At 30.8% G+C, this 72089-nt stretch overlaps 4 protein-coding genes across 6 annotated transcripts in view; all 4 read left to right on the forward strand.

Annotated features, from left to right (window-relative positions):
* The first annotated feature begins 25234 nt into the window (after window positions 1-25234).
* Window positions 25235-28595, forward strand: LOC112801720 (protein YLS7). 2 transcript variants are annotated; one of them, XM_025844627.3, is made up of 4 exons: window positions 25235-25594; window positions 25904-26672; window positions 26944-27218; window positions 27564-28595. In XM_025844627.3, the coding sequence occupies exons 2-4, from the start codon at window positions 26048-26050 to the stop codon at window positions 28365-28367; spliced, it is 1704 nt and encodes a 567-aa protein (XP_025700412.1). In that variant the 5' UTR covers window positions 25235-25594; window positions 25904-26047; the 3' UTR covers window positions 28368-28595. The 2 variants fall into 2 exon arrangements, with proteins under 2 accessions (XP_025700412.1, XP_025700411.1); XM_025844626.3 differs by having other exon boundaries at window positions 25237-25584.
* A 2757-nt stretch (window positions 28596-31352) lies between these two features.
* On the forward strand, window positions 31353-36671 carry LOC112801719 (65-kDa microtubule-associated protein 3). 2 transcript variants are annotated; one of them, XR_003202067.3, is made up of 14 exons: window positions 31353-31619; window positions 32376-32433; window positions 32542-32748; window positions 33025-33267; window positions 33394-33603; window positions 33678-33833; window positions 33922-34081; window positions 34175-34326; window positions 34525-34612; window positions 34760-34833; window positions 35004-35078; window positions 35210-35399; window positions 35563-35731; window positions 35882-36020. XR_003202067.3 is itself a non-coding variant. In XM_025844625.3 (13 exons), exons 2-13 carry the CDS (start codon window positions 32392-32394, stop codon window positions 36208-36210), a joined length of 1926 nt encoding a protein of 641 aa, XP_025700410.1. In that variant the 5' UTR covers window positions 31353-31619; window positions 32376-32391; the 3' UTR covers window positions 36211-36671. The 2 variants fall into 2 exon arrangements, 1 of the variants encoding a protein (XP_025700410.1); XM_025844625.3 differs by lacking the exon at window positions 35563-35731 and having other exon boundaries at window positions 35882-36671.
* Window positions 36672-37302: 631 nt separating this feature from the next.
* Window positions 37303-42004, forward strand: LOC112801721 (AT-hook motif nuclear-localized protein 7). The gene is made up of 5 exons (XM_025844628.3): window positions 37303-38556; window positions 39816-39883; window positions 40152-40283; window positions 40770-40931; window positions 41238-42004. Exons 1-5 carry the CDS (start codon window positions 38163-38165, stop codon window positions 41571-41573), a joined length of 1092 nt encoding a protein of 363 aa, XP_025700413.1. The 5' UTR covers window positions 37303-38162; the 3' UTR covers window positions 41574-42004.
* A 26213-nt stretch (window positions 42005-68217) lies between these two features.
* LOC112801723 (enolase) overlaps window positions 68218-72089 on the forward strand; it is a 4111-nt gene continuing 239 nt past the window's right edge. Inside the window, exons 1-17 of the mRNA XM_025844631.2 lie at window positions 68218-68383; window positions 68534-68597; window positions 68963-69027; window positions 69208-69255; window positions 69347-69433; window positions 69546-69626; window positions 69717-69818; window positions 69899-69979; window positions 70072-70146; window positions 70817-70879; window positions 70970-71050; window positions 71135-71329; window positions 71404-71454; window positions 71551-71639; window positions 71722-71773; window positions 71859-71915; window positions 72029-72089. The exon at window positions 72029-72089 is cut by the window's right edge and continues 239 nt beyond it. Coding sequence (XP_025700416.1) covers window positions 68318-68383; window positions 68534-68597; window positions 68963-69027; window positions 69208-69255; window positions 69347-69433; window positions 69546-69626; window positions 69717-69818; window positions 69899-69979; window positions 70072-70146; window positions 70817-70879; window positions 70970-71050; window positions 71135-71329; window positions 71404-71454; window positions 71551-71639; window positions 71722-71773; window positions 71859-71915; window positions 72029-72089 — 1318 coding nt within the window. The 5' untranslated portion in view covers window positions 68218-68317. The remainder of the gene's footprint in view (window positions 68384-68533; window positions 68598-68962; window positions 69028-69207; window positions 69256-69346; window positions 69434-69545; window positions 69627-69716; window positions 69819-69898; window positions 69980-70071; window positions 70147-70816; window positions 70880-70969; window positions 71051-71134; window positions 71330-71403; window positions 71455-71550; window positions 71640-71721; window positions 71774-71858; window positions 71916-72028) is intronic.

Raw genomic sequence — 72089 nt, forward strand, 5'->3', positions numbered from 1 at the left:
CCAACTGCTAACTCACATGTGACTGTTGTCCCCAAAAGAGAATAAAGATTACTGTGACGAACTCCCTTCATCACTACCAAAGAACTACGAATAACTTTTAGTACCCCATTTTTCGCAACTATTTTGCAACTATTTTTCTCCAACTAACCTATGGAGATAAGTTTTTTTTCGTAAGTCTGGAATATGTCTCACATCCTTTAAGGTTCTTACTATTCCATCATGCATCTTGATTCTTATAGTACCAAACCCCACAGTTTTACAAGCATGATTATTGCCCATTAAAATTGTGCCACCGTTTATGCTTTGATAGGTAGTAAATCACTTCCTATTTGGGCACATATGATGAGATGCTCCTGAATCAAGAATCTACTTATCGAAGATTTCATAAGATTGTTCTATCATAGAGTAACAGTCCTCCTCATCATTTGAGATGTAGCTTGCTTCTTGCTTTTCTTTTGGGTTGTCATTGTTCTGTTTCTTGAACGTTATCTTCTTATTTGGACAATTTGCTTTGAAATGTCCAAGCTCCTCACATTTAAAGCATGTTCTTTCCGTATGAGGTCTAGATTTTGGCCTAGACTTTTCACGCTTATTACCTTTTTCTCTTTCATTAGTCCTTCCTCTAGTCGCAAATAATCCTTGTGCTTAATCATTATACTCTCTTCCATTTGGAGATGACATTACACTTGTAGCAACCTTACATAAATGATTTGCTAAAAGTGATGCTCTTGTCTCATCCTTGGTCAGAGTGTCACCCACCAGCATCAATGTCTGCACCATATTTTCATAGGACTTCGGTAATGAAAGTAACAATATGAGTGCCTGATCTTCATTATCAACTTTCACGTCTATATCCTTTAAGTTTGATATAATCCTATCAGACTTATTGATATATTCTCAAATTGAGGTACCTTCTTCCATCTTGTATGTATACAATTTGGATTTTAAGTAGATCCTGTTAGTTAGAGTTTTCGTCATGAAGTTACTCTCTAACTTTGCCTAAACGCCTGCTACAGTTGCTTATTCATTTACTAGAAAAGCAACATCCTCTGAAGGCATAACATTATTGTATCCCGCGCCTCAAGATCTAATTCTTCCCAATCCTCATTTTTCATTTCCTTCGGCTTTTTCTCTTTTCTTGCCAGTGCCGTGTGTAATTTTTGTGATATAAGCAGATTTTTCATCTGCAACCTCCAATAAGAAAAATAATTTTTTCCATTAAACTTCTCGATTTCATATTTGCCTACTTTGATATTACCACTAGTAGACGCCATTATATTCAAAATTGAATTTTACCACGCAAATAATGAATAGGGTTAAGTACGATTTTGGTCCCTAACGTAGAGGCCAAAAATTTATTTCGTCTCTGGCCTTTTTTTTTGTTACAAAATGGTCCCATAAGTTTGATAAACTACTATTTTATGATTTATCTTGTGCTCAATTGAATGATTTTATCAATTATTCACCCACTTATTCATATGAATTTGTATGGTTTTACAATTCCTTCCTTATGATATGACATATGTGAAAACATGTTTCCTATGCTTTAGAAATATTAAATTTAATTATCCTTTATTACCATTCGATGCCATGTTCTGTGTGTTGAGTACCTTCAGGCTTTATAGGGCAGAAATGGCTTAAAGGATGGAAAGAAAACATACAAAAATGGAAGGAAAGCACAAAATGGAGTTTTTGAAGAAACTGGCAATAATGCGAACGCATGGACGACGCGAACGTGTGCTTTGCGTAAACTGGCAACTGCGCGAATGCATGCATGAAGCGAACGCGTGACTCGCGCGAAACACAATGGACGCGGACGCGTGACTGATGCGGCCGTGTGTAAAAGAAAAACTCCAAATGACGCGACCGCGTGACCCACGCAGACGCGTGATGTGCGCGATCTGTAGAATTTACAGAAGTCGGCCCCATCGACTTCTGGACCCTTTTTGGTTCAGATCCAAGCCCAGAGAACACATATTAGAAGCTATACATTGGAGAATCCATCCATTCATCAACGAGAATTCATATAAAACATTCATAATTCACAATTTTAGAATTAGATGTAGTTTTTAGAGAGAGAGGTTCTCTCCTCTCTCTTAGGATTAGGATTTAGGATTTCTATTATGTTTAAGCTATGACCTCTTCAATTACAGGTTCAATGTCACTTTAATTTATGTTTCTCTTCCATTCTTAGATACTCTAATGCTTTTATTTTATTTATGTGCCAAATTGGCTTATGAACTTTTCATGTTAGGATTTTCTTAATTAATGCAATTAGAGGTATTTTCAGATATATGATTTTTATTTAGCTTTCTACATTCTTGCTTTGGTTGATTAATTAGTAACTCTTGAGTTGTCAAACCCATTGTGATTGATAATTGATATCTTTGCTGATTGATTTAGATTCCTATAACTTTAGTCTTTCCTTAGGAGTTGACTAGGACTTTAGGTGTTAATTTAATTTAACCACTTGACTTAGTGGGAGCAAAATATAATTCTCATCAGCATTGATAAGGATAACTAGGATAGGAATTCTAATTCTCATACCTCGCTAAGAGTTTTCTTAATTATTAATTCATTTTTCTTACTATTTAAATTACTTGTTCTCTATTTCAAAAACCCAAAAATATATCTTTTTTCCATAACCAATAATAAATCATACTTCCCTGCAATTCCTTGAGAAGACGACCCGAGGATTGAATACTTCGGTTATTTATTTTATTGGGTTTGCTTAAGTGACAAACAAAACTTTTGTAGGAAAGGATTCTCTGTTGGTTTAGAAACTATACTTAGAACGCGATTATATTTTTATATTTCTTTACCGATAGAAAACCCGATCGTCACCGAGCCGCCACCACCGCGCCACCTCCCATCACCGCCGACCACCACTCCCAGCCGTCCAGCTCCGACCGCCACACCACCGCGCCGACGACACCCCCTTCTCCCTTCTTTCTTCTTTTCTCCTTTCCCCCCTCTTCTTCCCTTGCACTCCCTCCACTGCCGCACCGCCACCACGGCGCCACCTCCCATCACCGCCGACCACTACCACAACCCCACAACCTTTGCCCCCTTCTTCTTTCCTTACCCCTCCCTTAACCCTAACCCAGCACTACAAACCCACCCCTGCCACTACCTCAGACCGCCGCCGCGCCACCCCTTTCATCGCCGCCGTGTCAACAACACCACCACCACATTCCCACCATCTCTTTGATCCATACCTCTGTTCATTCACATACCAGGTTCTGCCGAACACCGATTCCTCTATCATTAGTTAGTTAGTTGCATATTTTTCAGATTCTGTTCAAAATTAGGATAGTTAGAGATGCATGATTGTAGTGGATTCTAGGTGGTTAGGTAGCTAGGATGTGGTTAGTGAATTTAGGCCTGATAATTGCGTCGTTCTTGCTACTTGTTTTATCTATTTCACGATTTTGATTTTGCTGTGATGATCATATTGTTCATATATTGTTCTTCCATGTTTCATGCTGCTGTTACACTATTCTTTCATGTTCATGTTATTTGTGTCTCTTTGCAGCTTTATTTAATTTTATCTGAACTGATTTTTTCTGCTGTTTATTTCCCGGAAACACCTAATTTTAGCCAGAATGCTGCCCAATTTTCTGTAAATTGCTTCATTTTTACCCATTCATGTATTGGTTTTGGCAATTTTGAATTTTGCACTACTTGGCTACAACCTAACCAATTCATGAACGCACGGGCTAGCATTCTTATTCCTTTTGATTCCCTGGTTAATAAATTGCATTATTGATGATTTCATTTTAATTTTGCAACTCTTGTATCTATCTGAATTATCATCAATAAACTGAAATCCTTGCTTGAATATGAGTTGCTTGTTCTTTAAATTTGTGAATTTATTGTTAACTAGGAAACCCATCATCGTGCCAATTACTTTAACTTTCTTTTTACTAACTCACTGCTTTCACTTTCTAACTTCCTTTTCACCTATTAACCATTTCAACTTTCTGATTTCTCTTTTTACCTGACTACTTTAACTTTCTAACTCAGGGCATGATCATTATTTTTTCTAATTAACTTGAATTCCGCTTATCATATATTTTGGATTGTACTTTTTCTTTTTAGACTTTTTCATTCGAATACAATCCAAAATGCACATATATTTGACTCATTTCATGCTTCTCTTACTCTTTTGCCACTATGTGCTTATATTGCTATTATTCTATTTGCCTATTTATTTTCCTGCTTTTGTTCTTCAATTATATCCTGGAATTTCTACTTTTCAGGATGTCTGACCCTCAAAGCAAAGGAAAAGGCAAAGCAACCACTGGCAAAAGGAAAAGAGGTGAATCCTCTATGACCATCCTTGACATTTTGCATGATAATTCCTGGCGGGAGAAGAACTTTACCCCGCAGGAAAAGCCTGATCAGTTGGTACCTGCAGCTGACCGAGTAAAATTTGCAAACAAATACTGTGAGCTGAAGTACCCAGTTTTTGCCACATCCAGGAACCTATACCTGGAAAGAACACTCAAAATTCCAGAAGAACTCAAGCAATACACTTCAGACTAAATTAAACAGAGAGGTTGGTTCTTCCTGGAGAGAAACTTGACTGAGATCAACTCATTCTAGGTCAGAGAATTCTACTGCAACTACTTTAAAACATCCCTGGATGCAATACAGCTCAGAGGCAAAGAAATTCTGGTTACTGAGGAAGCCATTGAAGACATCCTCCAGCTCCCACCTAAATTAGATCAGCCAGATGGTTACCAAAGGGTTGAAGAGGATATGAGATTCATGAGATTTGACTGGAATGCAGTAAAACGGACTATATCTCTTGATCTTACTGTCCCATGGGTCATGGGAAAGAGCACAGTGGTACCTAAGGGAATCTGGCTGATGTATCTAAATGATGAGGCTCGACTTTGGTAGCAGATTCTGAGTAACTATGTAATGCCGAGCACTCATGAGGCAGAGGTGCCAGCTGCTATAATTACCCTCATCTGGTGTGTGATAGAGGGTAAGGACCTATATCTGCCCCGCTTCATCTGGTATTACATGGCCAGGGTCCATGTCAGAGGCACCCTCCTGTTTCCATTCCTGATTACTCAGTTGGGTCGCAAAGTTGAGGTGCCTTAGGAAATTGCTGATGAAAAGCCATCCGCCGCGGACTGCAGGAAGATCATCCCTCACAGTAGGAAGTTTCTGGCTCTAGGCTACCGACCTTCTTTTCTCACTGACTCTGCTGAGGCAGCTACGTCTTCAGCTGCCCCTTCAGCATCCACTGTCCCAGCTCCATCCACTGCACCACACTTGCTCCTACGCCCATTTATCTTTTGGTGCACCGACTCTTTGACCGCTTAGACCAAATGGAGCTCCGCCACCAGCAGCAATTTGAGAGGTCTGAGCGTAGCAACAGGTGACGTTATGAGAGGTCTGAGCGTCGCCACAAGCGACGCTATGAACACCTCAAGTTGATGATCTGATCTGATGGTGACATCCCCTCCGAGCCCGACACACCATCAGAGACATCTGAGGAGGAGGCGAGCGATCATGAGGAGGAGGCACATACCAAGGCTATGCAGGCAGCACCTGAGCAGGCTGCATCACGCCATGAGGAGACCCATCCGATCCAGCCAGCTGACCTGGAGATCCCTCTACAGACTGAGCCTCCCCTTCAGCAGACAGACTCCCTTCCATTCGCAGAGACATCGGCAGTCCTTCCTTCCGGAGATGACAATTCTTCACACACAGTTTGAGTGAGCATCGAGGACGATGTTATTAATTAAGTGTGGGGAGGTTGCCATCTCTGGCATATTTTTTGGTGAACCACTATAAGACTCTTCTATCTTATTTTGTTCATTTTCTGTATTTTATTTTATCTTTTAGTACTTGCACACTTTTCTTTTGCTTTTGCAGTATTTTTATTTTATTTTTATATTTTGCACTTTGGGTTGTATATATCTTAGATATTTAGCTTGATTTACACTTATAGCTTACTAGTTATATATTAAGTGGATTAATTAGTATAGTTTGCCCTTTTAGCATATGATAAATTGGTTTAATTGAAAATAAAAGAGTAAACTAGAAACTTTAGTGTAACAGAATAAAAATAATCCACACATCTTGTATATATATAGCAACAAATGTGAGTTATTTAACAACATTTCATCAAGGAAGAACACTAAGATTTTAAGGGCCACCTTAAGATTTACATTGAGTTGAATGAAAACTCTTGATTTCTACTTGCATGACATATATAACTGATGTATGATTTCTGAGCTAGAGAACACACAACCTGTGAGTTTTGAGCTTAATTGTATGGTTACATCAAACCATAAATTTCATTCCTATGTGTTTCGTACTTCTTTTCTATGCTTGCAATCTTTATTTTGTTTTAATCCATATGTCCAATATTGAATATAGATACATACCAAGAGATGATTGAGGCCATTAATTATTTTTGCTCACTTATTCCAAATAGCCTACCCTTTCAATCACCCTTGTTAACCCCCTTGAGCTTTTTGACCCCCTTTTCTGTTTTATAACCACATTACTAGCCTTAAGCAAAAAAATAAGATAAAAATCTCAAGTTGAATCCTTGGTTAGCTTAAGATAGATATTGTGTATAATTTAAGTATGAAAAATTTTGTGGGAACATGGGATGATAGGAGAAAGGGAAATTAAATTGAATAAATTATTTCAAAAAATTTTGGGAAGCATGCTCATGTGAAATCAAAATAATTAAATTACCATGTGCATTAAAAAAAATTAGTATTTAAATAAAGGGATACAAAAATTACCCCAATACAATTATAAAGAATCAATGCACATGGGACAAAAGTCAAAAATAAATTTGGTGCATGAGCATGTAACACAAAAAGTGGAAAAATTTGGGTAGCTAGGTGAAGAACTTTGAAATTATATAGAGTATGTATGTTAGGTGAGATCTTAGATTAATCAAGGATTCACTTTGTTAGCTCACTTAGCCTTATATATACGCCATTACTCTTACCTCAGCCCCATTACAACCTGGGAAAAGACCTCATGATTTTTGTATGTCTATATTCAATATTTGTTGATTACTTAGATGAAAAACAAAGTTTTAGAAAGCATGACTAGAAAAGAAGAGAGTGATTAACCCCAAACACTGAGTGATTAGAGAGTAAAATACAAAATCCAGTGAGGGTTCAATAGCTAATTCTCATATATCCATGTTTAGATTATTAATTGTCTTGCCTAGTACTACAAACACAAAAACCCACCTCAGACCGCCGCCGCGCCACCCCTCCTATCGCCGCCACGTCAGCAACACCACACCACATTCCCACCACCTCTCTGATCCATACCTCTGTTCATTCACATTCCAGGTTCCGTCGAACACCGATTCCTCTATCTTTAGTTAGTTAGTTGCATATTTTTCAGATTCTGTTCAAAATTAGGATAGTTAGAGATGCATGATTGTAGTGGATTCTATGTGGTTAGGTAGCTAGGATGTGGTTAGTGGATTTAGGCCTGATAATTGCGCCGTTCTTGCTACTTATTTTATCTATTTCGCGATTCTGATTTTGCTGTGATGATCATATTGTTCATATATTGTTCTTCCATGTTTCATGCTGCTGTTACAATGTTCTTTCATGTTCATGTTATTTGTGTCTCTTTGCAGCTTTATTTAATTTTATCTGAACTGATTTTTCCTGCTGTTTATTTCCCAGGAACACCTAATTTTAGCCGGAGTGCTGTTCAATTTTCTGAAATTGTTTCAATTTTTCCCATTCATGTATTGGTTTTGGCAATTTTGAATTTTGCACTACTTGGCTACAACCCAACCAATTCATGAACGCACGGGCTAGCATTCTTATTCCTTTTGATTTCCTGGTTAATAAATTGCATTATTGATGATTTTATTTTAATTTTGCAACTCTTGTATCTATCTGAATTATCATCAATAAACTAAAATCCTTGCTTGAATATGAGTTGCTTGTTCTTTAAATTTGTGAATTTATTGTTAACTAGGAAACCCATCATCGTGCCAATTACTTTAACTTTCTTTTTACTAACTCACTGCTTTCACTTTCTAACTTCCTTTTTACCTATTAACCATTTCAACTTTCTGACTTCTCTTTTTACCTGACTACTTTAACTTTCTAACTCAGGGCATGGTCATTATTTTTCCTAATTAACTTGAATTCCGCTTATCATATATTTTGGATTGTACTTTTTCTTTTTAGACTTTTTTCACTCGAATACAATCCAAAATGCACATATATTTGACTCATTTCATGCTTCTCTTACTCTTTTGCCACTCTGTGCTTATATTGCTATTATTCTATTTGCCTACTTGTTTTTCTTCTTTTGTTCTTCAATTATATCCTGGAATTTCTGCTTTTCAGGATGTCTGATCCTCAAAGCAAAGGAAAAGGCAAAGCAACCACTGGCAAAAGGAAAAGAGGTGAATCCTCTATGAACATCCTTGACATTTTGCATGATAATTCCTGGTGGGAGAAGAACTTTACCCCGCAGGAAAAGCCTGATCAGTTGGTACCTGCAGCTGACCGAGTAAAATTTGTAAATAAATACTGTGAGCTGAAGTACCTAGTTTTTGCCACATCCTGGAACCTATACCTGGAAAGGACACTCAAAATTCCAGAAGAACTCAAGCAATACACTTCAGACCAAATTAAACAGAGAGGCTGGTTCTTCCTGGAGAGAAACTTGACTGAGATCAACTCATCTTGGGTCAGAGAATTCTACTGTAACTACTTTAAAACATCCCTGGATGCAATACAACTCAGAGGCAAAGAAATTCTGGTTACTGAGGAAGCCATTAAAGACATCCACTAGCTCCCACCTAAATCAGATCAGCCAGACGGTTACCAAAGGGTTGAAGAGGATATGAGATTCATGAGATTTGACTGGGATGCAGTAAAACGGACTATATCTCTTGATCCTACTGTCCCATGGGTCATGGGAAAGAGCACAGTGGTACCTAAGGGAATCCGCCTGATGTATCTAAATGATGAGGCTCGACTTTGGCAGCAGGGTACCTCACAATGAGAACGGGGCCTCCTTTTATAATTGAAAATTTTACTATTTCTATAGTACAGGTAATCATTACCTAAACTATAGCCACATTATTGGTTACAATAACATCAGATTTAATCATCTGCTAGACAAATTTCGAAACAGTCTTCATTAACTTGACTGTCTTGACCTTTGTCATCACTTTCTTCTTTAGATGAGGACTCTTCATCTTCTTGAAGCAAGTGAAGGATCTACTGAAGCTTTCCTTTGATTGATTCCTTTGATTGTGAGGCTGCAAGGGCTGCCTAGATTTGTGCTTTCTGATTGAAAAACGAGGCCGTTTCTGGATCTGAGATCTTCTGACTCTTGGGATTGGTTTTGAACCATTCTCTGACCTTTTCTGGGCAGGCCATTGAAGAATCAAATTGAGACCACCATTTGACATAAGCATGCCTTTGTAAAATTGGGGATGCTTTAGGATGGTCTGGTTTTGTATATTGGTATCGCCACGAGAAAACCCATGACAATGAGAAGATTGAGAAAAATTTTAACATTACAGGAACGCATGTTTCCTGTTTGTCAAATTTTGATAGAAATAGTTTATACCATTCATCAGTAGGTGAGGGTAGCATTTCTGGAATTGGTCCAAAGGAGTCCCACCATTGGTAGAACTAATTTGGGAAAACATAGTTTGAATTTCTTTTAAAATAAATTAGCCATGAATGTCTGTACTGAGTATTTTGAAAACCAAAATACTTTAGTCCATGCCTCCATGTAGTCTCAATAATTAAAACCTATTGGGTCATAATTTTGAGAAAATTTTTGATTTTTGTTTAGATTGTTCCCAAATTGCTTTGGGGTCATGACTCTGAGAATTTGGATTGTAGAATGGGTAATGAGTTCAGGATTGGTTTTGTCCTTATAGTGTTTAATAGATACTGAGTTAGTATCTACTAAAATGAACTCATAAAATTGGCGAGTTTTATTGGGTGAGATTGGTTTAAAATGGAATCCGGTAGAAAAGATTTTTGGGATAACTTTGTTTGGCGATTCATGATGCATGAGTATCTTTCCTATCTTTTCCTAGTGAATTTGTATTTAATTTGTTGAGTTTAATCAAGAATTAATTATCTTTTAGCCACTATGGATGCTACTTTGAGTTGTGTGCAATTCTATTTATTTTAGGTAGTATTTGGCTGGATTTGATAGAGTTTCCGCAGAAAAAGAGAAGAAGGCAAATGATGTTGTCAACCCTGACCTCTCTGCACTCAAACATGAATAACTCGAGTTACAGAGGTTCAATGGACGTGATTCTAGTGGCGTTGGAAAGCTAACTTCTATAGCTTTCCAACAATATATAATAGTCTACACAGCATCAACAACACGCAACAATGAGCGTGACTCCAAGTAAGGCGCACTAAAGCTTGAGTTAGGCGCATACCACAACAAAAGCACGCCACATTGATTTTGCTTCACCCAAGTAGGGCGCAGCAACACAAGCCTTGTAGCTCCAATCACTGCATACCTCAAGTAAGGCGTGGCTTGATGCCAAGTTAGGTGTGCCTCTCTACGAGGTAAGTGGTCCCCATTCATCAATTGAAGATGCACGGATTGCTTTAATTAATTCTGATTTAAACTTTATTTTTATTTAAAAATAGGAAAAGATATTACTTAGTTTTAAAAAAAATATAATTTAAATTTATTAGGATTAGATATAAAAGGAAAAATAAACTTCTCTTCTAGATTATTCCATCTCATCCCAAAAATTCACAGTTTACCAGAATCCTAGTTTTCACTCTTTTCTATGGGCAACTAAACCTCCACTATTAAGGTTAGGAGCTCTGTCTATTGTATGGATTGATTCTGTTCCTTATTTTTCTATTTTAATTTATGTACTGGTTTATATTTCAAGAATTGTTTTCGTTCCGTATTTTATGAAATTGGGTAGAACGAAAGTATGACCCTCTTTCTAATTGAGTTCTTGTATAACTTGGAAAAAGCTTTTTACTTGAACAACAGCTTGAAAATATATTCTCTTAAATTTCTAATTATCTGGATTTAACGGGATACGTAAAATATAATCCTCTTATATTTAGGTAATTAGAATTTCTGTGGCATATAACTAGAATTGATCTTCACACTCTAATTGAAATTAGTTGACCAAGGAATCGGTAGTTGATAAATTTTAGAGGAGACTAAAAAGGTCTAAGGAATGAGGGTTTAGTCATATATAGTTTGCGAGGAATTAAATCTTGCATGATTAAAATAAATTTATAAGAAAAGTCAATTCGGAAAATAGATAACTCTTAAGCCTTAACTGCTTTCTCCCTATTTTATTCCCATCTTATTTATTTGCCTGTCTTCTGATCTTCTGAGTTTCTTGTTTAATGCTTTTTGAACTCTCAAACATTATTTTCTGTTTGTCTAACTAAGTAAATCACTTAACCATTGTTTCTTAGTCCATCAATCCTCGTGGGATCGACCCTCATTCACTTGAGGTACTACTTGGTACGACCCGGTGCACTTGCTGGTTAGTTTGTGGTTATAAATTTCACACCAATTCATCCCAAAATTCAGGCTCCATTTGGATAATGTTTGAAATTTTGTTTGTGGGTATATAATTGGTTTGGGCCTTTTGTGTTTTTGCTATGATTGAGGATGTTTGTGGTGTTAGAGCTATGGCTTTTTCTTTTGGTTTGTGTGCGATTATTTTTTGATTGGATACTTGGGATATGAGTTGGGTCAGGTCAATTTCTTCATCTGAATCGCTACATATATCAGCCCAAGATTTTTTGTTGATTTTGGTGACACCTTGGTCTTGTAAGGCCATAAGGGTTTGGATTGGGAAGGCGTAATCTGACTTGGTTTGTTTGGCTTAATTGGTGGCTGGTTCAATAGATTGTTGGGTTGGTTTTTTGTTGGGTTGTTGGGTAGAAGACCCAGATTTATGATCAGATTGAGATTGCCTGGACGGCCTTGTAAGAGATAAATGAATACCTTTGCCTCTGCCTCTTGAAGAGGCGATGATTGCCTTTTTAGGCATCTTGACCTTGTTTGACTCCTTGCAAATATTCACGTGTGAGAAAGTCAGGGAGAGAGTTTGAGTTGCCCTTGATGTGCTCAATATCAAAATAAAAAACGCTTAAAATAGCTTGCCACCTGGCAAAAATTTGTTTTGATGCAAGATTTTTAACATCTTTTTTTAAAGCTTCTTTAGCCGATTTGCAATCAACTCAGACTAAAAATTTTTGATTGAGTAAGTCAGATTGAAATTTTGTGATGCATAAAACTATGGCTAAAATTTCCTTTTTGATTGTGGAATAGATTTGTTGAGTACTATTCCAATGTTTGGATGTAAATGTAATGATACACTCTTTATCATGCAGTTTTTGTTTTAAGATACCACCATATCCTAAATCAGATGCATCTGTTTCAACTATTTTGAATGCATGAGGAACAGGTAGGTAAAGACAAGGAAGATTGCAAACTTTAGTTTTAAGAAATCTGATGATTTCAGAATGTTTGTCCGTCTATGGCGGATGATTTTTCTTAAGCCTATCATGAAGAGGCTTAATAAGATTGTTAAGATTTGGGATGAATTCTGAAACATAATTAAGACATCCTAGAAACCTTTGGAGTTGAGGTTTGTCAAGGATATAGTCTAAAAATTTTTTTACAAACAAAATTGATCTTTCAATTGGAGTTATTGTTCCTTGGGAAATCATGTGGCCAAGAAAACGGATTTTTGTTTGAAAAAGGACAATTTTTATTTGAAAACAGCAAGTCCGATTTTCTGGATGATGTGCATAAAAGTTTTTACATGTTTAAAGTGTTTTTCTAAGGTTTGAAAAAAGATTAAGACATCATCTATATAAACGATTGCAAAGTTTGGATATGGGTTGAAAATGTCATTCATGATTTTTTGAAATTCAGAAGGAGCATTTTTTAGACCAAAAGGCATTACATTCCATTTATATTGACCAAATGGAACTGTAAATGTAGTTTTATATCTGTCAGATTCTTTGATTTGGATTTGCCAAAAACCAGATTTCATATCAAATTTTGAAAAGATATTTGCTGAGTTTAGCCTATTGAGCAAATCTTTTTTGTTTGGGATAGGATAATGAATACATTGTAAAGCTTAATTTAAAGGTTTATAACTGATGACAAGCCTGGGAGTTCCTCGTTCTATCTCAACTTGCTTGTTGACATAAAAAGCTGAGCAAGACCAAGGACTCTTACTTGGACGAATGAATCCTTTGTCCAAAAGATCTTTAATCTCCTTTTGACAATGCTGCAAAAGCTGCTCATTCATTTGAATGGGGCGAGCTTTTGAAGGGATTTGTGATTCTTTAAAGTCTTTTTCATAAGGAAGATCAACAATGTGTTCTTTCCTTTTCCAGTAGGCATGAGGCAAATCTGAACAAATAGACTTTTCAATTTGGTTTAAAAGATTTTTTATTTCATCTTGAACCCTTGGTTTGGAAAGTTGGGATTCAAGAGTTTTGAAAGAGATTTCTTCTTTCAAAAAACAATTTTGTTTGGTTTTGGATTCAATTTGGTTTAAAGCTTTTTGGGTTGGTGAGTCTAGGAATTCAAAGAAAGTTACCTGTCCTCCCACAAAAGAGGTAAGTCCAGAAAAATCTGCTAGGTAGGAAAACAAAAGGATTATAAAAGGTGTCCCCAAGACCACATCATTTTTTATATCTTTTGCTATGATAAAATTAGTTGGAATCCTAAGATTACCTTTTTCAACAAAAGCATTGGTTATTTTGAAATTGATTTTTAGTCTTTCACCTATTATCGAGCTAAGACGTTCAGTAGTTTTTTCAAAATACTTTATGGGGACCAAACCTTCTTTAATACAATTTGAATCTGCACCTGAGTCAAAGGGTGCGATGGTTTCGAGAACAAAATCTTTAACGACAATTCGGATATTAACACAATGTTTCATAAAAGATAACATATTTATTATTCTCAAGATTTCTTTTCCATTATTGTCATTAGAAATTTCATTTTCCTGTTTTTTTGAAAACTCAGGTTATTTTTTAAGAGAGTCAAGTTCTTCATCATCAGACTCTTCACCTTGCATTAATTGCGAGAGAATAAGTTGATGATCTTCTTGATTTCTTTTGATTCCTTGGATTTTCTTCTTAAGGTTGTTAACCTCAGTTTGGAGATCCTGAATGGTTATAGGACGAATAACTTATTTTTCTAATTTTTTAAAAATGGGTTTGATGTCATATTTATTGCTAAGGACAAGATTTTTGGGCTTTTTTTTTTCCTTTTGTAAAGATCTTTTTAATTTAAAAAGAAAGTCTTTCTTTTGCTCTGGATCACCAATAGCCTCTATTGCATCAAATAAGAGATCTTGATCTTTGGATAAAATATTAATCTCCTTGACATTGGAATCTGTGGATGATCCAATATCATCAACTTGGATATTATTAATATCATCCGAAGATTCCGGTCCAGAATCACTATCTGAACTTTCAATTAAAAGATTGTTAATCTGTTCCTCAATCTGAGGATCAAGGTTCAGATTATTAATCTTTCCTTTTAACCTACAGTATTTGCTAACATGTCTGGGTTTTTTACATGTATAGCAAATAATGGAATTTTTCTAGGGATACTTTTGAAAATTCTTTTGAAAATTTTTTTCACTTTTCAGATTTTGAAAATGTTTTCTAGGTCTTCTGAAATTCTTTTCAGGATTAGGTTTAAAAATTTTTCGGTTGGATGGCCTTCTAGATTTCCTTGGATGACAAGCAAGAAGACCAAATTGTTCACAAAAAGTTCCCAAATCGATACGATTTTGTGCTTTCTCACGAGCAAGTTGCCGTTGGATTTTATCATCTTGACAGATCTTTAGAGCAACTTTTTGGATGAAAGAAATAATTTGACCATAACTTAACGCATCATAGGGAATTATCCCATCTGGAGTTAAGCTGCGAATTTTGTCCCTTACTTTATCTCCTAAGGATTTTAGAAGTCCGGCTAAAAATTTTTCCTTCCAAAAAGGTTGTTGACTGTCTTCTCTAGTATAGACCCTAGTAAGAAAGGTGTCCTTATACCATCTGAAGTCAGACAAAGTTTTGCATCTGAGTTTGGAAAATAGTTCAGCAGAACGATCTTTTCAAAGAGATGGATCACCGATGAAATGGCTTGCTATTGTAAAGATTAAGGTGTTAACTGCATCAGGGATAGGTTCCCCGTCCTCTCCAATGATAGGTTCATTTTGATCATTAACCTTTATAACAGAAAAGATTGATTATTTTTTGTCATCAGAAAAGTAATTATCCCACCAACCTTTGAGTTGATCAGAGAATCCAAAAACAATAACATTGGCTATTGCTTCCTCAAAGGTTTCATGAGCAGCTTGATAGGCTGTGCCTACCATGGTCATAGGCTGAAGCATGCTCATGATGTTGTATTCAGTTTTGCCATCTATGTTCTATTCATAGACATTGTTGGCATTGAAGCTGACAAAACCTAGTTCCCTTTCTTCGAGAGCTAGATCAGGTTCAGATACGCGATTGTAACTATACGCACAGGGTTTGGTTAAACCCTTCTACTTAGTCATAGAATTGGTCATGATTGGGCTAACTTTGAGGGATGATTTGTCAGAATCATCACTTTGATCCGAAGATGACTCATTAGAGTCTTGGTTAAGGGCATTAATGGCTTTGGATGCGCGAGTTTGTATTCGATATGTAGATTCACCAGAGTTTGTAAGAGTTTCAGGGATAGTACTAAGACGATTTAAAAGTTGATTAATCTTTTGTATGACTTTAGAATCACTATATTCTTATTTTAAAATAGAAGTTTTAAGACTCTGTTTAGCCTTGCTACTCATTTTGAAAGGTTTAAAAAGGGGAGGTTTTCAATAGTTTTAAAAGTAGAGGCTTCAGGAACATTTTTCAAAGACAAAAGAGATCCTAAAGATGAAATGTTGTCACCCAAACATTGTAAAAACCTATTAGTATAATTTGATTGCTCAATGAGATTTATAATATCTTTTGGGGCGACAGCTTCATCTACATTTTTTTATTTTAAATGGAGAGGCCATAACTGGATTATGTCCTTCCGTATTTGAAATAACAAAAGATCCTTTTGGAGGAACCTCAAACCTGATTAAATTTCCATCTTTAACTTTCCAGGTTGAAATAACATTCACTGATGATAAAAGTTTTCTATTTTTAAAAGGATAATTGATATTATTGTTAATGGAATAAGCATGAAACCATTCAAAGAAAGGAATATGCATTATGACCTCATTGAGAAAATTGTAATACTTTTCTTTAAATGATGAGATTTGGGAAGCTGTATATGTACGTAAATACCATTCTCTATGGAGATCGTACTCCTTAGAGTAAAGGTTTTTACGTAAAGCTTCTTTGTTTATAACAAAATCTGTGCTATTCATGGGCATCATCATTCAAAGAAGAGTATGTTAGAGATTGAACAGATTATAATTCAACATCATCATCAGTTTGATAAAATAGTTGAGAAATGTTTGAATTATTTTGTACCCCTGAAATATTAATTCCAGAATTTATAGATCTGGGAATTTTACTTGAAAATTGAGATTGTGAAGTCACAGAAAAAGATCTTCTTGCTGAAGCAAAATCATTAGATCTTCCTGCTTCAGATCTGGAGGAAAAAGAGTTTCATCTATCAAAGAAAATCTCTACTTTTTCTGATTCATCCTGTTTTATCTCTCGTAAGAGAGGTGCTTGTCTAGGTTGCGTTGGAATAGCTCGATCAATTGACCATGACTGGGGAAGGTCAATTTCATCCCACTTTATGAGCCTTGGGACTGTGACGTTAGCCTTTGTCATGTCTGTGACAAACAAAGTGGTTTCACGATCTTGAGATTTAAGAAGGACTCTGGAATTACAAGTGTTCATGACCTTGTATTGAATCCTATAGATTAAAACGGCTGGGATAGATCCTTCTTTCATGTTAAGACTATGAATTTGGATGTTTAGGAAAAGGGAGTCAAGGATGTTGACATCTAACAAACTGACCATTTTGTTTGGGAAACAGTTGAAGTAAATCAGACCGTGTCCTAGGCTTGTTTCAACTGTTTCGATTAAGGAATCTTGGAAATCATTGTGCCTAATGTCTCTAAGACACATAAGGATGGAAGCATTAAGACCTTCTCTGATGAGGGGTTTGACAACTACTTGGACACATCCTATATGAAGATATTTGTAGTGACGGGCATGTTCTCTGACAAATTACTTGGTTAAAAGATGGAATTCCTCACCGGAGTCAGGTCCTAGAGGAATATTGTTTTCAGCGGTTTTGATAATGTAATCCGATTTTCTTTTGTTGTCATCAAGGACATATAACTCATCTTGAGGGATATTGGGTATTTTCCAATTGTCTATAGCATGATTGATATCTTCGAAGATGTTGTGTTTGGGAGAAAGTTCCTCAGGCCGAGTTACTTTCTTAGTAAGAGGATTGGAAGAAGAATGGGGTAAAGTAGTAGAAGAAGAAGACGGTGAAAATCCCCTAATGGAGAGACGTCAAGAGAGTGAACGGAGGAGGTTAGACATTTTAAATAGAAATCTGATATCATTGCCCTCCTTTTGTTCAGACAGAACATGTATATTATTGTTCCAGGGCTTACCTAGAACTGGACGGTAGTTGGGCTTGTTTGTGAGGCCCAAGCGCTAGAGGAAGGTGGTCTCCGACTTGATCTATGTCTGGGGGCTGCCATCCGAGTCGTGTGTTTGGAGAATGGGGGTGGTACCTGTAAAGACATTCCGATGCCTAAGTCAGCAAGGGGCTAAGCAGGTTTATAAAGTATTGGAACTTAGTAATACCTGAGGGGTGTCAGTGTATTTATAGTGGTGAACCAATAACCACCGTTGGAGTAGTGTTACCTTTTAAGGTGGATAACCGTTCCTTTATCTTAGAGTAGTTGGGGTATGGCTCCTGGAAGTGAGTTGAGAGATTTTAGAGGCAGTTACTTATTTGAATAAGTGTTATCTGCCAGCTAACCTTCGATCCCGACTTCCTTAGAGTGAAGTCTGTGTTGAATTCGACCTCTTGGGAGGAGGTCGGGTACGCGTGGAGGCCAATCTTTGGATTGGGCCTTTTGGTTTATTTGGACCTAGACCCCAGTGTTGGGCCAGGGTAGAAACAGTGCCCCTGCTTGAGTCCGAACTTTCATGAGGTCAGGCTCAAGCATTCGTGGTTCTAATTTCCTTCGTCAGGTACGCTGCCTTCATGAGGTTTGAGTGCATGGTGTATTTCAAAATTTTGAAATGGTGCATTTCTTCGGCATACGTTACACGACAGTTTTCTTGGCTTTAGTGCACAACATCTAAAGAGGGTGCAAAATGTCTCGTTTTGCCCCTTGTCTCTTATAAATGCTCCACTTTTTCTCTATAAGACTTGTTTTTGGCCAAGTCTTTTTTCTAAGATTGATTGGTACAACTCGTTTATTCCGAGTTATTTAAGGCTTGTAGACTCTGTATGACTGGTTTTAGCACATTGTGCTTAACCAGAAAATAGTTCTTACCCTAATTTCATACAACTCGTTTAGTTCGAGTTGTTTTGAGGATGCATGACTTGTTTTAATACAAATTGCTTGTTTTGAGACTTGTAATTATTTTTTAGTATAACCTCATCTAACTCGTTTGATACGAGTAGTTTTAAGGTTTTACGATTTGCTTTATTTCAAATCATTTAATTAAAACGTGGCCATCTCTTAATCTGATTACATACAACTCGTTTAAATTCGAGCTGTTTTTAGGACTTCACAACTTGTTTTAAGTACAACTTGTTTTACTTTGAGTCCTTTTAAAATATCAGATCATCTTTGTAGCCATCGGACTTCGTTGTTTTATCCATTGTGCCCCTGCTCGAGGTCGAGCTTTATAAAGTCGAACTCAAGCAATCAAGCAGATTGGATTATCGAATGAAGCCTTTCAATTATTTGTTCAACTCGTTCATTCCGAGTTTTTTATAGATGACTTTGTTTTTTATACAAGTCACTTTTTTGAAGCACAACTCGTTATATATCAAGTTGTTTTGTACGATTTGGTTTAATACAAATTGTTGCACCTTAGATGAAGGGATTATATGCTTATTCCCTTCCCTTTCTAGTTTTTACAAGGTTGTTATCCTTGTGTATGAAACAACTCGTTTTACCCGAGCTGTTTTACATTTTTGATTTTATTCAAAATGCTTATAATCATTTCTTTCCTTTCCAACTCGAGTCATTTGATTGAAGGATTTTTTTTATCCTTTTGATTTTTTACAACTCCTTTTATATCGAGTTGTTTTAATTTTGCTTTAGTGATTTTTATATGAATCACTTTTTAATGCTTTGCTTTTAATGATTTGTTTTGATACAAATCACTTTTAATGCTTTGCTTTCAGGTTGATACGACTTGACACAAGTTCGTTGAAAATATGGTTGACTTTTGGTTCTTTAACAAAGGACTTCAATAACTTTCATATTACTTGATATTGGTTCCTTTAGGTGGGTTTTACCAACTTTCTTTGCTTGTTCCATTGCTAAAATTATTTCAAAGAGGTTTGAGCCTTGGTTTGAACCTTTTTCTCAAGATTTTACTGTGTTTTATCCTTCGTCTTTAGGTTTTCGTTAGGCTTGCCTTTATAACCTAGGTCAACTCATCTGTTGTTGAGCCGTGAGGTTTCGACATGAGCCTTTACTGGGAACCTTAGACTTTTAGGATTTAGAGGGGGGATTTTCCATTACTTAGTTTGGACGATCAATTTGACTTATCATTGAATCGTTTTCTTAACTTTAGGTTATTTTTGCGATACATTTTATTCTGCTCGGGGCCTTTTCCGACTCACTAGTCATTTGCCATCTTATTGCCGAGTTCTTATGATCGTCTTTTATAACCTCTTTACACCGACTTGTACCTCGTCGCTTTATCTTGCCAACCTTGTAAGTCAGGCAACAGATTTTCGCGGTTTTTCGAGCTTAAGTCGGTGCGTGTCGTAGAAATACTAATGAAAATTCCTCTTCAAATTGCAAGCATGTCACGACCTTGGGAGCTCAGCTCCATTCAAGTTGGACATTTTATAGTAACCCCTTTCTTAAGACTTCTTGGGTCCTATCCAGTTTGCTGTCGAATTTCTTCTAGAAGGAGGTCAAGCTTTTCTTTTGAATTTGAATGTGAACCAACTTCCTTATAGAATTTCTCAAAGCCTTTTTCCTTATCTGAGTTTGCTTTCAGATTTTTGGACGGAGGTCGAGTTCTTCTTTCGTGCTCTAATATCATTGTAAAATGTTGTCTTTGGTTTTTAATAATTTTGGACTTGGCTCTCATAATAAGCCAGTGCCCCTACTCGAGGTCGAGCTTCATGAAGTCGGACTCGAGCATTCAATCATGCCATTGTTGAATCTTACTATTTGTTGCTATGTGATTTTTACAAGTTACTTTGGACTCTCTTTCTAGGAGGTCGGATAATTTGTTTTATACTTGTTGTGTCAACCTAGTAAGGTCGAATACTTATCTCTTGGCTTGAGGAGGCATTCTTACAAATCACCATCGTTTTTCAATTTGTTTTAAACAAATTGTTGTGAGGTCGGGTTTACATTCTCTTCGTGTTGATGTTTGATTATCATCACACTGTCTTCAAGTTATTTTTGCAATTCGTTTTAGGTTTGCCCCTTGCCAGCTTGTTTTAGTACAAGTGGCTTAAGTGAGACCACGATTTGTATTTATAACTTCTTGCACCACTTTGGATCTTGTCACTTCAGAAAAAGTGTGCATTAGGAAGTAACGTGCACTCTCTAGCTGTAGTATCCCTTTTGTTGTAGACATGGCACAATCTGGATTGTTTTTGAGTAAGTCGGATATGTTGTAGTAGTTCTTTTCCAAGTCATAAGTGACTTTGTTGGGATCTTTACATTTTGGCTTTTCTTCGTCCCATTTTGGTCCGATGTCATTTTGGATCAAGACGAGGTCGCCAATTGAGAAATTTCTTTGTATGACCTTCTCATGGCCATTTATGCTTGGGATCTGGTTCTTGAAGTTGTACCTCGAGAAAAAGGTCAGACTTTTTTTGTAAACTCTAAGCTTATCCGACCATGTTTGTAAAGTCTGATCTTCAAAAGAGGTCGGATTTTTATTTGTAGACTTGAATCCTTAGAAGAGGTCAGATTATCTTCATAAGCTTAGATCCTTAGAAAAGGTCGGATTTTTCTTTTTAAGCTTGGAAAGAAGTCGGATTTTCTTTCTAAGCTTGGAGGTTTTCGACCTTATTGTAGACTCTGATCTTTAAAAGAAGTCAGAATTTCTTTCTAGTAATCTTTGAGGTTTTCGACCTTATTGTAGAGTTGATCATGAAAGAGGTTGGATTTTTTTCACAAACTCCAAAAAGAGGTCGGATTTTCCCCTTGTCGGCTCCAAAGAGGTCGGATTCTTCTTTGTGAGCAATGAGGTTTTAGACCTCATTGTAGAGTCTAACCTTTAAAAGAGGTCGGACTTTCTCTGTGAGCTCTAAAAGAAGTCAAATTTTTTCATCTGTGAGCTCTAAAAGAAGTCAGATTTTTTCATCTGCGAGCTCTAAAAGAAGTCGGATTTTTCTCTGTGAGCTCTAAAAAAGTCAGAATTTGTATAGTATTTTCCGATTTGGAAACTTCTTTGAAATTGCTGAGATGGATATATGGATCGGTAGGTCCATCATAGGGATCTATGTTAGGATGTTGAAAATTTCTTGGAAGTGATTATGCCACAAGAAAGACTTACATTTATGTTGTCTCCAATTTCACTGTACTTGGTTGTGCGATTGTATTTTTTGTGCCAGTAAATTCATCAAAGTCCTTTTTCAGGACTTTTTGTAGATTCTGCCATTAAGTCTTTAATCAAACTAGTTGCTAGAGTAGTAGAACTTTTATTTATTCTCTCTCTCTTTTCTTTCACATAACTTCTTTTGCCAATTGAATTTTTTTGAATTGAAAATTCTTTTATTCAATTGGCTTTCGAGTTCGTCTTGGTTGGCTTTCTATAATGACCTTGGGACGGTGCTTTCTTCTCTTTTATTTTGGTTGTGGTGTGCTTTTTCTCTAAATGCCATCCATCTTGATTGGTGTGCAAACAGCATCAAATTTTACAATGCTTTGTTGTGATTGATATGTGAATCCAACGAAGAAAAAACTGGATTCATCAATCCATTGTCGGATTGCGTTGCATTCAAATTGGCTGATGCTGCATTTTTTGGCATAAATTGAGAAGAAAGGTTTCATTGTTTTTATCAACAATGTTTTCCATTCCTTCTTCAATTACTGACCAATATGAGACATTTTATTTATTGATAAAATATGTGTATTTGGAACATGCAACTGCTCCATTACCATGAGTGGGTATCATGATTTTTTCCGAGGTTGTAAGTCGGCATTGTCCATCCTATTCCACGAGGAGGTTGGGATCAGTCACATTCCCTTTTTCCCTTTTTTTTTTTAGTTTTTGTTGTTGTATTTGTGGCATCCCATCCACCATGGTTGATGTCTACGAGTGCATTATCCTCGTCTCTACTATTTGGTATATTTAATTCAATTTAACTGTAGAAGTAGAATCATCATCCCTATTTGATACCTCTGCCGCTTGGAAGAAGTTTTTACGGGATTTTTAGTATCCATAGAAACTGTATTCCAGCTTATTTTTAACATGCTTGCATCTTATTCATGTCGAGTGGTTGTCTGACCATCTTGTTGATCATCCGCCATTATCAAGGGTTTAGCTCCAGGTCCCCGACAACAGCGCTAATGTTCCGGGGCTTACCTAGAACCGGATGGTGGTTGGGCTTGTTTGTGAGGTCCAAGCGCTAGAGGAAGGTGGTCTCCGACTTGATCTATGTATGGGAACCGCTATCCGAGTCGTGTGTTTGGAGAATGGGGGGTAGTACCTGCAAAGACACTCCGATGCCTAAGTCAGCAAGGGGCTAAGCAGGTTTATAGAGTATTGGAACTTAGTAATACTCGAGGGGTGTCAGTGTATTTATAGTGGTGAACCAATAACCACCGTTGGAGTAGTGCTACCTTTTAAGGTGGATAACCGTCCCTTTATCTTAGAGTAGTTGGGATATGGCTCCTGGAAGTGGGTTGAGAGATTTTAGAGGCAGTTACTTATTTGAATAAGTGTTATCTGCCAGTTAACCTTCGATCCCGACTTCCTTAGAGTGAAGTCTGTGTTGAATCCGACCTCTTGGGAGAAGGTCAAGTACGCGTGGAGGCCAATCTTTGGATTTAGCCTTTTGGTCGAGTACGCGTGGAACAATTATCACTAAACTATCACTCAAATTTTTAAAATATAGAAATTATAACTTTTTTTTGAAGAATTAGAAAATTATACAACTTGCCAAGTGTCTTGCCAAGTTAAAAATACTGTGAAAAAATATATATTTTTATATGATATTTTTTTTGTTAATGTAACATTTTGTTTTAATTTAAACTCTTAAATGTAATGATATACTAATTGTGCGGTATGGGTAAAAACTAATATATATGTTATATTAGGTTTTTTATTATTTTTTTTAAATACAAATTAATTTTATAAATACTTTCTAAAATATTTCTAACTTTTTAAGCTAAAAGCACAGTATTTTTTTTTCATTTACAAAGTGTGTGATGCCTTGTTATGAGAAAATTCAATTTGTAAAACTCTGCTCTAATCCCCCTATTTTTTTGAGTTTATTTTTTCATCTGATCGTATGAAAAATCGGTCTTCATGAAGATGAAATTATAAAAAAAAAATCATAAAAATATAGTTTAAAATTTTTATTTTTTTATAAAGTATTTTCATTTTAAAGTATCCAAAAAATGATGACTAGCCAAATTTCCATTAAAGCCTTCCTACTTTCGATTGAGGTTTGATAATAAGGAAATTCTCCTACTCACCAACGTTTTTTCCAATTACAAGTCATCTTCAATTGATAAACAAGCTTAGGTGTAAGGAATTTCGAAATAATGGGGAAAGTATTTGAACTTAAATGTTGTCTTCCCTTTCCAATCTTAATAATTAGATCTCATCCTTAAAACAGATGAAAGGAATTTGCCAGCTATCAAATTTACAAAATACAATCCAATTATATATGTATACATCTTCTTTTATAATATATATTATATTATTTTAAAGCTAGTATTTTCTTATAATTATATCACGTGTAAACAAAAATCAATACTAATTAATTATTACGTATAAATATATATTTGGCATTTCATAAAATTTATTTGATTATATTACTATAAATAAATTTAGTTATTGGTCTATTATAAATTTAATTATTCGACTATATTATGTTTAATTATTTCAGTAACTGATTATTTAGTTAAAAAATTTATGGATTAATAATTTAATATGTATAAATATATTAAAATATGATTAATTTATTTGATAGTTAATTTTGCGTATACATGTAATTTTTTTATTTTTTAATAACCAACACTCATTTTCTTTATTTTATTAATTAAAATATAATTTAAATACATAATTAATTAATAACGATTATATTTTTTCCGGGTGTTAGAGTATTTATATATGAATGATGTTATTGCAACAAATAGATGCTTTATCTACATCAATCCTTTCAATTTATCAATTTCAAAAGAAAAATAAAATTTCACAAATAAAACACTTGCAGCAGGCCATTAGGTTAAAAGTCTATTATGAAATCATCAATGAGAGGAAGTGCAGCCATCTCACAATCCATAATTCATTTTCATTATCACATCCCATTTATATTTTGAATATCTCATGCAGAAAATGTATGGAAAAAATAAACACCATCACCTTCAAATATAAGTTTGTGCTATTTTTTTCTACAAACAAAAAATATATATTTTAATTCTCATTGATTAGTTGAGCAACTCAATCTTAGTTGAATAACATTAAAATTTTAATCTAATTACATGCACAAAACGAAATTTAAAATTTTTTATATTTATTTAAACGATTTAGTAAATTAAACACTAAATCAATTTAAATTGGTTTAACTATTTGTAAATTAATGAATTATTTAGTCACCCAAATAATAATACTATGATTACTTCTCTTAATCAAATAATTTATTATTTTAAGAAATTAATTACAACGGATTAAGAATAGAAATTGTTTAGGAAAATATTTGAGTGACTTACTTTAACTCAAATCGGGCTAGCCATTTTTTCACCATATGATGATGATTCCAAGAGCTTGATTATTTTACTATATAAGATAAGAAATGATGACTACTAAGCACGATCATATATCATATTATATTATATATTATTATATTATTATATATATGCGATTCATGTGCTCAAGATTTAAGAGGTTTTGAGGCTTGAGCATGCAAGCTTTGGGAACTCAATAATTTTAATTTTCTCTTTCGGTGAGTGTCATATGCTTAGTAATTTGTAATTGAACGAGATCCTCGCTCCTTTGTAGAAGTGGACAAGCATTACAACATAAACATAGGCAACAAAGAACACCTTGTCCCTCATTTTTCTCAATATTATTTCTTCTAAATTCCTCATTCATCCCTTTCTACCACACAATTGCTTGATGCATCTTTCCAGTAGTTCAGAACCAAGACCAAGACAACATGGTACTCAAAGGTTTCTGCTTTTTATGCTGCTTCTTTTTGTTTTTTCATTAATTGGGTGACCCCATTTGGTTTCAGCTCATTTCCTTTTCTGGGTATTTATTTTTTGTAGGAAAAATGTGTTTTTTATTCTTGGGGTACGAGTTTTTATGCTAAATTCCATTCCTTTATGGTTTCGGAACTTATTAATGTTGATGAACTGCATGATCATGTGCTAAAGAGTGTACCTTTCTGCTCATTGTTTCATAATTTGATTTTATTCATAATTAGTTTGTAATCATAATCATTCCTTAATTATTTGTTTTTGTCTGTGTTTTAACAGTGCTGGTCTTGTGGATTGATGATTAGCAATTTCACTACTTGAAGAAGCAGCTTTGATAGTTAGTTTAGTAGTTTCTATGGTTTGGGAACTCAAAAAGCCTTTGATGCTTCAAGTTTCAGTGTAGAGCTTATTAGCTTTGTTTAAATGAAAGCCATGACTTGGGATAATCCAAAGAGTTCTCCCAATGAGTCTCCAAGTCCAAGACCTCTTTCTTGGATTGTGGTTTTCTTGGGAGTACTTGCATTGTTCTTGATTTGTGCTTCTGGAATTCTTGCCTCATACCCAGTTGGCTCCACGGTTCGCCAGTATTTCTACGGCATAGATCGTTCGAGATTTTATGATATATCAGTTTTTCCAGTTCATGAAAGTTCCACTGATGTTTCCTCCAATGGAAGTTTAGATCTGGTAGATAATGAACCATCCTCAAGTGATAGGAAGGTAGCGAAAACTGCTACCGAATTAAATTCACAAGAACTCTCTAGTGAATCTGCTTCATCAGAATATACAGAAACCAGTACTGATAAGGTTGATAGCAACCTGCATGCTCAATCTGATTTAACTTCGAATTCGCCTTTGCCAGTGGTTGGTACTATTTCTTCCAATGTGACTGTTAATGTTACAATTGAGGCACCTACATCCACGGCGTTGATGAATGATCCCGGCACATTAATCACCACATCAAATGATACCTCTAAGTCTCATCCAGACTCAGTATCAACAGCAGTTCCAGCCTCATTTAATGAATCCTATTCTGGTTCTGTTAATTCAGGTTGCATTCGACTTTTCTTATTTTATACAAAATTAACTGTTTTTATGCTTGTTTGCTTTGTTTACTTCTGTAAATACAATGTAGCCATAATATAAGAAGGCATTTCAATTTATCATTTTCAATTTGTTACATGTGTTTTTATATGCTTAAAATATGTAAATCATTATTAATGCTTGTATCTTGTTAGTTAAGGATTTCAGGTATAAACTTTGTGATAATTTTGTTTGAAACTGGTCTTTGACTGGTGTTTTATGTTTCTTCTGTTATGTAGGCTGTAATCTATTCCATGGAACATGGTTACATGATTCGTTGGGACCGTTATACAGGAACGATTCGTGCCCAGTATTGACACAAATGCAGAATTGCCAGGGTAATGGGAGGCCTGATAAGGATTATGAGAACTGGCGATGGAAGCCCTTTCAATGTGACATCTCTCGTCTTGATCCTAGGAAGTTTTTGGAGGTGATGAGAGGCAAGACATTGGCTTTCATTGGTGATTCAGTTGCTCGAAACCAGATGGAATCAATGATGTGTATTCTCTGGCAGGTTACATTCCACATTCCTTACTGTTCCAATTTCTATGACCAATGAAACATTTTGGTTATTGGAGAAAAATTGGCCAGTTCTCACTAGCATCTTCTTCTTAACATCTTCTCATGATTACTCTATTATGACTTCATGTTAAAATATCTTCGTGTGAAGATCATAGTTGAGAATCGTGAGATGGTTCGACATGTTTAACTAAACTACTTGACATAAGACATGACCACATTTCAGCTATCATTTTTATATTTGTGACTAAATTTTCTAGAAGTTGACCATTACTACTTTGCATTATGATTGCATCTTTTTTCAATAGCAACATGCTTAACCAAAAAATGACACTTTCAGGTAGAAACACCCAAGAACAATGGAAACCGTAACATGCAGCGATTTTATTTTAAGTCCACATCTGTCACTATTATCCGAATATGGTCCTCATGGCTAGTCAAGCACAGTTCTGAACCATTTGATTATGCACCGGAAGGTGTGGATAAGCTCTTTCTCGATATCCCTGACGAGAAGGTCATGGAATTTCTTCCAAAATTTGATGTGGTTGTTCTTTCCTCCGGCCACTGGTTTGCCAAACAGTCAGTGTATGTCTTAAACAATGAGATAGTAGGAGGGCAATTGTGGTGGCCGGACAAATCTCGGCCGATGAAGATCAACAATGTTGAAGCATTTGGTATATCTGTTGAAACAATGTTTACTGCTCTTGCAATGCATCCAAATTTCACAGGGCTTGCAATTCTTCGTTCCTATTCGCCCGATCATTACGAGGGTGGCGCTTGGAATACCGGCGGATCATGCACCGGTAAGGTTAAGCCTCTTGGACTTGGTGAGTTGGTGGAAAATGGCCATACAAATGCAATGTATGAGCAACAGGTTAAAGGTTTTAATCATGCATCAAAGAAGGCAACAAATGGATCAAAGTTGTTGTTCATGGATATCACTGAAGCCTTCAGTTACCGGCATGATGGCCATCCTGGTCCCTTCAGGAATAAAGACCCCAATAAGATCACGGTGCGCGGTCCGGATGGAAAGCCGCCGCCACAGGATTGCTTACATTGGTGCATGCCAGGTCCTGTAGATACTTGGAATGAGATTTTGTTTGAAATGATTAAGAGAGAGTTTGAAGGTGGTAATGCATCATGAGATATTTATACCTGTCTGAGGACTAAGACTAGTCCATTCTTTTCTTTTTAAATCTTCTCGAAGTATATTATATAGAGAAATTTATCCCTTTTTTTTAATATAAAGTTTAGGATGATGAGCATCTAGCTTATACCCATGTCTGTTCATGAGTAATGTTGTATGTTCCACATTAGTTCATGTATCTTTCTTTCTTGTAATTTTTTACAAATTCTGTTCTATTCCCACTTAGTCGCTGTGTTCATTATCTATTTAATTTTTGTAGTGATTGCTTGGTAGCAAGTTCCATGCAGAGCAATGAGAGCATGTGGTCATTATCAAGGAAAATGACAATTTAAACCAAAGACTATATAATTCTTATCGTAAAATACTAAAATGAGACATATTTTCAGTTTTTTCACAATCTATTGTTGCTAGAAAAATTATAAACCTCAGCTAACAATTAAACAGCAAAATTTTGCAGAGTCAAAATCTAAAAATTACACGTTTAAAATTTATGTTGGTTGACTATTGTTTTCTCAGATTTATCCATATTAACAGTTTTTTATTTAAATCCCCTTTATCTTTTTCTGATTTAAATTAATAACTTGTTAATATTGTATTTTTGAAAATGATAGTAAAAATTTTCTGACTCATTAACATGTTTGCTTAAATTTTTCAAGTCATTCTCCTTGAAATGATGACTCATTTGGTTTTTAATTTAATTGATTTTGTATTATTTATCAGTATTTTAATTATGATTCAAGAAATAATAATGTCACTCTTATTTTTAATAATTTTACTTTTCACATAATTTTTATTTATATTTTATATAATTTATAAAAAAATAAGAATGACATTATTATTTGTCTATCATTATATTAGGCATATATTTTTATTAAATAAATAGATAAAATATGATTCGATAATTTTTTTTTACACAAAAATTTTAGTGAACCAAAATTAAGGCGAAAGCTAGTGCACTCCAGGTAAAGTAGGGAGTGCAACACTCTTTAAAAATTAACCTACTATCAAAAGTTATCAGGTAAATTAAATTTATTTATTATTTTTATTATTTTTTTTGTCATGGGTTGAACAAACAAACTGACACTAACAAAAATACTAATTCCCCATTTAACACACGGACGACCTTTACACCACAAAAATACTCAGAAAAATTTGATTGAATTCCTCCATTACTCTGTTATTGTCGATGTGATGTTTTCAAGCATTTTCACTGTTTTATTTGTTGGCAGGTGCTTCCATTATCGTTCTGACTAGTCACTCTTGAACCCACCACATTCCACCTCTATCATAAATGACCTTCAAAGTCCGAAAAAATTGCTGCCATAGAAAAGGAAGACGCATGTCTATCGCTGCTGCTGGTTGGCTAACTCCAAACGCAAAATCGATTCTGTAGAAGAACCTCGGTCTCCATGAAGGCGCCATGATTCTCAGATGACGACATAGTCAAAGCACAAAATAGATAGCAGATACAACAAGTTCATTATATTTTATTTCAAATTATCCTCAAATTGTACATAATAAAATGAAAAATTAAAATACAATTATATTTAAACAATTATTTGTATTATTTTTTATTAATTTATTCAAAAAATAATTAAATTTTAAAGTTAATTGGTATAAAATATTACAGAAATAAAATTAAGAAAAAAATTTATTTGTATAAGAATGAGCCTAATAAATAATTATTCTATTTAATATATAATTAAGAATATTTTTTTCTTTATCAACGAGTTATAGTTCAAATGACATAGTTTTTATCCAAGAGTTGGTAAAAAAAATACTTCTTTCTTTTATTAACTTTTTCAAACATTAATTATTTATTTTACATGCAATATAGAAATAAATGAATATAATATTTATTGAGTAGAGGCAGTTACCTAAAAAATTTTTTTGTCATAGTGTTTGAACTAAATAAAAAAATATTATTTTAAAAAAATTAATAATATATTTTTAATAATATTCTTAATACAAAATAATAAATTTTAAATATTTTTTTAAATAATATATATTAACTAAAATAATATAATTATCCAAAATAATATATTATAAATATAATAAAATAACATATTTCAATAAAAAAATTGTTAATAAAAAATTATATAAATATTTTTTATATAAATTTTTGTTTTGCACAAAATAAAATTATTATATGTTTGTTTGCTTTTTATGTTGTATATATGTTCTTTTTAATTAAATTTATATAATACAAAATTTTTTATCATTTTATTCATATTTAATGTTTTAATTTTGTTTCACACAAAATAAAATTATATATATATATATATATATATATATATATATATATATATATATAACACAAATTTTTTTATCATTGTCTTTATATTTAATATTATAATTTTATTTCACATAAAATAAAATTTATTTAAATTTTAATATTATATATATAACACAATTTTTTATCATTGTGTTTATATTTAATATTATAATTTTATTTCACATAAAACAAAATTTATTTAAATTTTAATTTTATATACATAACATATATTTAATATTATTTTTTTAAGATTCTAATATATCTTTTTTCTGAATTTAGTACATGAATTTTCAACTTATTTTTTATGTATTATTTATTTTAATTCTAAAGTCCAATAACTTTTTTGTGTACAGACATGTTGTTTTTAATATTTATATACTATTTTTTATTTTTAACTTCAGTCCAATATCTGAGATTTATAAAAAAAATCTAAAACTTATAAAAAAATGATTAACCTGATTAACAGGTTGCCTTTTTTAATCTAGACCATTCAAATAAAATATAATAAATAAAGAGTTCAGATTTAATAAATTCACAAGGTGTGCAGCACTCCATACTTAGTAAGGAGCGTTTAAGGATGAGCCCAAAATTAATACTCAATAATAAAAGAAAATGCATACCGAAATTAATTTTCATTTCTAAATTGTATTTTTTTAAAAAAAAATGAATGAATGAATGAAGAAAAAACTAAATCAAATGCACACTGTCCCTTTCATATTAAACGGCTACATTCTCTCTCTCTCTCTCTCTCTCTCTCTCTCTCTCTCTCTCTCTCTCTCTCATCTTCTCCTTTCATCCCAGTAATTCAAATCACATCCTCAGAACTCAGAACAACGCTGAATTTTGCAGGAAAAAAAAAAAGGCATCTTCATTCATTTTCTCGGGAAAAAAGATTAAAGTTTTGGTACTTTCTTCCGAGCACCGAAGAAACAGAATTTGAACATAAAGCAACATTTCTCCAATCCCAGGTTCAGGTCAGTGCTCCCAATTGCGATCGCTTGTTAAATTAGTAAAAATTCCAATTTTTGCTTTTCTGGGTTCACTCAAAAAATCCCTTTTTGAAAATGGAACAGCCAATTTTCTAATTTTGGCTTCCACTCAAAATCCTCAGAAAGCTTGATAAACAATCGACCTAAATTTAGCAACTTTTTTCCATTTAGTTTCTGTGTCGATCGTTCTCACAATCCTAGGTCTTGAAAGTTTCTCGCTTTCTGTTTCAGACATTTGTGTACGCTCTTTTGCTCCTCTTTCTTTTCTAGTCAGTGGTTGCACTTTCTTCTTAGCTGAGATGCATTTCCAATTATTCTTTTCCTTCTTCTGTGAATGAAATTAGTGGCAATTGGCAAAAATGCCGCGTCCTTGATTTGAAATTTGTTTTACTGCGGATAAGATCATATTTTAAATCTATATATTCTTCCCCATTTTTTTTTCATTTGCTTTTTCCAACCACAGAAAGTCTATTGAAAAATGAATCCAAATTTCAGATAAAGCATTTACAGATCACAAGAACATATTCTGCACTGGTTCTTCCGTTATCACCATTTGATTGGTATTTTCACATTGGATAGTGACCTAATTGACTTGTCATCATTGATATTCTTCTTCTTTTTTTTTTTTTTTTTGCAATATTTGGTAGTTTCTATATCTATTCCAAACATAACTTCTAAATTCTAATCAAGTTAGGATGACATTTTTTTTATTATTATTTTAATGAGATTTTCTTTTGACAGATAGTAGTGCTTACAAATGTCTGAACCTCGAAAAGATTCCCTTATTCATGAGCTTCAGGTATATGTTAAGCCTTTCTGCAATCATGATTCCTATGAACCCTTCCACATGCTGATTAACAGCTGAGAAATTTTCTTTGTTTGCCTTGGATTATGTTTCCAAAATTAGATAATATGGGATGAAGTTGGGGAGTCCGAGACTGACAAGGATAGGATGTTGTTTGAGATTGAAGAAGAGTGTATAGAACTATACAGAAGAAAGGTAGATCAAGCAAATTGGTCCAGAGTTCAACTAAGGCAGGAAATCGCTGACTGCGAGGCAGAGCTTGCAACTATCTGTTCAGCATTGGCAGAGAGACCGATTCACATTAGGCAGGTTGGATATTCTGTACATTGCTAGGTTTTAATTACTTTTAGAGATTTTATGTGTATTTCTTAAATAGGACATGAAGAAAGGGATGCAGTTAAATGAATCCGTTTTATGCCATATTAATGAATTCTATGTACTAAATGTTGTTGCTGACAAATAATAATAATCTTGTCAGAAATTTCTTTTCTGCCTGAAGTTTTGTTGTGAAGGTTATTTGTTATTCCATTGGACCACAAAGACAAAGAATAGGATAAATAACTCTTCTGTCCCTCTTTTTACTAGGATCAAAATGTTGGAAGCTTGAAACAAGAGCTAGCAAGAATTTACCCAGAGCTGGAGGAAATGCGGAAAAGGAAGTCTGATCGTAGAAATCAACTTATAGATGTTCGTGAGCAGATTCAAAGTATCTCAAATGAGTTGTATAGTCCTGGAGAGCACGCTCCACCCGTTATAGATGAAAATGATTTATCATTGAGAAAGCTTGAAGAATTGCATAGGCAGCTTTATGCACTACAAAAGGAGAAGGTGAATAACTTTATGTTTGTGTGTGTATGTGATACATGCTAACATGCGCATATACCGTTTTATCAACTTGTAACACATTTTGCTGCTCCTTAGTACTGATTATGATGTTCTTTTCATTTCATGCAGAGCGATCGCCTGAAGACAGTCCAGGACCACTTGCGTACCTTAAGTTCTCTTTGTTCGGTACTCGGTTTGGACTTCAAGGAGACAATAGACAGAGTTCATCCTAGTTTAGGAAATTCAGAGGGATATAAGAGTATAGATAATGATACTATCAAGCAATTGACTGTTGCTATACAAGATCTGCGAGAAATTAAATTACAGAGAATGGAGAAGGTAAAGACTCTTTTCAATAGGAAATATTAATTTCTGTTTATTATTCATGTTCTGAATTGCATATGGTCTTGCAGCTGCAAGATATTGCAACAACAATGTTGGAACTTTGGCATTTGATGGATACGCCTGTTGAAGAGCAACAGATGTTCCAAAATGTTACTTGTAATATAGCTGCTTCAGAAGATGAAATAACCGAACCGAACACTTTGTCCGAGGGCTTCATCAGTCACGTGAGTTATAAGTTAAAGTACAAGTTAATGTTTTCATTTGTTGATTTTATGTGGTCTAGAATTCATGGGAAATAGCAAATTCATGCAGGTTGAGGAAGAAGTGTTAAGGTTAGAAGCGTTAAAATCAAGCAAAATGAAAGAGCTTGTTTTGAAGAAAAGAGCAGAGCTAGAGGAGATTTGTCAGAAGACTCATTTGGTTCCAGAACTTGACAGTGCACTGGAATATGCTATTGAAACTATTGAATCTGGTAATGTCCTTATCAAAATTCACTGGACCTATGACATATGCGCCTTTTTTTGGTGCTAAACTTATATAAGACTGTGTCTTCTTTCATATCCAGGAACTGTGGACCCTGCTTGGGTTCTTGAACAACTTGAACTTCATATTGCCAAAGTCAAAGAGGAAGCATTTAGCAGAAAAGATATACTTGAAAAGGTTGAGAAATGGTTATCAGCATGTGAAGAAGAGTCTTGGCTTGAGGAATACAACAAGGTTGGTCTTGGCTTGATATGATGTGCTGTTATATGTTGTTATACAAAAGACAAATTGTTTAATGCCCCTATATTTTTTTTATAGAAGTTACATAAGGAAACAAATCACATATATGTAGATGTTCATGATTTTTATCAATGTACACATACATGCACACATATTTATTAATTTTATTGCACATTTTTATTTCTATTGCAGGATGAAAATCGATATAATGCTGGTAGAGGGACTCATCTTAATCTCAAGCGAGCTGAGAAAGCTCGTGCCTTGGTTACCAAAATTCCAGGTATTTATATTTTATCCATATTTATTTTTGTTACATTACCTTTACCAATTTACGACCATCTTGGCTTGATGATATTTTTCTATTTTGGGGTCTCATTGTTTGTTTTAGGTCGGGATGAAATTTTCATTTTCTTTTGTTTGTAAGTAGGAATGGTAGAGGCATTGAATTCAAAAACTACAGAATGGGAACAAGAGAGAGGCATTGAGTTCAAATATGATGATGTAGGTACCCCCTCCTTAATATACTTGATATGTATTCACTAAAAGAAGAAAAAGACTTGATATGTGAGTCTCAAAAAGAAATGTTGGATGTTAACTGGTGCATTCTAATTGGTTGCTCAAGTTCAAGTAATTTTGTGTCAAAATGATTTTCACTGTGCGTGACTTTCTAGGCCCGTCTGCTCTCTATGCTTGAAGATTACACCAACTCGCGGCAAGAAAAAGAGCAAGAACGTCGTAAGCTGCGGGTAAGGTCCTCTTATTGGTTGAAATATTTTTCTAATTGGAATTCAGACAACACTTCATTGTATCTGTCAAATTCACTTTCCCACAAATGGATGGTGCCAAAACATGTTGAAATATCACTTTTCTGTGTCAGAACCTGAAGAAACATCAGGGACAATTGATAGCAGAACAGGAAGTACTATATGGGTCAAAACCAAGCCCAAAGGCTAATAGTGCAAAAAAGCTTTCAAGGCAGTCAAGTACAACTGGATCTGGTAGAAGAACCTCCCTTGGTGCAAGTTCAAAACTGGAAGCGAAAGCTACTCACTCATATTTCTCATCAGGTAGTAAAAGGGTCTTCATCGTCATAATATTTTTCATCCTGTAAATACTCTTCTTTAAATGGATTACACAAGCACAAGCAGCCATCAACAATGTAGTAATGTATCTAAAAACAACCTAAGATTTCTGGATATGGATTCCTGTTTGTGTTTTGCATTGTTTTAGAAGAAGAGTCTTCTCCGACGGGTTCTCCCAAGCACTCTCAATGATGGTCGTTTGGTAAGGCTGTATGTGGCACCGAGGAATGGTTTAGGCATTTTTCTTTTTGTTTCATATTGAAGGTGGAGGCCAAAGCCACATCTCAGCTGGTAGATTTTCCCAATATTTCTTGCTGGTATATCTACAATTTCCTTGTGTTTCATATAAATTGCACAAACAGCTTGCGATGTATGATGTATGCATGCACATTTTCTTTCTTGTATGATACTCAATGCATATGCAACTAGAACTCTTACAACTGCATTTTGGTTTACCTCATGTTCAGCTAAAACAGGAGTTGATATTGCTCATTCTCCTTTGGAAAAAAACTTATTTGGTAGTGGAAGTGTTCGCAAGATAGATTCTCCTTCAGTGAGACAACCTTTTTCACCCATCTCTTCGACAGAATCATCAAAAGCAAACTCAGCAAATACCACAGATGAACTAAAAATGCAGCAGACTGAGGAGTTGGTGAAAACATTAACACTTTACAATATGCCATTCACTAGTCCCTCAAAGACATCAACAGTGGTAGATGAAGAGAATAAAACCCCAAAAGCAATGCCATTTTCTCCCTTCTCTTCAACATTACCACCAAATTCCTCAAATGAATAGATATACAGACTCAGAATTTACAGAAAACAATAACACTACACAATTTGCCATTCTCTACTCCTTCAAAGACAGCAACAGAAACAGTGGTAGATGAAGGGTATAGCACTCCAAAGGAAATGGCTATTCCTGCTCCAACTAAACCTTCATCAGTTCCTTTTGGAGGATACTCGGCTCAAGAAACTGAATATTCCTTTGAGGAAAGAAGGCTTGGTTGTGTGTTTGAATGATTTTGTGAAGTCAAATTTAATTGGCTTCTCAATTTGTGTACATAGTCTCCTACTAGTGTATGTGGAAAATGGATAGAGCTTCTGAATGCAACATTTTGCAGTCTAATGTGATATTTTGTTATATAGTCTCCATCTGAAAATTGCTAAGAGTATTATTCTGTTGTTATTAAGAGTATTAATCAAAATCCATTCAACAGATATAGAATAAACCGTTTCAGTATTGGCAGATTGAAATTGTGATGCAGCATTACACAAGTATTAAATGAATGGAAAAGGAAAAAAAATGCAGCATCAACGGCAAAAACAGAAATACTTCATCCTTATTTGATCTGGCCATAAATGTTATAACTGAAATATCAGAACATTTAGTACTATTTTGCTTTGCTACAAATACTGACAACTGTTTACAGTTGGTACAACTAAACCAACAAGCCCAAAAAAGAGTAACATCAGCACCACCCTATTGGTCATTGGCTCATTGCATGTTTGGGAAGATGCTGCAACAAAATTAGCAAATCTTCATGGATGCATTGTTTATGTCACCATTATAACTAGTCTTTCTGTTCACATAACACAAAAGATGAAGGGAGAATCAGAATCAAAATATAGCATAACACTGCATGTGTTACAGTTGCATTTTAAATAGATTCACCAAACCGAACCATGGGATCATTTATATTTTTTCTTTTTCTTTTTCTCTTGTAAAAATATTAAGTTTTTTTTATGTAAATTAATAAATTTTGAATCATGACATTGTAACCAATAACTACACATTTTAACATTCATTTTCCTATAAAAAAAAAAGAAAGAAAGAAATAAGAGATATTAACATCCATTTATGTCTTTGGTCAACTTTAATTTATTTATCTGAAAAGACAAAGAACTTGTCAGCGGTTGGGCGAATGGAATGGCTCCAACCTTGCTTTACAGCTTTGAATTTTTATTTTTGAAAAAGCTTTAAATAAATAAATGAAAATTTTATATAAAAAAAGACAATTTTTCTTTCTTTTCCAAAAACCTCACCTAATTGTTTATGTATTCAAATTAAGAATCTGTATTCACAAGCATTTATTAGATTACCTTTATTAAATTTCCAAGACGGACGTGAACCAATTTCTTAACCGAAATTTATACTTTTGAGTTTTGCAATTAAAATATTAATTCATAATTAAATATCCATTATTCAATTACTTTATCATTTTAATAAATATATTATTTTTTTCCCATTTTTTCAACTTTATTTATTTACTACTCCTTTTGAATGAAAACCCTAATTTTCATATATCACTCTGGAGAAATTACGAACCGGAGTTGTTATTTTTCTCTGTAATTCTAGAAAATTTTTCAATTAATTTTTTTTTTGGGGTTAATTTTTGAAGCTTACTCTGCTGTTCTTCAATGGTGGAGATTTGAGCTACAGTGCTACGTCTTTCTCGCAGTTCAACATCAAGCCGCTGAAATTCGAAAATTCCACTTCTGGGTTTTCATCATTTTCGTTAAAAGTTTGCGTTTTTGAAGTTCCTTCCCCCAGTTGCATTTTTATTAGAGCTCAAGCTTCATTGCACTGTTTTCTGCATTCGAATCAATCCCTCTTGACAAAGTTCAAATTTCCATTTTTACCCCTCTATTTTTTGAAGCTAACTGGTTAAATCTTCAATGAGTTGTGCCTAAGCATTGTTTTTTAGCTTCTGGGGTGTCTTATTTTTATTTTGATTTGCAAAAAAAATGGAAAAAGAAGATATTTTTGGTTCCGGGCATGCGGTCAAGGCTGATGAGGCTCCAGGGGGCTTCCACGTGGCACCAAGAAGTGAAAATATACAGTTTTCTGCACCCACGGCGGAGCCACCGCAGCAGCCGGTGGTTCCGACCACGGCTATGGTGGCAGTAACACCGGCGACAGGGACGGATGGGAAGAAGAAGAGGGGGAGGCCTAGAAAGTATGGACCGGACGGCAAGTTGACGCCGGAGGCAGCAGCGAAGGCGTTGTCTCCGATGCCGATATCGGCGTCGATTCCGTTGACCGGAGAGTTCTCAGGGTGGAAAAAGGGTAGAGGAAAGGCTGTTGAATCAATGAAGAAGTCATATAAATTTTTTGAGTTTGAAAATGCTGGAGGACCAGGTAGAAAATTTTCTTTCCTCTTTTGAACATCTTCATTTTATATAGTGTAGCCTCCACTAATCTTGGTTATTTGCTGTTTACTGTTACATTTGCCGAAGTTAAAAACAAAAAAAGTTTCTCAGTTCAATTAGGTTGATATTTATTTCTAGGGTATTCATATTTGACTATGTAAGAAATAAGATTATTTTTTAAAAAGAAAAAATGGTTTTAAGCTGTGTTGTTGTTTTGGTTCTATGCTTTTGGTTCATGCTGTGGAAGGGGAAATTTATAGATGGTGGTACAAGTGGACCATTAGATTAAGATTCCCTTTCAGATCTAGAAAATGAAGACATGCATGTAGTGGTTGAAGGGGGTGGATATTTTTGTGGTCAGAGTTAAAGTGAGTGATGTCGGTTTTCAGTTTAAGGTGGCAGCACATGATGCCCCATTTTTTTCTCTTTTCCTCCCTTTTTATGAGGAGAAGATTATGATTTACGATTGATGACATAATATCTGACACCACGGAATTTTGTTAGGACAAGTGAAGGCACCACACTAAGCAGTAAGCACATTCAGCAGGGTTCTCAGTCTGGTACCTCAGCTGATGTGACCATCCTTGAAAGTTGAAACTGGTCCATGTTTCTAATAATTGTATTCAACACCTTGCTATCTGACCTCATATTATAGGGGATTGGTTTGGACCAACCATGCATGATATTGTTAAGAAATTTTGAAATAATAAGGACACAAAGTGGAACAATTTTGAGCAATGAATTTTCTTATCTGATGAAAAAAATGGTGTGTTTTAGGAAAGTTGTTTCATAAAATGATGGTTAGACAAATGTGGTAAAGTCTGTATTAAGCTTGTGGACAAGTTCTGTGGTGGTCTGTTCTGGAATACATGAAGCATAAGCATAGCTGATTTTATATGAACTTGATTAGGTGAAGCATGGTTGATCAAGTTAATGGTATATATTGAAGGCTAATAAAGTATCTTCTGTGGCACTAGCTCTTTGTATAACCTCTACAAAGTTTTAGCATGCATAAGTAAAAAATAAGGCATAGAATTGCAATTGCTGTTTTTCCTCATTAATTACCATAGTGAAACATATTTGTCAAAACTGCTTCCTTTTCTGTATTTTCTTAAAGGTCTCTTGTTCAATATAAATTCCTAGCCCGAAGTGTATCATGTCCGGTTAAAGATGAATTAATAGAACTATGCTTTATGTAAAGTATGAACTTGAAGTGCAATTCATCTAATTATTAATGTATTTTAATAGGTAATGGAATTGCATACTCAGTTGGTGCCAACTTCACACCTCACATTCTTACAGTAAATGCTGGAGAGGTATCATGCTTGTTTCCTATTGATCCACATTCTGCAATAGTCAAATTATAGTTTTAATTTAGCCTTTTGCATAGATGCAAATTCCATTTATTTTGTTCACTCATTGGAATTCATTGTATTTACTCTCAATTGTAAATACCTTTCAGAATATATGATATTTTCCTATCTTTATTTGGTCTACTATTCAATATGGTTATTATTGAAAGTAATCTATTACAGCACACTCAATTGTTAATTGTATTTTTTATTTTCCTATGACATAATCCAGGATGTTACTATGAAGATTATGTCCTTTTCTCAGGACGGATCCCGTGCCATATGCATTCTCTCTGCCAATGGCACGATTTCAAATGTCACGCTTCGTCAACCAACTTCTTCCGGCGGCACTTTAACATATGAGGTTAGTTCATCCCTTGTGAGAAGCACAAAAAGTAGAGTTCTCATGCCTTATACTTAATGCTAATCTTACAGTCTTACTGTTTTATATGCAACCCTCTTCTTTCAGTTAATGTTTGTTTTTAAATAATATGGTATATGGTTTTGGTCTGTCTTGAGTTAAAAACCATTTTTTATGTGATTTAGCTTCTCTTGCATCATTTTTGGTATCAGATTTTGAATTACATTAACTATAGCTCTACATCTGGGAATTCTGTTGCATACATCGTTGTTTTGTGTCATCTTGACAATTCGGATTTCCTTTTGCACTATACATCTCTGGGAAATAACTCCCATTATGAAGATAAAACTTCTTTTATGTTTTTTATTTGAGATCAACACGTGGCTGCTAAACCATCATCATTCTTTGCCATTAATTCCCTCAAACTTAAGACTGATGGTGCTGTTGGATTGCGTTAAATATGCTGATGCATATTGGGTTCTTTTACAGGGACGGTTCGAGATTCTTTCCTTGTCTGGCTCATATATGCCAACCGAGAACGGATTCACAAGGAGCAGATCTGGTGGGATGAGTGTTTCTTTGGCAGGTCCAGATGGTCGAGTAATGGGAGGAGGACTTGCCGGTTTGCTGGTAGCTGCAGGTCCTGTGCAGGTAACTTCTGCTGTAAAAGAAATTTTGAGAGAATATTTATAAAGCTTGTAAAAATGTTGAAAAAATGCTTAATTAGTTCAACATCATAAAAAAACAATTATTTTTGTTAACTTGTAGCTTAGTATATTAGTGTTCTAAGATTAGAATTATGATGAACTATTTAGGGCATGGTAGGTTTCCCTTTTTTTTCTGTTTTCTTTTTTCACTCCTATTTTCACTTATTGTTTCACAAAAAATTACTAAAATGAAAACAAGAAACAAAGAGGAACATTTCACATATCAAACTTGTTTGTGGTTTTGCATCAGGTTGTTGTTGGTAGTTTCATTCCAGGTCACCAGTTAGAACATAAACAAAAGAAGCAAAGGGTGGAACATCATATATCATCAACTATATCTGCTCCACTTAATGTTCCTACTATTTCTGCTGAAGAAATGAAGATAAGTCTTGGTGGAGTGAAGCCTTTCATGACACCCCCTTCGGTTCCTTTTCAAGTCGAAAACATTCCTCCTCCTCCTCCTGCGTTTGTCAACGGCCAATGTTCTCTGAACTCATCTGGTGACGACGATGATGAAGAAGATGCCTCTTTGCATGAGAAAGAATCTAATCCTAGTCTTTCAGATCCTGCTGGAGTTGCATGCTAAAACATGTTCTCTCCTCATGATTGACACTGATGCTGACAAAATTTGACTTGAGAAAGACGAACACGCATTCTGTCCGTTCTAAAATATCCGTTACTTTGACCGATATTTTGAAACGGAGGAAGTATATTGGAATGAGAGGTTTGAGGTTGGTTTTGAGCAAGAAAAGTTGTACTCTTTGGTGCTTAGGTGGTTTAGTTAGGATATCACAAATTGGTTATGCTTTTCTTCTTCTTCTTCTGTGTCTGTTCTTATGATGTGTCTCTAATGTTTTTTACTCATTGTTGTAGCAATTAGATGTAGGAATATGCCACGTACTTAACTTGTTTACAATTGTAGGAGAATGAAATTTGAATGTGCTTGAGGTGTTTCTGGATTGTAACCTGACTATATTATTTTATTTGAAAGAAAAAAATTGCATTTTATCTTTTTCATGTTTGATTGTTTTTCTGCTTATCTCTATATTGTTCTGTGCACCAAAGAATCTTCAGGGAATAGTGTGTAGTTGATCTCAGAAATGCTACTTTAGGGACCATTTTATCCAATTATCAAAGTTTCTTCCATTTTTACTTTTTTATTAAAATGATAAAGGAAAGGGAGAATAAATAGCATGAGAGTTTATTGGGGGGAAATCTGTTAAGAGTTTAGACTTAAGAGCAGTTACCTCTGCATTTGTTAAATTTAGAGACACTTTGGAGCAGTCTGGTATGAAATTACATTTTTCGTTTCCATTTTAAGTGTTCTCTATTTTCAAAATTTGTGAAGAAAAAAAAAAAGAAGGTCAAAACAGACATAATTTTATCGTTTTCACTGTTTTTTTTTCTTTACAAAATTTAGAACACTGCAAATCAAAATGTAAACCAAACACACCTTAAAGTACAATTTTCTTTTTTCAAATATAAACTCATGTTTGGCAGTTCATTCAAATTTGCACTATCTGTATCACTAAAAATGTTTTAGGATGTCAAACTTCAGAACTGATATTTATGTTTATTTCCAATTCCAATTCCCAGAAAGAGAAATAGTCTCTCCTTCTTGGCTAATGGCTAGTTCTTCCAATTTGATAAAAAGTAAGGAGAATATTGTTCTGGATTAAAGAAATTCCCACAAACTTTTTCTTTACTGCAAAAGAATCAACTTCACTAAAAGAAGAAAGATTAAATGGAATCTCCACATATGCTGCTTCCAAGCATGTTCTTTACTCTTTTTGCAGTTCACTTTCTTCTCCTTATCCATCCATGTGATGTGAGCAAGAATAAAGGTTTTAGATTAGAAAAACCATTTCATATATTTCTTTCAAAATTGGCAAAAGACCAAAATAATTTATCAAGGCACTATTAGTTCTAGTTAGAACACAAGAAAAAAAAAATTTTCTCTATGAATTAAAAAAAAAAACATCTATTACTATTATTTTGTTGAATGATATAATCATACAATACATTATACATACATACATCAAAATGTAACATAATGCAGATATGTTACAAGCATGTTACTTAATATAAGTTTCTTGGTATTGTTACAACATTATACCAAGCTTGATGTGATCAACAATTCTTCTTTCCATCCTTTGTTGACTTTCTCTATGAATTCCTCTACCCTTTTTCTTAACTCGTCCTCGTCCTCCTCCTCCTCCTCCTCTTTCTCCTCTTTTTCTTCTTTCTCGTCCTCTTTTTTCACCTCTTCAACGAAGCATTCATCATTGCCTATAGTCTCAATGATGTCAACTTCAATTAGCTTCGCTTTTACTTCTGCTTCTGCTTCGGCTTCGACTTGTCGGACATATGACACCTGTATTGCTCGCAACTCGGTATCCTTTTGGACAAGAAACTTCGAGTTTGTTTCTTGTGTTTGAAGATTTGTTCCCATGGAAGGAGTGACTTCACTATTTTCTTGATGAACACTACTACTAAGGGTAGGCTTCAAGTCCACTAAGATATACACTATGATAAAATTGCAGAAGCAAAAAATGAATGCAGAACTTGAAGCTGCTTGAGTGACGAACTCCACTATAGAATCCAACATGTTTGTGAAAAAAATTGGAAGCAACACACACACACAAAAAAAGGGTACCTAAAAAGTGAGAGAAAAAAGAAAGAAAAAATTAAGTTAAAGGAGGAGTATGTGTATGTGTGTGATTTGCAAAATTTCCTAGTCCTATTTATAAGACCTTGTTTGAGATTAGATGCAAACGTGTAAAGGACCTTTCACTATGTAGCAAAATTTAAGGAGATGCTTTGTGATGAGGTGTGGTGTGAAAGCTATCAGAAAATAGATTATTATCTTCACTAATTACTAATTAATTTAAGTCCTTAACAATGTAATGTAATTACATTTGTATTATTATAATAATTGATGATTAATGTGTTAATGTAGGAGGGAAGTTTCTTCCAACTGTACGTGGGACCCTTTTTAACAACTTTTAATCTCATTAATTTAATAAAAAAAGTCTTTTGTTCTATTGCTAAGAACATCACATGGAACTTTCTTAGCCACTCACAGTCACAAGAACAAGGCCCTTTATGTCATAACTTGACATCACCAATCAAAACTTTTACGTGGCTTTCATTTGTTTCTCTATAAATTCGGTCTAACCCGATATTTATTTGTTGATTTGGTTTATGAAATTTGATTCTATGTATTTTTTTAAGGTGATTGGTTCTTATTGAAATAATTATTAGATTAGATTATGTATATTTTACTTGTAGGATAACTATCAAAAATATATTCGAATTATTTTATTATTGATAAAAATACTCTTAAATTTTGTTATTGACAAAAATATCTTCAAATAATTAAAAATTTTGACAAAAAATCTAAGCTGTGATAAGAGACCTGCTCCATTTTTTGTCACATTTAACATTTTTATCACATTCTAAAATAATTTGAGAGTATTTTTGTCGATAACAAAATTTGAAGGTATTTTTATCGACATGAAAATAATTCGAGTACATTTTTTGTGGTTTATCCTTCGTCTGTATTAACACAAGATATTTATATATTAGACTATTTTTAGTTTTATTTTAAGTTATTTAATTTTATCTGTATGAAATTAACTATCTCTTTAAAACTTATATACTATTTAAAGTGATTAACAAGGGTTTATGAGATTTGATCATTTGGAAAAACAAAAAATTGTACACATAGATGGAATTGATGATATTTTTGGTGAAGTTTGAAGATCTTATAAGCTTAGACAGTGACACAATGAAAGTGACTAAGGACCAAACCCTACAACCAAACTATGTGTTGAAAATTGTGTTGTTTTCTATTGCTTGAAAATGTCACTCTTGATGTTACATATATAATAACTTGTCTCACTCATTGGTTTTCATGTAATGAAATTTATTTGTGTGTGACCCCATCAATTAGAAGGGAAAAAAAAATAGAAACCTATTAGTGATTATAGATGGTTAATGTACTTTTTCAATATACAAAATAGAGACACCCTAATTGATTTTCTTGTGAGCTGAAATTGAAACAGCTTGGTCTAGCTAAACATGCTCAAATTCATTGTTAAATATTAATAAGGTTTATAATTGAAATTCATTCAAAATTAACTTTTAATAGAATATATAGACGATATATGATGTATGCTATGATACTATTATTGTAGTGACTAAGGTGATTATACAATTCTGATAACACTTAAAAAATATTGTAAAAATTAAAATAATATTTTTAATATTTAAAAATATTTTTTAATTTGAAAATAAAAATAAAAATATTGCAAAATTATATATAAAAAAATATTACCATAATTTTATTAAAATACATATATAGTGAATTATTAAAATTAAGAACATGTATTAGCTACGACAAACCAGCTAAGAAATTCATAGAACCGTACATTGTTATTGAATTTTTGTTAAAATAAAGAATGATTGAAGCATGCTCTTTCTCCCTTTTTCAATATATATAATTTTATCACACCATAAACCATAAAAAGTTGTTGCCTGTTTTAATTTGACGGTTGATTTGAACCGTAGCTACCAACAATTATTATTTATGGGCCTTAGGTTGACTTGTGATTGTATTAGATCTAACTATAGTCAAAGTTTTCTTTTTTAATTTCTTTCACACTTCTTAATTATTGTCTCATTCAATCTGTTCCATCAAAATCCATATAAATAATTTGCCAAATTGTGAATCAGAATTAGACAATTAGTCAACAACTGTCCATGAATCTCAAATTATACAAAAAATTACAATATTATAATTAGTTATTATTGAACTCTATAGTAATAAGTTTCTAGATTGAAATTATTTAATCCGAATTCATTTAAGTTGTCATTTTTGTATAGCAATTAGTTTTATACTATTTTTCAAATAAGTATTTAACTTCACCTTTTTATAGACCAACATACAACTATACATTATTAGATTAGTGATTGGATTAGGTATTATATGTGCACAAACTACTTATAGAAATGTATGTTCTTATAGTTTTGGTAAAGGTTTTTTTTTTAATATTATTGTTTACATTTATTATAAGCTGAATTGAATAACTATAAAATAATTGATCCATGAAACACATGGGTATTTGTGTTCCCATATGGGTAACTACTAACCAGTAATGCTACACATAAATTTGGTAATTAATATCACATTATTAATTAATGGATTTAGAAATTCACATATCTCTTTCACACAATGATATTTGAAGATTGAGTTTATATTCTCCATTCAAAGACATAATTTTCCAAAGGATTCTTTGATAATTGCTGGACACAAAAGGGTAGGAAGGAATGAAACCAATTTTTTGAAGTTAGCCCTAATTACTTTACAATTAAACATTAAGTTTCACATAATCACATTTTTTAGGGTAATGCATTATTTAATTAGTTAAGCAAAAGTTTTGATACAAGAAGATAAAACAATACCAACTTCTCAGTACACGACAAATGTTGAATTAAAAAATATTTTATCTAAAGATGTTGTTTTTAAAATTTGACATATTATTTTTTGACACCGTTGGTATTAATTATTATTTAAAATTTGAATTTTGAAAATCACATTTTTTATCTATGGACATACTCATTACTCAATCACACAAGTTAGAAACTTTTTTTTTGTCAGTGAATTAAACAATCTCCAATTCTGAGTACATAATATATCCACACACTCTTCAAACTTTTATCACATTTTTTTTCAATTACAATTTCTAGAGTTTGAACCCTAGACTTTTAAAATGAAAAAGGAAAAATATGTCATGTGAACTAAAGCTGATTCACAGATGAAACCTTATTATCTCAGGGAATAAGCATGTCATCACTCAAACTTTTTTTTTTTTTCATCACTCAAAGGTCAAACCTTAAATATTAATAAACTATTCATACTTGGTTTGTAATTTTTGGTCAGGCAATATCATCTGTAGTTTTTTTGGGCCTAGACAATATCATAAGTGTTTAAACAAATCCAAAAACAATAACTTGAGCACTCTTTGATACTTTCATAGATTTTTTTGGGTCTTCAGCGTTTTTAGTTTCAATTACAAGTCCAGATAAATCTTGGACTAAAATTTTATTTGATGATTAATTTGAGCTTCACATGGCCCCATTATGACCATAATTCAATAGGCAAATTCTTTGGTGTGCCTATAAATTTGGTATCGAATTTGTGGAACTTATCTTATTCTAAGTTTTTAATATTTGAAAATTATTTATTTTTATACTTTAAATTAAATATTAATTTTATCTATTTTTAATTAATTAGACAATTATATAGATACAACAAGTATAATTACTCATGCCATGCACGTGATAAGATTGAAATTATAATTTTAAATTATTTTTTAAAATTAATTTAAATTATAATAATTTGATTAATAAAAAAATAACATGTTATGTATTGTTTCTTTTTTTTAATTTAGTTATTTGGATTAACTCTAAAATAGTTATTAATCGGTTTTAATAATCTACTTTCTTCAATAAATCAAACATATATACTGAATATGATCATAAATAATATAGTAATAGTTAAATCCACTAATAAATATATTGGTTATTATCACACTATAAAACAAATTAAATATAAAGGCTATTAGCACTTATAAATCTATAAAATCGTATTGTCTTTGATTCACGTGCAACAGTTTACTTATCAAATAGACTTAAAATATGAACAAAAATATTTATAAATTAGACCTAGCATCACTTGAAAGAATAATGGAAAATAATCAACTTATCTTATCATCCATGAGAACCATTTCTATGTAAGTCTTCTTGTTCATGTCAAATTTGAATGAGACTTTCCATAACTTTATATATTAATTTTGTTAAATAATTCTCTCTCTCTCTCTCTCTCTCTCTCTATATATATATATATATATATATATATATATATATATATATATATATATATATTATGGTGATTTTTTTAATATATATACATATACATAAATAAAAAAATGAGTTAATAGTCAAAATCGTCCTTGAAAGATATATCGATTTTCATTTTGGTCATCGAAAGATAAAATTAATCGAAATCGTCTCTGAAAGATACATGACTTGGTCACGTTAGTCCTTCCGTCAGTTGGATGATGACGTGGTGGGTTAATGTCACGTATCACAAGATGATTGGTTGACGTGTCAGAACGTGTCAGATTAGTGACACGTGTCACTTGACATGTAAACAAGTTATTTATAATCAAAATAGTCCTTGAAAGTTCAGACGTAAGTCATTTTCATCCCTAAAATTTAAAAAATTAATCAAATTAGTCTTTGTATAATTTTTTTATTTTTTTTGATAATATTAAATTTGAAATATTTTTTGATACTACTAATTTTAATAGAAATATAATTGACAAACAAAAAAAAAATTAGTAATTATATCTTTTCTTCTTAATTTTTTTTCAATAAAATTATCTCTCTTCCTTAATTCTTCTCAAAATCTCTCTTATTCTTTTCTATTCTAAAACCTTTTTTTTTTACATTATCACATTTTGCTGGAATATATATATATACTCAAAATTAAAATTTATGTATTTGTTAACTTAAATAAAGTTATATGCTCAAAATCAAAATTATTATTATTATTATTATTATTATTATTATTATTATTATTATTATTATTATTATTATTATTATTATTATTATTATTATTATTATTATTATTATATATGTTAAACGAATTGTTTCTTAAGCGTACTACATGCAAAGATCATAATAAATTTTTGTGTGTTTGATATGTTTGAGATAGATTATATAATTTTTCTTTTAATACATAAATTTTGATTTTGAGCATATAACTTTGTTTAGGTTAATAAATACATACATTTCAATTTTGAGTATATATATATTCCAACAAAATATAATAATGTAAGAAAAAGATTTTAGAATAGAAAAGAATAAGAGAGATTTTGAGAAGAATTAAAGGAGATAATGTTATTGAAAAAAGTTTTAAGAAGAAAAGATACAATTACTAATTTTTTATTTATCAATTACATTTCTATTAAAATTATTAGTATCAAAAAATATTTCAAATTTAATATTATCAAAAAAAATAAAAATATATATAAGGACTAATTTGATTAATTTTTAAAATTTTAGGAATGAAAATGACTTACGTCTAAACTTTTAAGGACTATTTTGATTATGAATAACTTATTTACATGTCAAGTGACACGTGGCAGGCATGCCACATGTTACTGATCTAACATGTCAACCAATCATCTTGTGACACGTGGCATTAACTCACCACTTCATCATCCAACTGATGGAAGGACTAACGTGACCAAGTCATATATTTTTCGGGAACGATTTCCATTAATTTTATCTTTTGAGGACCAAAATGGAGATCGAGGTATCTTTCAGGGACGATTTTGACTATTAACTCAAAAAAAATAAGAATTATATTTTATTAAACTCATGTTATCGGTTATTAAAAATATTAAAATATAAACAAAAATATTTATAAAATAGACCTAACATCACTTGAAAGAATCATGGAAAATAATCAACTTACCTTCATGCGGAGAACTATTTCTATGTAAATCGTCTTCTTCTTGTCAAATTTGGATAAAACTTTCCATAACCTTATATATTAATTTTGTTAAATAATTTTATATATTATATATTATGGTAGTTTTTCTTAATATATACATATACATATACAAAAAAATATGAATTATATTTTGTGAAACTCTATGTTACCAGTTATTAAAAACATCTAAATCACATATATTAATTATTTTTTTGTTATAATTATTTCATTTTATATATGATTATTTTTTATTCTACAATCGTGCAATAATTTTTAATTTTTTATATCTATATATATTCCTCAATTCCAACTCCATTTATACGCATATTAATATTTTTTTTCTAATAGTGATGTTTTAATTTTTTGTTTTTCTTTTTTTTACGTATCTTTCTTTTTTTTAAATAGTGATGTTTTAATATTTCTTTTTTTAAAATATATTTTTCTTAATAATTACATTACTAATTTGTAATATAAAATGAGAAAAAAATGTGATATATATATCCAAGAAAGAAAATAAACTTAAAAATAAGAAAAAATTATATTAAAAAATGTAAAAACAATACATTGAAAAAGAATAGTCGTAATTTATAAATTGAGTCAACCATTTAAATTTCTTTAAAAATAATTTAATCAAATATCAATATTAGAAATAAATTACTTAAATAATATTTAATTTATTCTAGTCCTTAGACACGTATAGATTAGAGTCATTCTCGTAACGACAACGAACTGAAACAACGTCGTAAGTTCAAACATTTAGAATTTGTGCAAATTTAGACCATTCCCTTGTTCTTTGAAAACCTTCTGTATCCCTTATAGAGTTAAATCGAAATTCCTTTTATGGAAAAAGAGTTACGGAGATGGCTTTGATGTGTTAGAGACTAAAATTTCGAAGTCACTATTCATATTTGAGTATGACACATATTAAACCCGAAAGACCAAATATAATTGTATCTCTGGTTTTATTCTCATTTAATTCTAAATCAAAAATAATAATGGCTTATTTAATTCAGCATTTATGATAATAAATGAGATGACTATTATATAAGTCATTTAATGTAAAATAGCTTAATTTATGATTATAATTAATATATGTATTGCCTATAAATAGATTTAGAAAATAATAATTTTGTAACAAAATAATCATTCAATTTGAATTACAATTAATTGATTGATAGAAATTATAATAAATTGTATGATATTTAAATAATTAATCAAATCAATTAGTTGATATAATTAATTTATTATAATAAAATAAATTTAATGAGTTAAAAGAAATAAATCGAAAACACCATCAGAAACATGTTATGACAGTTTTATCATTAAGTGTAGAAATTTAATTTTTACAAAATAAAATAGATATTTACATATTATTATATTAAACACAGACTAAAAAAATACACTAAACAAAATAAAAGCATCAATGGTAAAATATAACCTAAAAAATCACTTAAATTAAAAAAGAACCTATGATGAATTATAATAAATCTATATAGGAGAAGTAAAAATAAAATAAATAATTAAAAAAAAAGTAAAAAGAGCAACTAAAAAAAGTAAAGAAGATAGAAAAGATAATGTGTGGAGTAGATAAAAAATATATTGTAATAGAAGATTAATATAATTAATTAATACAAAGGATGAAAGAGATCAATCAAAATACGATCTTATTAAAAAAAATTTCAAAAAATATTTTAAAAAAGAACCTATTAATCAACTTTTATAAAAATATTACAAAAAATTTAAATTATCTTTAAATAAAATAATAATACCCTTAAGAATTATTAATCAAAATAAATAAAAAAAGAATTAATATAAAACAAAATCATAAAAAAATATTAGCAAAATTAAGATAAAAAAATAAAAAATTACAAATATTTTACCTAAAGTACAAAATAAAGAGAAAAAAAGGAATATATAAAATAATAAAATAATAATTTAAATTAGTTGAGTTCATTTATTTCATTATTTTATATATTATTTATTAAATAATTTAATATTTATCTCGATCATATTAAATAATAAATTAGTTATAATTAATTTGGTTTAATGAATCAAATAAAATTTAAAATAATTTGATATTTACTCTAATTAAATTAAATATTTGAAGCTATGATTAATGTAATTTAATGAATCAAATAAAATATTAAATGATAAAATATTTATCCTAATCAAATAAAATTATATAATTAATTAGTTATAATTAATACAATTGAATGAATCAAACACATTAAATTGAAAAATAATTTAGTTAATTTGTGTCTTAAGGACATATTTTAAAAATATTTATTTTTCAACAACTTTTATAAAAGATTTTTTATAATATTTTTAACCTATGGCCTAAAGGCATAGTTATAATAATCTATTAAAAAGTACTTAATTAGTTAATATAAATAATTAATATAATTGATATAGTTCAATAAATTAAAAGAAATAAATGTGAAAGGAAGAGATAAAGAGAAAGTAAAATTATAAAAATATATATCCATTAAAAAAGTAATAAAAAAAGTTTTTTTTAAGTTTTTTATTTATTAATTATTAATTTATTATAATTATTTTCATAACATTCATTACACATTATTCATCTTATAAATTAATACAATCAATTTATTGATATCAATTATCGATAATTAATTATAACTGATATAACTCATTTCGTAATACTTTTTAAATAAATAATTAAAAATGTACGTCTCAATTTTTTGATAAAGTAAAATAAAATAAAATATATAAATTGAGTAGATATAAATTTGAAAATTATAAATTTTATTAACAATTCAAATAAATTAGTACTATAAAATTAAGTTTAATATCTATTTTAAAAATAATTATTGACCTTTTATTCTTTTAATTATTAATAATTTAAATAAAATAATATCCTATAACTTATTTTATTATTTATTTTAAATAATTACTAACATAGTTGTTAGTAATACCTAAGTGTATATTATCAACATAATTTTATCACGGATATTTCAATCTTATCGTCGTTACAATTTTGTACCGTCTTACTTTTTTAATTTTTATTATGTTATTAGAATTGTTAATAATATTAAAAAAAATTTTAAAAATAGAAATAGCGATGACACCTTTAATAATTAATTCAATAGAATTAAATTTAAACAAATAAGATGATTCAATCAATTATATAAATAATAGTATATTTATAAATATTAATATTGAAAATAGTCTCACTAATGTAAATGATCAATATAATAATTATATAAAAAAAATAATTAATTACATTATTACATAATTTTCAAGATCCTATATAGTTGAATCTAATGGACAAATAAAAAAATATCTATATGATAATGTCCTTATATATCATATTATAATTTTAAGTCAACTCATTAAACACATTATAACATAAATCATCTAAAAAGATACACCAAATTAACGAATATCACATGGGTCACAACATACACTCTAAATTGTCACAATATTTCAAATAAAAAGAGCATCAATACAGAGAAATCAATGAATATATATAACTAAAATAAAGAGCAACAAAGAGACACAAAATAAATAAATAAATAAATAAAGAGAATCAATAAAAACATTAACATATAAACCACATACATGAATAATGTATATATTAATTGTGAATCACAAATAAAAGACAATATATATATGAATTGAAGCACACATGACAAAATAATCCATTACAAAATAAAATTATAATAAGATTATTTAAAAATAACATAAAAATGACATTTTTTTTGTTAATCAAAATTTAAAAGAAAAAAGTGTGCGCCTAATAATAAATTAAAATAAACAAAAATTTTAAAAAAATATAAAAAAATGAAATGTATAAATAAAGATAAAAGAAACAAAAATTCAATAAATTACAAAAAATGTACCTAAACACGAGAGAGAGAGGGGGGAAGAGGAAGGGAGGGAGAGAGAGAGAACAAAGTGAATGAGTAATATATATATATATATATATATATATATTGTGTCTAAACATGGAAAGAAACAAAGCAAACACTATCTTATATCCGAGCGGATGATTTGTTGGAGATTAACACAAAGCTCAAACCAAATAACATGATTAGAGTTATTCTTAGCACCATATCTAGCCATCCAATCCGCAGCTCTAATTGCTTCTTGAGACACCCACTCAACGTGAACAAGCCAAGGACGAGATAAAAGCTCCTGAATCTTGTGAACCAAATCTGTTACTTTAGATGAATACCCACTTGTAGGCTCATGCATGATGGGCAGAATGTCAAGACAATCCGTTTCACATATAATATCTCTCAAACCGCAATCCCAAACTAAAACCAGCCCCCTCTAAACAACAAATAATTCACATCTAATGATAGACCAGGGAGGAATGCTTCCAGAGCAGCCCGAGATCCAATTTCCCTTATAATCTCTAATAATAATACACCCAAATTCCGCTGAATTTGAATCCATATACAAGGTTGCATCATAATTAACTTTAAAACTGTTACCTGATGCGTGATCATCTTATTTATCTTTTCCTAGTGAATTTGCATCTAAATTGTTGAGTTTAATTTAGAATTAATTATATTTGTATGGATTTATTTGTTTAATTTAGAATTAATTATATTGTTGAGTTTCCCTTATGATGCGTGATCATCTGTCTATTTGTATGGATTTATTTGTTTGATCTTTCTAATTTAATTCATGTCTTGATTTATATTTCAATAATTGTTTTCGTTCTCCATTTTATAAAATATGGGTGGAACGGAAGTATGACCCATGTTTTAATTGAGTTCTTGTAAAACTTGGAAAAGCTCTTTACTTGAACAATAGCTTGAAAACATATTATACTGAATTTTAATTGTTTGTATTTAACGGGATACGTGACGTATAATCCCCTTATTTTTGGATAATTAGAATTCTTTTGGCATATAAACTAGAAATTGATCATCACCCTCTAATTGGAATTAATTGACCAAGGAATTGGCAATTAATGAATTTTAGAGGAGACTAGAAAGGTCTAAGGAAGTAGGGTCTAGTCATATATAGTTTGCCATGAAATTAAATCTTGCATGATTAAAATAGTTAGTAAGAAAATAAATCTGGAAAAATAGATAACTCTGAAACCTTAACTATTTTCTCTAATATTTTATTCCCAACTTATTAATCTGCCTGTCTTTGATATTCTGAATTTACACTTAAACTTTTTGAACATCTCAAAACCAATTTCTGCTTGCCTAACTAAGCTTATCACTCAAGAACTATTGCTTAATCCATCAATCCTCGTGGAATCGACCCTTACTCACGTAAGGTATTACTTGGTACGACCTGGTGCTCTTGCCGGTTAGTAAGTGTGGGTTATAAAATCCGCACCATTGCCTACCGGTTGTTCCTAGCACAGGCAATTTTGGAGATACCTAAAGGCATTGTTTCGATTCCTGTAAACCTGTAAGTCCTTGGTGGTAATTCTGACCAAGGCAACAACCTTGTGATATGTCCAAGGGTTGTCAGTATTGAATATGTTATTGCACCTATGTCTCCATACCCACCAAAGTTCTGCACCAAAAGATGCCTCATTGTTAGCTAAGGCTTTCCGAAACCACTCTTCAAGAGTAGTACCAGCCATCGAGTCCAAGATACTAGGATCTAACATATGTCAAATTGCCTTTGATCGTTCACAGTCTCTAAGACAATGCTCCATAGTCTCCTGCGCCTTGTTACATCTCTTACACCTATCTGAAGAAGCTAAATGCCGCTTGAATCGAAAGGTCTCAGTTTGTAGAGCATTATGTAAGCCAAGCCACATAGTAAATTTGAACTTCTCTGGAATATTTGTATTTCACAATTAGTTCCAGTTACTATTGGTATTCCAATTTAATGTTTTCTCTAACAATTATCTATAACCCTCCCTTGCACTATACTTTTTTGTTGCTGCAGACCACCACTCCCACTGTGGCTCCAACTCAATCGAACTAGGATATCTCAGACCATAAATAAATTGCTTAATCTCATGTGGAATAGGCGTGGTAAGACTATCAACCTCCCAAGACACCCCTTTCCACAAGTCAGCCACTATGAAATCTGATTCAGAAATATGTACATAAGGAACAAGTTTACAAAGCTTATCAAAAGGAGTCCACTCATCATACCAAACTGATTTTTGGACATCCCCAATATTCCAATGAAGCCCTTCTTGAGATGCTCATAGGCACTAACAATGTTCTTCCAGGTAGCCGATGAAGAATTTCTACTGTTTTCGTTAATACTAAATTGATTCCTGAGATATTTATGCTTCAGAACCTACACCCACAACTTCTCACTATTATTCAGACAATTCCATACCAACTTTCCCAAAAGCGCCATGTTAGCAGAGGAAGTATCCTAATACCCAATCCTCCTGCCCTTTTAGGAGTTATGGTGACCTCCCACCTGACCAGAGGCAGCCCTTTGCCGGTCGCTTGGCCTTTCCACAAGAATTGTCTCATCAAAGAATCAATTTTATTACATGTATATTTTGGGAGAAGAGAAATTTGCATTTTATAAATTGAGATAGAGGCCATAACTGATTTAACCAGACAAAGCCTCCCTGCCTTATTCAGTATGCATCCTTTCCAACTGGAGAGCTTTTTCAAAAATTTTTTAATAAGCTCCTGAGCCGTCTTCCTGGAAGCTTTGGCATGGCCGATGTTAATTTCCAGGTATTTACCCAAATCATTGCAGAATCGGATGTTAGAGACCCCTGAAAGAACCTTTTTTTCTCTTCTCCGACACCTTCTTGGAACACTGGGCCTTTGACTTATGAAGATTTACCTTCAAACCTAATGCTCTAGAAAATAAGTCCAGGCAATGCATAACATCTATTACTTGAGCTTTTGATACCTTACAGAAAAGCAAAAGATCATTTGCAAACATCAAATGAGAGAGTCGTGGTCCGTTCTTAGAAACCGCTACTGGGTTCCACGAGCCTTGGGAAACTCTATGAGAGATAAAGCAGGCAAGCATTTCCATACAGAATACAAATAGATAAGGAGACATGGGATCTCCTTGTCTCAACCCTCTCTTTGGATTGAAATTTTGGAGCATGTTCCCATTCCACAAAACTGCCAACAAAGAGGAAGTCACGCAATTCAATATAAGATTAATGGTAGCCTTTGAAAATCCAAACCGGACCAAAGTAGCTTCCAAAAAATGTCAGTCTACCCTGTCATAAGCTTTTTCTAATCAATCTTGAATGCCATGGTCCCTTTTTGAGACTTGGTGTTCCTCATAAAGTGCATAATCTCCTGAGTAATGATAATATTTTCGGTGGTTCCTCTTCCTGGAATGAACCCTCCTTGCAAAGGACTAATGATCTCCAACAGAAAAGGTCTGAACCTGTTAACTAGAATATTTGTGACAATTTTATAAATTACATTACATAAGCTAATAGGCCGAAACTCCTGTAAGGAAGAGGGAACTTCCACTTTGGGAATTAGAACAACTAGAGTATCGAAAATAGCCGCATTCATTGGCTCACCCTCAAAGACTCGACGACCAATTCACACACATCATTACTAAGAGAGTCCCATAACTCTTTGTAGAAAATTGCTTGAAATCCATCTGGTCCTGGGGCTTTAAACGAACTCATGGCAATCACAGCTTTTTTAACCTCTTCGGACGTCATTGGTTCCACTAGCTTTTGACAAGCCTCGGTATTAAGAGACGGTCAACGAAAATGCCCCATGGCGTCCAAGTCAATATCCTCCCTTGTAGATATTTGATTTGGTATAAATAGATGGTATTGAGAAAAATAAACTAATTAAATTAATTCATATATTTCGTTATCATATTTATTATTTATTAAATAATTCGATATTTACTCCAGTCAAATCAAATAATTAATATAATTAACTAAATTAATTAATTGATATAATTCATTATAATTAATAAATTCATATAAATTATAATAAATGGTGAGATTTGAATGTCTAATCAAATTAATTAATTGATATAATTAATTAATTATAATTGATTTGCTTTAACGAATTAAATAAAATAAATCATAAAACACCTTAAGAGCATGCCGCATCAGTTCTGTTATTAAGTGTAAAAATTTGAACTTTATATAATAGAATAGATAGATAATAAAGATATTTTCTTAAATTAGTATAATGTGAATTATTCATTAAATATTAATTGTAATATAATTATAATAAAGATATTTTTCTAAAATAAATTTATTTAGAGAAATATGAATTGGTTATTAATAACCGGTGTCATCTACTTAATATACTAAAACTGGATTTTCCCCTAACTAATGAAAGTGAGGTGTCACTTTCTCGTGAACCCATTTTCCCTCCAAAATGAATGTATTTAATGAATAATGCATAATTATACTAATTTAGGAAAATATATTTATTTTGATTATATAAAATTAATATTTAATGCATTATTAAACTACTTATCAATTATTAATCAGAAACATTTTTAATTATTTTAATGAATAATGCATAATTATACTAATTTAGAAAATATCTTTATTATAATTATATAAAATCAATATTTAATGCATCATTAAACTAATTATCAATCAAAAATATTTTTAAATATTTTAATTATATTCATATCCTTCTAATTCTTATTCATTATCCAATGATTTTATGAGTGGCAAGTTGTTAACCCATTTATATTGATAATAATAATAATAATAATAATAATAATAATAATAATAATAATAATAATAATAATAATAATAATAATAATAATAATAATAATAATAATAATTTTATTAGGATAAATATCAAATTCTATTTCTAATATAAAAATATAAAATTTAATTCCTTCCATTTTTATTTTACCACTATAAAAAACCATGTATGCTAGAAGAAAATATCATTCGTTTACCAATTACTCTTTCATTTGATAGCTTTTACAACAATTCTTTTTCTTCTTAAAAGGCGTCGTTGCAAGAAGACAACTATCGTGGTCACAAACTACCACACTCTCCAACTTTCGTGCTCATCATTCAGAGCTATATAAGATATATTATCTATGAAGTATTTATAGACCATGGTATTATCATGTATGCATAAATAAAAATTATTTCGTATTTAAATTTAAGTCATTTACCTGTTTGTGGTATATTGTAGTGTGAAATTACTTTCAATATGTGTTGTGTAATGATATTATGTTCTAATTTAAGCTTTTACTTTAGAACTGTATTATAATTTTATCTCATCATTTTTTTTAGATATCAAGTTGACGTATTTTTATTTATTATTATTAATTATTAAAACGGATATGATATGAAATGTACCAAAAAAATTCTCACATTCAATTTATTTTATTGTAGTCTTCTATCTATTCTATTTATTTTTATTTTCTTCTTATTGATTTTATTTTCTTTTTGAATGTTATATAATTTATTATAATTTATACCAATCTACTTCTATCTACTTAATATACTAAAAATGGTCATATTGAGTATATATATATGATTTATTAAAAAAAGTAGATTAAATAACTATTTTATAGTTAATGTAATTAACACTATATTAAAAAAAAAAAAGAAAAACAACGCATACAAGTTATTTTTTATTAATTAAATTATTATAATTAAAATTAATTTTAACACAACAACTTAAAATTATAATTTCAATCTTATCACGTGCATGGCACGGGTAATTAAACTTGTTTAATATACTAAAACTAGGTTTTTCCCCAACTAATGAAAGTGAGGTGTCACTTTCTGGGGAACCCATTTTCCTTCCAAAATAATTGCACTATTTATCTCTTTTAAATTTATTTTTAAAAATTATCTTTAATTGATATAATTATATTATAATTAGTATGTAATGAATGATACATAATTATAGTAATTTAAGATAATCTCTTTATTATAATTATACTAATCTCCTTTAAATTTATTTTAAAAAATTATCTTAATTATAATTATATAACAATATTATGCTTAGTATTTAATGAATAATTCATAATTATACTAATTTAGAAAAATATTTCTATTATAATTATATAAAATCAATCATTAATACATGATTAACCTAATTATCAATAAAAAATATTTTTAACTATGTTAATTATATTGATATAATTCTATTTTTTATTCATTATGCTAAAATTTTGTTAGTGACAAGTTATTATCTTAATGGTGACCTATATAATAATAATAATAAAAAGATAGAAAATTATATTTTAGAGAAATATAAATTGATTATTAATAATTGGTTATTAATAATGATAATTATATGATTAATTTTTAGTAATCATTAAATATATTTAATATAAATAACCAAATTTAATTAGTTAACAAATGAAAGAAAATATTATTGGACGATTATAAAAGCAACAATAAATATATATATATATATATATAACTAATTTAATATTAATGATAATTAGTTTAATAACTAATTTAATATTAATAACGATAATTATGTTATTATTCAATAATAATAATAATAATAATAATAATAATAATAATAATAATAATAATAATAATAATAATCTTTCTTTTTATTAAAATGCTCATCTAATTGAATTAATATAAATATTTAATGAAAATAAAGGATAGATTTTATGGCTTGAAAAATAATACAATTGAATATTCTTGAAAATTTTAAAGCTGTGAGTATATATTCTTCCTATATTAATATACGCATGCATATTACCTCATTTTTTCCATAAATGAAAAATAATATTTACCCGTTAAATTTGTTAGTTGCTCAACCGATTCATCTTATTTATTGTGATTGAGATTGATATATAATCATAAAAAATTTTTCCTACATTAATTTTAGTAAAGAAATCCATGATGTAAAATAAAATAAAATAAAGTCAGTATCTACTTTTTTTCTCAATATTTTTTATATTTACGGTAAATATTAAATATAAAAAAGAAAAAATAATATTAATTATTAACACTTTTATTTATTTACATTCATAATTAAATTTAATATAATTATAGTAAGTCTCTATAATTATAACAATTTATATCTGTTACATATATAGCAATTATATTATATATAATTATATATCTCCTCTTTTATATATACTTAGCAAGTAGTTCTATTTATATAATCTACTTAATATATTAAAATTGAATTTTTTCTCAACTAATAAGAGTGAGGTGTGAATTTCTCGTGAATTCATTTTCCCTCCAAAATGAATGCACTTAATGAATAATACATAATTATACTAATTTAGGAAAATATCTTTATTATAATTATATAAATCCATATTTAATACATTATTAAACTACTTATCAATTATCAATCAAAAATATTTTTAATAATAATAATAATAATAATAATAATAATAATAATAATAATAATAATATACTTCTACTTAGTATATTAAAATTGTATTTTTCCCTAACTAATTGAAGTGAGGTGTTAATTTTTCATAAATTCATTTTTCTTTTAAAATGAAAGCACTATTCTCTCATCTAAATTTATTTTAGAAAAATATCTTTATTATATTTATATTATAATTAACATTTAATGAATAATATATGATTATACTAATTTAGGAAACTATATTTATTATAATTATATAAAATTAATATTTAATGCATTATCAACTAATGAAAGCGAGGTATCAATTCTTCATGTTTTCTCCAAAATGAAAGTACTATTCTCTCTTCTAAATTTATTTTAAAAAAATTAAAATTTCATGCTGAATATAGGTAGCAAGTTAAAAAAAATAAGCAAGTTCATAGAATCAAATCATATTTCTATAACATATATAAGAATGTATATTTTTATTATATAAAAATTCAATTTCTGCACTTCATGATGGGCGTGACATACTTCTTAGCGTGTTTCTTAATTTATTTTTTATAACACATTGAATACAATTTATTACAGTAAATTAATTATATAAACTAATTGATTTGATTATGTATTTAAATATCACACGATTTATTATAATTTATATCAATCAAATAATTGTAATTTATTATATTAATTATTTTAATTCATTAATTTATAAGGTACATAATAACATAGATGATTTGTTACTTATACCGATTAAATACAATAAATACATATTAATTTAGTTAAAAAAATCATTGTCTCCTATGTTTTTCTATTTATTTTTTTTTAATTCATTAAATCCAATCAATTATAATAAATTAATTATATCAATTAATTAATTCAATTAATTATTTTTTAATTTATTTTTTGAATTCAATAAATCAAATAAAATTAATTATACTAATTATTTGTATTGACTAATTGATTTGATTAATTCTTAAAAATATTTTTATTTAATTTATTTTATTTATTTAAATATAACTAATTAGTTATTTAATTTTATTAAGATAAATATCAAATTCTATTTTTAATATAAAAATACAAAATTTTATTCATTCTATTTTTATTTTACCACTATAAAAGACCATATATGCTAGAAGAAAATATCGTTCATTTACCAATTACTCTTTCATTGGGTAGCTTTTACAATAATTCTTTTTTTTCCTATGAAGCGTTGTCACAAGAAGGCAACCATCATGGACACAAATCAGCACACACTCTTCAATTTCCGTACTCATCATTTAGAGCAATATATGATATATTATCCATTAAGCATTTATAGACCATGGTGTTATCATGTTTGCATAAATAAAAAAAATTCGTAATTAAGCTTAAGTCATTTACCTATTTGTGTGATATATTGTAGAGTGAAATTACTTTTAATTTGTGTTGTGCAATGATATTATGGTTTAATTTAAGCTTTTATTTTAGAATTGGGTTATGATTTTATCTCATCATTTTCTCTTAGATATTAAGTTGATGTATTTTTATTTATTATTATTGAAGCAGATGTGATATAAAATTTGTAAAAAGAAAAAAACTTACATTCAATTTATTTTATTGTAGTCTTCTATTCTTCTATTTTTTATTTTTTATTCATTTTATTTTCTTTTTAAATATCATATAATTTATTATAATTTATACCAATTAATTAATTATAATTTATTATATCAGTTAATTTAATTCATTAATTTATAATATACATGATAAAATAGATCATTTGTTACTTATACGTTTATTTTTCTAAAATCTAAATCTGAATAATTATATTTTCAGTTTTTGTAATGAACAAAATATTATTAATAATGAATAATAATTAACCACTCATACTTTTAATCAAAGTGTTTGGATGATTCTTATATTTATTAATATTAATTATTGATTATTTTTTTCATAAATAAATTATATTATAATTTTATGTTAGTTCATAATTGATTAATGATTAATATCCATAAAACTATGTTACTTTAAATTTTATATTTTATAAATATTTTATTTAAATATAATTTTTTTAACATAAAAATGTATTATTTTTAAAAATATCATAATTTTATATTTTTTAATTATTCTAAATGAATATTTTATCAAAAACTAATTAAAACCATTCTTCCATTTGCTTCTACTAATCTATTTTCTAACTATTATATAAAATTAAAATCGTATTAATGAATTTAATATTAAAGTTAATTTGGCTTTTTATTATTTAGAGTATTTTTCAATCAATAATTTTATACTCTTTGTTTTTTTTTTTAGTTTCATTTTGAATTTTAATTTAGTACTCAAAGGTAGTGAAATTTCATTGATACTGAAATAAAGTTACAAAAGGGTCCATAGGGTAGAATAAGTAAAATAATGTGATACCCACATTGCAACATCCAAATGAAATAATTTAGGATCTAAAATGTTTATCTTTCTCTTTCTCGCCGTCTATTATATTATCTATTCTATCTATTCTATTATATAAAAATCGAATTTTTACCTTTAATGATAGAATCAACGTAGCATGCTTATACTTTAATTTGTTTAACTCATTAAAGTCAATTCATTATGATGAATTAATTATATCAACTAATTAATTTGAATAGATATTTAAGTATCACACAATTTAAAATTATTTATATTAATTATTTGATTTAATTTTTATGATATATAAATTTAAGGAATAAATTAAAATAAGACAATTTATTACTTATTTAAATTGAGTACAACAAATATAAATTAATTTAGTTAAAAGTTTACTATTTTCTAATCTTCATACATAAAAATGACAAAACAAAATTATAAAAATAATCTTTTTATCACTATTTTAATTTTATTTTCTTTATTTTTTTATGTATAATTTTATTTTATATTAACTTTATTTATTTAATAATAAAATATACTCATATTAATTCTACAATATAATAATATATTTTTCTTCTATATTAATCAAAGAATTTCAATAATTATCAACTACATCTAATAGAATGACTAAGAAGTGAGAACTACGAAAAGTTAAACCCAGGTTTAAAATGCTGAAACAAAGAAAAGAAAACAGTGGACATATGATTAGAGAAAAATGTATAATAATGACAAAATATACTAAAATTGGATTTTTTCTCCAACTAATAAAAGTGAGGTGTTAATTCCTCATGAATTCATTTTTTCTCTAAAATAAAGTCACTATTTTCTTTTCTAAATTTATTTTAGAAAAATATATTTATTATAATTATATTATAATTAACATTTAACGAATAATGCATGATTATACTAATTTAGAGAAATATTTTTTATTATAATTATATAAAATTAATATTTAATTCATTATCAACTAATAAAAGTGAGGTGTCAATTCCTCATGAATTCATTTTCCTTCCAAATTGAAAATACTATTCTCTCTTTTAAATTTATTTAAGAAAAATATCTTTATTATAATTATATTACAATATTACAATTAGCATTTAATGAATAATGCATAATTATAATAATTTAGAAAAATAAAATAAAGTCCAGTAATTTATCTTCCGACTGCACACATGTATAGAATAACTTTTAAGAAGGAGTTATGTGTAGTAAATACGGTCGATGATTGTAAAACTGTATACTAACATTGATATAATATTATTTCAGGTATATGTTTTGCATGCATCAAAGAAAAGTGTTGAGTTATTTTTTAGTATATTTAAATTATTTATTATTTATTAGAGAATTTTGTGCATTAGAATTCTCTAATAATTTATTATTTATTTTGAACTAATTTTGATATATTCTTACTTGACAGTAAAACAACATATAAAAATTTATTGGTGGGTCTAAGTATTATTAAGTTATTTATGGTCACATTGAGTATATATGTTTGATTTATTGAAGAAACTAGACTACTAAAACCAATTAATAACTATTTTAGAGTTAATATATTTAATACTAGCTTAAGAAAAAATAAATAATACATAACATGTTATATTTTTATTAATCAAATTATTAAAATTTAAATTAATCTTAACAAAATATTTTAAAATTATAATTTCAATCTTATCACGTGCATGGTACGGGTTAATACACTTGTTATCATATTATTATTATTATTATTATTATTATTATTATTATTATTATTATTATTATTATTATTATTATTATTATTATTATTATTAAAATGATTAAAAATATTTTTGATTGATAATTGATAAGTAATTTAATAATACATTAAATATTGATTTTATATAACTATAATAAAGATATTTTTCTAAATTAGTATAATTATGTATTATTACTTAAATGCTAATTATAGTATAATTATAATAAAGATATTTTTATAAAATAAATTTAGAAGCGAAAATAGTGCGTTCATTTTAACGGGAAAATAGATTCATGAGAAATCGACACCTCACTTCTATTAGTTGGGGGAAAATCCAGTTTTAGTATATTAAGTAGATAAAATTTTAATAATAATACACGAGTAATTGAAATAATTTATATACGGGTTTTTAAGTTGTTGTTATTATTATTATTATTATTGGATAATGAATAAGAATTAGAATTATATCAATATTTTTAAAATTAATATAATTAAAATGACTAAAAATATTTAAAATTAATGTGCGTTATTAATATCATAAAATTTCATTTTATGATTATTTTCAAATATTTTTATCATGATTACTACGACCGGTGCAATTATCATATCATTATCGTATATTATTATTATTATTATTATTATTATTATTATTATTATTAAAATGATTAAAAGTATTTTCAATTGATAATTGATAAGTAGTTTAATAATGCATTAAATATTGATTTGATATAATTATAATAAATATATGTTCCTAAATTAAATAATTATGTATTATTCATTAAATATTAATTATAATATAATTAAAATAAAGATACTTTTTATAAAATAATTTAGAATATAGAATAGGAAAGTTCATTTTGTAGGAAAAACGGAATTACGAGGGATCGACATCTCACTTTCATTAATTAGGAAAAAACCCAATTTTAGTATATTAAGTAGATAGATAACAAACACCAATTTGTTGGATTTTTTTTCTCTCCTTTGTGAAGTTCAAGTTTAATTTTTTGGAGTGTATTCTTGCACTCTTGTATCTCTACCCTAATCAGATTTTTGGGGTCATTGAAAGATAAAGAATATAGCCATCAAAGTGAGAAAGAAGAGGGAAAATAAAATTCTCATTTTTATACAAAGCAGTAAATTTTAAATTGCAGATTTTTATTTATTCACCGTTGGATCGGCTTGAAATTTAAACTGCGTATTTCTCTCATCTTGTTCCTTATTCTGGACAGTGGAGATGTTGATTGAAAGTCTGTAGTAGAAGAAATTGGCTTCGCAAGAGAGAAAATAGGTTTTACATAGAGTAGCAATCTTTGAAGCAGTTTCTCATTTTTTCACTGTTGGATTGACGTAAAACTTGGATTGAAGATTTTTCTCATCTTGTTCTTTATTCTTAACGGTAGAGATTTTGATTGGAGATCTGCAGAGAAAGAAATAGACTTCGAACAATCATTTTCTTGGTTCTCATTTGTAAGCTTTGGTGTTTTGATGTTTTGGCTGGTTATATGCATGATTTGTGGTTTGTTTGGGACTCTTTTATACCTCATTTGATTATAATGGAACTATTTTATTGGTCTTGGCGATTCGTGGTTTTTACCTCTCACATTGAGAGAGGTTTTCTACGTTAAAATCTCGATGTATTCTTGTTATAGCTTTACTTGCTATATTTGCTTGTTCATAGTACTGTCATATTGTGTTTAAGAGTATTTTCATATTATTCTTGTGTTGGATATTTGTGTTATTTTTATTGCTAAGCTCTTTCACAATTCAATATATATATATATAAAATACGTATTTTCGGATATTGTACAAAGATTATTATTAATAAATATATTAAAAGCTTAAATTTGAATAATCTTTATAAAAAAATTAATTTGCAATCTTAATATATATTTTAACACATATTAGTTAAGTATTTATTTATTTATTGAGCATAGCAATCATTGTTAATTGTTAATGTTGGTTAATGGCATTTGTTAAGCCCCCTATGAACACATTGCTAGAATTAAAATGCAGCCCATGGCTTTGTAAGAAAACAATTGGCATTTGTAATCGACAACCTTGAACAACCTTTATTACTTAGAAATAACCAACTCTTTTGTCAAAAACCATGTGCTCTCAAAAATTCCAATCACTCTTTTTCAAACAAGACCCTTCATTCATGCAATTTCAATATGCGATCTTTGAATTGATTCAAGGGGATGTAGTGGACTACAAATCAAAGTTTAGATCATTGGATACGCCAGAATAACATTTAAAAATATAAATTTTTAAAAGAAATAATGTATAATACGATATAAAAAATTTTATAAATAAAAAAAAATTTATTTAACATTTTTGTCTTTTAGAAGATATACTTCTTGTTCTTGATCTATAATATTTAAGAAGAATTTTAAAGGTACCAAATACACCGTTAATTCAATGATTTTAATGGTTGATTTTAATTATAAAAATATATATAATATATATTATTTAAAATGAATGGTTAAGATTACTAGAATACTAGTGTTTTGGATGCATTTGAAAACTTTCTTAATATTTATACATGATTATCATGGAATGGATGTGAATGTGTAATTATTTTAATTTTGATACACTGATAGTGTAAAATATTTTATACCTTCATACAATTACGTTTTTTAATTTTATTATGAAGAAGGTAATGGTGTAAGACAACAATATGGAGAAGCTAGTGCTTTACAGAGGCATATGGTGTCAAAGAGTTACTAATGGGACAGTGCGAATGCTCCCAAACAAATCGAACAGTCCGATTTCAAAAAAAAATTATAATAATCAATTCGGACCATTCAATTTGATTTTCGTTTTATTAAAAAAAATTTCATACAACACAGACAGTTCAATTTGCTTTTTTCAAAATTTAAAATTTTTCTCCTACAAATCACACCATCCGATTTGTCCATAATATTTTTTTTTAAACATAATTCGCATGTTCCGACTTGTCTATAGCACAAATAAAAAAAAGATTACCCCCACAAATTAGTTTAATACCACTATATTCCATAAAACAGCACATATATGCCTCCAATAACAAAAGATGAGCCCATGCAATTACAACAATTTTTTTAAATGATGAATCAATATAAATGAATCAATATAAAAATAATTATTTTTACTAATACGAATGCATACGCTAATAAAACAATTTTACACCCTTTAAAATATAAAAACTTATATTTAAGATAAGGAGCACAAGAGTCTCATGAAAGCCTCAACTAAATATCAAATCTCAGCCATCCATAATATCTTTCTCTTTTCCACCAGCAACGGTCGACATTCAATGTCCCTTCCAATTCCGCCACGTGTCAAGCCCCTCTATATATATACCTCGCCTCTCCCTCCACTTTCTTTTTCACTGTCATTTTCTCGGGAAAACTGAGGGAGTGAGAAAACCGTGAAAATTTTGAAAAACCACTGCGATTCACTGAACAACGATGGCAACGATCAGGTCCGTCAAGGCTCGCCAGATCTTCGATAGCCGCGGAAATCCAACCGTCGAAGTAACCATCTCATTATTTTCATTTCCATTTTCATCTTTTACTTTCTTTACTACTGTTCGTTTGCCGAGGAATATTCGTTTTTCTCGGCGCTCTGTTTTCGGTGTTACCGAGAGTTCCTTTTACGCGAAGCTTTGTTTTTCTCGTTTTCAGGTTGACGTTACTCTTAGCGACGGAATCTTCGCCAGAGCTGCCGTGCCTAGCGGTGCTTCTACAGGTAAACTAAACGATCGTCGTTTTTTTTGCCTTTGCAGGAAAAAAAAAACGTGATTATGTGAGTTATGATGTTTTTCTTAACGATGTGATGTATGTTGTTGTAGTAGAGTAGTAGTAACTAGTAAGTAGTTGTTTCTGTTATGATGCTCGAAGTATATAATGGTTTTCAGAATGAAGTGGAAAAGTAATAGCTGCTTATGTAGGATTTGAAGTGATATTTGGTTGTATGTGACTGACATGCATGCGTTTTTGTTTGCATGTTGTGTAAAGGTGTTTATTTAGTGATAGCATGCCATGCTGGTAGTGGTAGTTTAAGTACTGTCTCCTAACATTTTTGTTTTGTTTTTTCAATTTGTTTTGGTTAAGGTGTTTATGAAGCTCTGGAATTGAGGGATGGAGGTTCAGACTACCTTGGGAAAGGTGTTCTCAAGGTACTTCGTTCATAGGCTTTCACTTTGTTATTTTAGCCTTTAAGAAATTTTTGTTGGATATGTTTAAATTTTTTTGGCTTCCTAATTTTGCTTAATATATATTGCTTTCTGCATTATTATATCACTCTTAAAATGGAATGGCTTTGATAACAATTTTTTTTTTTAATTTTCCTTGCTTAGGCTGTGGAAAATGTGAATAAAATAATAGCACCTGCTCTGCTTGGCAAGGTATTTTAGCAGCTATAGAATTTGGTTGTAGCATGTTATTTTAAATCCTGTCCGACATCAATTGTGTTCTTTTATTCGTTTGAGTTTACAGGACCCAACAAAGCAGACTGAAATCGACAATTTCATGGTACAACAGCTTGATGGAACTGTTAATGAGTGGGGTTGGTGCAAGCAGAAGGTATTACCACTTGATTCCTTTGGCTCCCTGAGTTAAAATAGCTGCATTTTTCTTTGTGGCTGTACTGCACCCATTTTATGCTGAATGGCTTCTAATATCTTGAAATTTTTAGCTTGGAGCCAATGCTATTTTGGCAGTATCACTTGCTGTCTGTAAAGCAGGTGCTGCAGTGAAGAAAATTCCGCTGTACACGGTATGTAATGTTTCCTTACTCACTAGCCATAGTTCTTATGTAGTTATCTTGTGGTCTGATGGTTTCCTTTTGTATTATTTGAAATTTCAGCACATTGCAAATCTTGCCGGGAACAAAACTTTGGTATTGCCTGTACCTTCATTTAATGTTATCAATGGAGGCTCGCATGCGGGAAATAAGCTGGCAATGCAGGTAATGTTGATTTAATACGATGGTGATCAAGGGTGTGGGATATATCTTACTGAAATGCTTTGCTGTGTTCTCTTCTATAGGAGTTTATGATTCTCCCTGTCGGGGCATCCTCTTTCAAAGAAGCAATGAAGATGGGTGTAGAAGTATACCATCACCTGAAGGTTATTACTTTTTGCCCCTTTTTTTACTTCCTTATTTCATCTCACTTATGTAGTTTCCTAAATAAATTAAGGTGTTAATGCATGTCTTGCAGGCTGTGATTAAAAAGAAGTATGGACAAGATGCTACTAATGTTGGAGATGAAGGAGGCTTTGCTCCTAATATTCAGGTCCTTTCCTTCTCCCCTTGGTTGTAGCGATCTAAGTGTTATTCCAAACTTTTATATGATCTGATTGCTTTATTTCATCTTTACTTGTTAATGTTCTTTGCATGTCAAGAGCTTTAATGGTGTATGATATTCTTTCTTCAGTTAATTTATAAAGATAGTAAACCACCCCTGGTTTAAGACATGCCTCTGGATAGCTTTTAGAATTTTTTTTTTTTTTTTTTTGGGTTCAACCTTTCTCTTAGCAAAGCCTTAAATTTTTTATATTTATTTTTCATTTAGATTTTTTGAGAAGTGCTTACAAGTCTGCATTGATAACAAAAATAATAAAATAAGATAAATTGAGCAAGAGTGTTTTTTATAGCCAAACACAGAAACATTAAAAATTTTCCATTATTGTATGCACATTTTAGCTAAATCTATTAATAAAACCTGCTTATGCCTCTTTATATATATTTTTAAGAAGCTAGATATTTGCTTTAAAAAAATTGGTATTTTTTTTTAAATATGGTCTTTTGCTAAATAAAGTTGTGGCCCAACATACATGAAATATTGTTACAGTAGTTCCTTTTATTAAACTATAATGCTTGCTTTTTTAGTAACATTTCCAATCCAAATGGGATCTTTATCTCACCTAAATGTTGCTTTTGTACGTTTTCTGGTTCCTTTATAGGAAAACAAAGAGGGTCTTGAGCTTTTGAAGACTGCCATTGCAAAAGCTGGTTATACTGGAAAGGTTGAATCATAATCTCCACTTATTCTGACAGGGTATTACTATATGGCTGATATTTTTACCCCTAATTTTCTATACTTGCACCACTTGCAGGTTGTAATTGGTATGGATGTTGCTGCCTCAGAATTCTATGGTAGTAAGGACAAAACATATGACTTAAATTTTAAGGAAGAGGTACACAAATTTTCAAATTTCTTGCCTTTATTGGGTTATTTCTCTGTTAAATACTTAACCAAGTAAATTACTTTCTTATTGCAGAATAATGATGGATCCCAGAAAATCTCAGGAGACAGCTTAAAGAACGTGTACAAATCATTTGTGTCAGATTATCCAATTGTTTCCATTGAAGATCCCTTTGATCAGGATGACTGGGAGCACTATGCAAAGTTAACTGCTGAAATTGGCCAGCAAGTACAAATTGTTGGTGATGATCTCCTTGTCACCAACCCAAAGGTATGCTTAACTTCTAAATTGGGGGTTATGCTAATTAAACATGTATCCTTTTGACATTAGTCTGTTAATTGTAGCGTGTGGAAAAAGCAATTAAGGAGAAAGCTTGCAATGCCCTTTTGTTGAAGGTAACTTAGCTGCTATTGGATTAAGATGTCCATCTTTCTATTTAATAACTTTGTAAATAGTGAGTGGAATCTTATCTTATACAATTTATATATTAGGTCAATCAAATCGGCAGTGTAACAGAGAGTATTGAAGCTGTGAGAATGTCAAAGCAAGCTGGCTGGGGTGTCATGGCCAGCCACCGGAGGTATGAGCCCACCTTTCTGGTTCATTGTTTTGTTATATTTATTTTAATTCTTATGTGATGTGATTTCGCTTGTTCATTGTAGTGGTGAAACTGAGGATACTTTCATTGCTGACCTCTCAGTTGGATTATCAACAGTAAGTTCTTATGTGGGTTTCAAATTATCACCGTAATGCTTTAGCCAACTTTCTGAAGAAAGCTAATACAATTTCACATTAACAGGGTCAGATCAAAACTGGAGCTCCCTGCAGATCAGAAAGGCTTGCCAAGTACAACCAGGTATACTGTGACTCAAACTTGTGCTTGATGCACTATGAATAATTCGAGTTGAATTTTTTGACCACTATCATGCCACATTGCCACTTACCTTTCGTTTTGGTCTTGTGTTGCAGCTTCTTAGGATTGAGGAGGAGCTTGGTTCTGCTGCAGTGTATGCTGGAGCCAAATTCAGAG

Source organism: Arachis hypogaea, chromosome 5 (genome assembly GCF_003086295.3).
Source record: "Arachis hypogaea cultivar Tifrunner chromosome 5, arahy.Tifrunner.gnm2.J5K5, whole genome shotgun sequence".
NCBI lineage: Eukaryota > Viridiplantae > Streptophyta > Magnoliopsida > Fabales > Fabaceae > Arachis > Arachis hypogaea.

Coding starts and splice junctions, on each gene's coding strand:
- LOC112801720 (XM_025844627.3), top strand. CDS start 26,048: ATGAAAGCCATGACTTGGGATAATCCAAAGAGTTCTCCCAATGAGTCT. Junction 26,673..26,943: donor TTCTGGTTCTGTTAATTCAG/GTTGCATTCGAC, acceptor TCTGTTATGTAG/GCTGTAATCTATTCCATGGA. Junction 27,219..27,563: donor TGATGTGTATTCTCTGGCAG/GTTACATTCCAC, acceptor TGACACTTTCAG/GTAGAAACACCCAAGAACAA.
- LOC112801719 (XM_025844625.3), top strand. CDS start 32,392: ATGTCTGAACCTCGAAAAGATTCCCTTATTCATGAGCTTCAG. Junction 34,082..34,174: donor TATTGAAACTATTGAATCTG/GTAATGTCCTTA, acceptor TTTCATATCCAG/GAACTGTGGACCCTGCTTGG. Junction 35,400..35,881: donor TCACTCATATTTCTCATCAG/GTAGTAAAAGGG, acceptor CCTCATGTTCAG/CTAAAACAGGAGTTGATATT.
- LOC112801721 (XM_025844628.3), top strand. CDS start 38,163: ATGGAAAAAGAAGATATTTTTGGTTCCGGGCATGCGGTCAAGGCTGAT. Junction 39,884..40,151: donor TTACAGTAAATGCTGGAGAG/GTATCATGCTTG, acceptor GACATAATCCAG/GATGTTACTATGAAGATTAT. Junction 40,284..40,769: donor GCGGCACTTTAACATATGAG/GTTAGTTCATCC, acceptor GTTCTTTTACAG/GGACGGTTCGAGATTCTTTC.